We start from the raw sequence: 56,836 nt of genomic DNA on the forward strand, positions 1-56,836 counted from the left end.
TTTTTGTGTTGTTTTGTGGTGCTTTATCTTTTCATTCAGGAATTGAGGATCTGTGTTTTCCTTTGAAGGCTGTTGTTTGCTCTACTTTTTATCTTCCGGGAATGTTGTTGACAATCCGGTCAGCCAGTGTCTTCTTAAAGTGGTACCTAACTCTACAGAGAGATAACTCTGTAAAAATTAACTGAACGTTTAAATCACGTTGTATTGCTAAGAAAATATAAGCTTCCCAATGATCAAAATTAGTGTTTATCAAACTGCTATTTATCCAATAAAAAATTCCCGAGATAGTGTGCGGTGCAAGATTTTTGAAATTCTCATATCTTTGTCAAAGCGTCAAACTCAATATTTTGTCAAAATTGTATGAAAAATCAAAAGATCCAAATTTATTTTAGTAAAGGTGTTTGTTACCACTTTAATCGATTTATGAAATTTTAACATCGGTAAACCATTGTTTTCTAAAATCTCTTCGACTCTTCTTTATCTCTTTCAAACTAAAATATTCATTCCTGCAGCAGATGGTAAAATACAAAATAAGCAAACATCTTAAACTCATTTGAAAAGGTCCACTAATTTCCCATGACTATTGATTTACAGTTTATAAATAATTTTGATATTTTGCTCTTACGTATCTACTTCGTAAGTTGGTGGGGACTTTAAGGGCTTTCAATACACACATGTCCAGCACATGGCTTCCAAAACGGTCATATATTCCGGACAAATTAATTGTGTCCAGACAATGTCCGTCAAGGATAAGTATGAAACGGTCATCTACTTTTCAAGAGACGGCCATTTAAACATCATTATTCACCTGAAACTATTGAAACAAGCATTCAAAGTGGTTGAAATCATCCCTTTGTAAAATTTGATATGTTGATATGTTGGGTTTCTCTCTCACTGATGACGTTTGCAACAAATTGTCATATATAGTATACAAAGAAAATTGAAACACTAATTCTGTTTTATTATCATTATAAAATAATTAAGCAACATGAGTCATATTAACTATTGCTTACAAACTCAACAACAGAAACAGATGATAATATTCATACAAATGACAATAATCCCAATTTTTCATTCAACTTGGAAAATGAATCAAACACGGAAAATATAATCCATATTAAAAAGACGAAAAAAAATGTCTATTGTATAGAAATACAATACGACATGACTTGTGCAATTTAGATATCTTCCTATTCAAGTTGTAGGAAAATGACTATGAGTTAAGTAGCAAATTTATATTCCAGTCATGAACAAAAGAATATTTTCAATCATAACTATTCAACACACTAAGAAAAAAACTCGCTCAAGGAGAGATTCATTTCAGGTGATTATATGGAAGATGAAACTCTCAATTGTAAAATACACTTCATCATTAGGTGAGTGGTTTGTCATTGGACATAATTTCAAAGCAAAATAAGACAAAAGTTTAACACAAAACGTCTCAAAGTATACAATTTCTGAATTGGAAATCCATAAAATTAGTTTTAGCCTGTCTTTATGTTATATACTATTGAATGTATAAATATTTCACATAACCTACCATTCATAGTTAAGTAATACAAATTATCCCAACACTTTTGTTATGTTTGCTTTTGCAAATCCTTAATACTAAGCACTTGAAGAATTTTGATATGTAAATATGAACTTAACCTTGTAAAAAAGAATACATATTACAGTTGTTTATATAAGAAACGTAGCCGTATATTTTAATAACCCAGTACCAGTTAGTAGTATATACGGATAATTTGTTTTAAAATCGCCAAACGTATTTACTTTACAATATACCGTTCATATGCAATGAAATCAAAGGACATATTTTTCTTATAGTCATCACAATGATAATTAATGCCCGGAAACACAGAATGGACTTATTTTTTTACCAAAATTAGAACATTTTAATATCTACAAAAGCAAAATTCATTTCTATTCGCATTTTTAAAAACAAGAGGTAATGATTATATGAAGATCTTTTGTATTTATTTGTGTCCAAAAATTCGTTAATTCGTTATTTCTATATTGCCAAATGCATATATTAAAAATCTTCTATCAACTGTAACTTGTACTACCGGCCTAAAAAAAAAACCTAATATGCAATACATGACCTCATTACAAATCGCACATGACTGTAAAGCAATTCTTTATGCAAAAATTGGTGATTTAAGGACAGGACATGTGTTCTTAGCACAAAAATGCATAAGCATAAAAAAGACAAACAAATCGTCTTTAAAAAACAAATAATTAAATATAACCAACATACAAAAGCAATACAATTTACTGTCCATGAATACATTTGTTTGTGTAACGAGATCATTACATAATATGCTGAAAAATTTACTTTACGATTTTTTTAGATACCAAGTTTTCCCTGATTAACATTTACTGCTGACATGAAAAAACAAATGTGAGTATTAACCTATATATAGACTTATTATCAACGTTTAAATCTGCAATAAATCAACATCATTGCAGACATCTTAGAAATATACGCAATTTATGAATGATTTCGTTAAGGAAAGGGAAGTGGCGACATACTGAATTCGTATAATACTTTTGATTTCGTTGTAAAAAATGTATTACAAAATGTATTACCAAACACCTGTGAGTGCTGTGTACTAAAACTTGATATGTCACGTCGGCAATGTTAAAATATCTCTATGTATTCGTTCGTCAATCAATCAATCTATTTATTCGAACTGTTTAAGTGTTAAAAAAGAAGAAATACAACTCTATTGCCTCTTAAGTGTAAGTTGTAGTATAATGTTTCTTTCAAAGTATGATGCATATTCTAACCTCAATTCTTAAGATATTAGTTTTCTCATGTCGCTTGTGTTTTTTTCTAATGAAAAAGGAGCGGGTATCAAGTAGTTAATCATTGTACTGCCCAGCTATATTTATTTATGATGTCAAACTTTCTTCATTTATGATGTCAATATTTTTCATACATGATGTAATTTTGTTCAATAGTAATGAATAATTGATAATGTTTGATGCCCATTTTTAAGATCATTCAGCATCGATATTGCAAAAATAAATTTCAAGTTATGTACAAATAAGAAGTAGGTGTCTGATGAACCCGAAAAGTGTTCAGTACCTCGTCACTTTCCAACTGCTGACAAAGATTTCTATGCATCAGAGTCAAGTTTCACTGAAAAATATTTTGGATGAACAGAAGGTCAAGATAATGTAAAACACCCCACTATTTGAGTGGGGATATAATTTCATAAGTAAAATAAGTGATTATCAATATAAACATGATATATATATATATAATATATAATTAACAAAAACAGTATCACAATCAACATGCCCTTATGTTTTACTTTGGTAATTAACAACATCTCATATTCATTTTCTAAAGGTACATGTAAGTTAATTGTACATATTATATACATTACTATTGTTTATAATTGTACCCTTTTGTCCGTTGCAACTAAAACAACTATCACATACATCAGTCATACAATCACTAACAATACAAGTCTATACATATAAATAATATTTTCGTTTTGCTTTTTGTAAAATGATATTTTACAGCATTAGCATACATTGTCTTGTAATTTTAATATAGTTTAATCTTAATATAAATATAGGTTTCTCGTCAGCACTAAGTCTTTCGTCAGAGGAGACATATCAGCACAATCATGTGACATCACAACCTTTGTTGTGCCAAGAACGACACTTATTAAAATCTTCAACGCTACTTTCATAAATGTTTAGAAGAATCTTGAATGCCTGTGCCTCCTTCTTGAGCGCGATCGTTTCGTTTTTATTGATTTAGTGTTTGGAATTCCTTCACAGATAAACCTTTTGGTGGTTGTATCACATCGTTTATTTCGCCAAGTTTGGTTTTTGCCAACTTGGACACAATGTTTATTCACGTTTCGACCACGTGTATTCGGTTGTTTTCTCCCCCAGTTGGCAAAGGTGCCATCGCCATACGGCTCGTTATTTAGGTATTTCCAAGTCGTGGGCTTTTCCTTGTTGGTTAAACCTAAAACGATGTAAATGAGGAATCCACAATAAATGTAATACTATCAAATATATACAGCCGTTTAAACTTGATTGCAGTTTTGACATGAACATGATTTCATATTGTACTGGACTGAATGAATTCCGTTTAAAACTGTTTTGCCGATTCCATTTTTTTAGATGAATTAATGTGTATATCTTGTTCATTTAGTACTTAGATCAAGTACGACTATACTTGTATTATGTTGATAAAAAAAAGTGTTGCAACATTTTACCTCTTGGTAGCTGGATTATGCAGAATATTTCGTGTGTGAAAAAATTTACAACATATAGATAAACAAAGAGGAGTAGTGTGCAACCACCTCATATTTTGTATGTAGCCTTTGCCATCAGATTTTGCAATATTGTTCTTATGAGTCTGCTTTTTAGTTTAGTACCTTATTCTTTCTACATTAACACAAGATTATTGAAGTGCGGTAATTTCTTTCCGAGTTAAAGAAAGATAGTTTAGCCTTGAATGTGTTAAATCCCTTGTAATACGCAATTCGCCTGTCAAACTGAAATGGATACGGATTAACTCTTCCATATCATTGACCAATTTACTTAACATTCTTAAATCTTTTTTCTACGACCTACTATTTTTCAAAAACTTTGCCCCCTTTTTGCATATTTATCAGGTTGACTTACCTATCCAAAACGATTTTTTCTTTGCAAGATTAACTAGGAAGTCAAAATGTTCCTTTGATCGAACCGATGTCACAGTGGATTTCATTGACGATTTTGCCTCACATTTATACTGGGCAGCATTCCATGTAAGCCTCTCATTTACGAAAGTATAGCATCTGCCATCAAAATGTGTACCTGAATATCAAAGATGTTGATAAGTTTAAAAGGTTTAAAGTTTCGAATGCTGTGTTCGTTTTAAAGATGGAAGGTATTTTTTTTCTAACGAGGGTAACATTTACGCATACAGAAGCAACAGTTATACAAATTTAAAAATAACAAAATGTTACCAATCGGTCACCTAATTTTTTCTCAGATGTCAACAAGACTTTTAACGTATAAGTCTGTCAGAGAAATGTGTTAAAAGAATGCAAATACTACAAAAACAGTCTTCCTTTCATTATTTTTCATAACATGTTGAAATACAAGAACTGTCTTACTTAAAAGTTGTTTGTGGTACACGCTATAGAAATATGTTAAATGATTAGACATATGTTTTTTGGTAAGAATTTTGTTAATTTTCTGTCATAAAAAGAAAATTATAAAAAGTTGCATTCGTGATTGTAGTATTTCATTTGTGTTCTTTTTGTTGATTTCAAAACTTTGAGACGTTTACGTTATTTGATCTTATTTGGTTGTTATCTAATTCTTATTGATGTTTACATTAAATATTCCTTTTTAATCATGCTCACCTGTATTACACAGTTCAGTGTCTGATCTACTGTCCGCTTGCTGTTCTTCTTTGCTATCTGAAGTCCATTTCTTCCACTGACCGCTATCGCATATGTACATTTGTTGTGAATTCATATCAAAATGAAGAAGTCCTTTTGTTGTTGAGGTACACTCTTGTGGTGCCTACAATAGATAGATTGACAGAAACTTGTAATTTTTGCTTTACATAAATATTTAAATGGAGATTGTCAAATGTGCTTAAAAATGTGATGATGTTTTGAAAAAAAATTCTTCAATTGCATACTTTACTTTTCTACATTGGTTAGAGGTATAGGGGGAGGGTTGAGATCTCACAAACATGTTTAACCCCGCCGCATTTTTGCGATTGTCCCAAGTCAGGAGCCTCTGGCCTTTGTTAGTATTGTATTATTTTAACTTTAGTTTCTTGTGTACAATTTGAAAATTAGTATGGCGTTCATTATCACTGAACTAGTATATATTTGTTAAGGGGCCAGCTGAAGGACGCCTCCGGGTGCGGGAATTTCTCGCTATATTGAAGACCTGTTGGTGACCTTCTGCTGTTGTTTTTTTATTTGGTCGGGTTGTTGTCTCTTTGACACATTCCCCATTTCCATTCTCAATTTTATAGTATATTACCTGAATGTTCACTACAGGTGGAAACTTTTTTCTCTTCTTTTTCTTGTTCCTTCGCCTTTTCTTTCCATTTCTCTTTCTCTTTCTGTTCTTTCTTCCTCTCTTTTTTGATCGTTTGCGTTTAGCTGCATTTTCATCAGAAGTTTTGTTTATATTAGCATCATCACTTGAGGGAGCTTTTGGTATCGATTTCTTTCCTGGTTCAGTGTTGTAAGTGTTGTCTATTGGGTTGCCCGACTTGAACAGATGAGAAGAAGGTCGCTGTTTTATCAAATAAAGAATAAATTAAAATCTCACAACAAGAAGGGCGATATATATTAAAAGTTTTGGAAATAGTTCCATATTTTTAAAAAGTTGGCGCTTTTGAAAGTCAAAATGGGCATGGCAATTTAAAGAAAAAATGGAGGGTTGATCCAGGTTTTATGGCTTGTATGTCAATATTGAAAATACCATATTTTTTTTTTTTAGAAAATTACGTGACATGAATTCAGTACAAAAAAATGATATAATAGTACACTTCGAGATACTAACCACAGAATAAAAACGAAAACCCACAATTTATTTACGACAGTATACAAATACAGTATGATAGATTTAAGAACTGTGCGTCACACGAATGTATTTTAAAAGTCCAACTCCTCGAAATTATTAAGCGACACTCATATAAACCGCATAAATTCTTTTCACCAAATCGTCGAAATCAATTTTAAAATGATAGCATGAAAAGGCTTTAAATATTGAATAAAAAATAAATAACATTTGCATTTACCCTTGTCGTTGAAACAATGATTATGACCTTTTGCAAGAAAACCGAACACAGTAATAAGGAAATATTTCAGCATTTACTTTTTGTCGTGTGAGTTGAAGCCAGATCTGATGAAATCGTTTTTAAGAATCTTGTACGAAAATCATCATTAACTTATTTCTGTGTGTCCGATTTTTTTGCATACAGTTTTAATTCAAGCAACATGTGGACATTGTATGTTTTCAATAACTGTATCTTGTGAAGCTATGTGTTTTAGTACTGAACGAATTAATTTCACATCAGCGTCTCTTTTGAAAAAGATAAAAACAAGAACTATAAGTTTCATAGAAATGAACTTGTGGACTGCGTTAATTGCATGAGTATTTTCTTCTTTGATAGCAAATAAATCACGCCATTCTTTTGTCTTTGAGCACTAATGTGATTAATGTAAAGAAAAACGATAACAGTTAAAGCACTAAAATATAGCTTACCTTTATAAAAGTATCTGTATTTCCATTGGCAGGTAATAGAAGATCATCAATGTCAACTAACTCTGTTTGATCTTTGGATATCATTCCTAGGTATTGTGGGCATTCGCCTGAAAACAAATATTAAAATACATGATCCCTTAGTACATGACATTTACAGGAGAGTTCTATATCTTGTCATAATCATTATATTTCAGTTTACTTTCATTTTTTATTAATAATAAATATTTTCAATTATATTTTTTACTCCGTAATGCAATGTTGACTTTAGACGGTTGATTTTGATACTCCTTCGGTACCACTTTGATAACGGTGCTCCGTATATTTTTCCATTTCTTTGTCTATTGCAAACTTTGCCTCCGAGTGTTGAAGCTGAATGTTGATCAACAGATTTGCTTTTTAAACGAATCAATTTAATCAAGTTTGATATAAATCAAAAGTATAAAATAAGCGCTATATTTTACATTTGTTTTTAAACTTAATTAAACAGACACACATAGGGAAATATATCCAAAAACAGGAAACATTCAAAACATTGACAACGCAAGATGCGTGATTCTAAACAATCATTTCAAACTGCAATATTTATGCATTAATACGATGTATACTGGGTGCATACAAATGAGTTGTTTGACAAATTCGAACTAACGCGAAAATTTATAATGATTCGTTGTTTTCGTTTCCAAAAGAAAACAAAGTAAATACACTTACCACTTTCAGCATTAATTATTCGTACTGTAACACGGTCCTTCTCTCCTAGAATGGCATTGACAGGTTCCTCAAGAACTATTCGGAATTTTTCGTTTATCTCCAGAAGGCCATCGTCGGGAATTCTCACATCCCATACGGCTTGTGCTTGACCTGAAAAATATAAATGTTCAGTTTAAAGATATATCATTATTTTGTTGACATGTTTTGACTGTTTAGATTTTTTTATAAAAGATCCCGATAAATATGCATCTGGGTGACACAAAAATAACAAATAATTTGTACTTTTTCATTTGAAAAACTGACGGAAATGTTTTAAAAATGTCAAATTATCTTTAATTTTAAGAACTTATTAAGCGGTATACTACGGTTGCCTTTATTAACGAGATTATGGTAATGTACTTTTTCTTATATAATTTACATCTGGCATTTGAAACAAATAGAAATAGTAAGATCAACTGGATTAATTAAAGGGAATAAATGTTTCTGTAGATTTTTTGAAATCACTTCTAACGTTGAAGGTTAAACAACGTTTCCCGCCATATCCAAATGCAATTTTACAAAGGCAGCTACTTTGACAAAACACTTTTGTGTGATCTGTTTCGTGTTGAAACGGCAAAACGTTTAGTTGTAACTCATTCGATTTATCATAATGACCAGTGAGCGTTTCTTATTTCAGACTTTAAGTAAAAAAAATATGTGGTATGATAACTAGAGACCAAATGACACATATATTACCAACTTAAGGTCGTCGTGCGGCCTTCAAAAATTAGCAAAGCAAATATCGTATAGTCAGCTCAAAAAACTTTGAAATGGCAAATGTTAAACATTTCAAACGAGACAACTAACGCCTTAATTCATTTATAACTAACACCTTATTTTGGTCCTTTTATAGCTTGCTGTTCGGTGTGAGCTAAGGCTCCGTGTTGAAGGCCGTACCTTGACTTATAATGGTTTACTTTTATAAAGTGTTATTTGGATGGAGAGTTGTCTCATTGGCACTCGTACCACATCTTCCTAAATCTATATGAAATAAGTTCTCAATCCGCACATATCCTACATCCATCACATGCTTTATTACGACGTCATTTAAACCCATCTTGTTAGTTACTAAAGGAATTGGGATGCTCATTCTCGCGTTATCGGTTATCTCCCCAGAAAATCTATTGACTCCAATGAACTAGTTATTTTCCTTTTAATATTATGTCATTTGTTGTTCGGTTGCCATTGTCTTATTAATGAGTTAAGCATTCAGTTATTCTCCTTTTTATCAAATTTTTGCCTACAGATATTATTCGATATTTAGCAGAATAATAGATATTTCATTAATCCATTATCATTTATAATATATTGCCAAACTGTAATTCTACAATGTCATGTATAAATTTACCTGGATTAAACTGCACTTGCTCGGCAGTGCTTGGAACAAAATCAACACCCTCTGTTGCCGACATTTCTTTTATAGATACTCGAACAAAAGCCAGGTTCTCTAGAGCACCTTTCCTACGAAGCTTAACACTCAGTGTACCAACATTTTCACACACCACCAGGTCTTTCTTTTCAAATTCAATAATAGACCAGCTAACTTGAAACCTGTAAAAAATAAATTATGAATATGATTTTTAGTGATTTCTAAAAAAAGTCGTAAAAAAAATTACAACAATTTGCAAGCTCAAAAATGTAACCCATACTTAAACAGCGAATATTCATGTTGACAGCATGGAGTTTTACAAGTACAAAGTATTTGATTGTTGTTAAAAAACGAACAGAACATTTTGTAGATAAAAAGGTTAAAAGGTTGACGGTTTCATGTTAAATGTTTTACAACGCTCTTAATGTTATTGTGTGATTTTGCATAAGAAATGTACATTTTTATCTTGTGTGGTACAGATGATCTTCAGGTGTTTTAACTTTTGATGCTCTGTTTCTTTTGTTCGATCGATTTCACTGAACGGTGAATATTGCATGAAACATGTGCGCTAGATATTTTTTCATCGAATTTCCTTAATGCTTGAAGGGCAGTTTGTCTGGCTTTTCAGATTGCTGGATGTAGTCATGAAATCGTGACCATTTAGTAAAACATGCCATTGAATCATCAAAATGATAGATTTTACCCTAACCACATTATCATAAATTTTATGGTCTAAATGACGTTTTTTTTAAATTTTTTTTAATTTTGAGTGGCAACCTTGTTGACGTTCACCTCACATATCTTTTTTTCCATATTCACTAAACTCAATAAATTTCCCTTCACAAAAATTCCTCAATAGTACTTACTTTATCTCGTTTAAACTATTTCCTCTGCTGTCTAATACTTTAAATATGAAGCTGTCGCGTATACTTGATTCCTTATTATTAGTCAGTACATACAGCAGGCTATTCTCATCCAGATCCTTCTGTGTGAATCGTCGTCTTACAAATCGTTTAGTTGCTACATTCTGGATGTGACCAAACATAGGACGCTTTACAATAATGTACATCAGTCTGCTATTGTCAGTGTCAGAGTCCACTGCCTTCAAATTACGACTTGATAGTCTAAAGCCATATTTGTTTTGCCCAAAATACTCCAATGTTTCAGGTGGATTATTAACGATTAGTTTTGGAGCATCATTTACAGTTGGGTTTATAAATATACTACATATGACAGGATTTGTTTGAAGAGTATCATTCAGCAAGAATCCTGTATGGCGACCATCAGATATGCTGAATAAAAAGTTGTCCAGTCCAGTAAATGAAATATCACTTTCATATGTTATGTAACCTAAATCAATATCCCTCTGTGTAAAACTTTTCGTCTCGACAAGTCCTCCTTTGTACAAATGACCATAGGTTGGAGATTTAGCAAGAAGGTATGTTACATTCATACTAGGTGTATCTGGATCTTCTGCTAACAGATGCCCAGAATTTAAAACAATGTCACTTCCCTGTGACACTTCAATGAGACTGTGGGCTTTCAACGATGGTAGAATTCTATCAAGTGGTTCTATTTCAATTTGAAACACACCATCTTTCGCTTGACTTAAACCATTTGTTACAGTAAAGGAAAACGAATCCTTTGTTTTTTCACCCTTTTTCAAATGATTATAAACAATTTTCCGGGAGGCAATATCCAATTGTGTAAAACTGGTTATACTCAGTAAAGGCTTGTAAACATTTTCAATTTGTCCATGTTTTGGTGGTTTAATAATAGCAAAAACTATTTCTTCAGGTTTAGTAGATTCATCAGAAGCACTTAGATTAGAAGATGTTATTTGAGTCCTTTCTCCTTCCCTTACTTCTAATCCTTTGTTTAAAAGGGCTAGATTTGCTTTCTGTGAATTTCTTATTCTTATTTCAAATGTTTCAATATGTCTCTTATTTCTTCCATCAGACAATAGGAAGCGAAAGCTGTCTGTTTCAGAGTTTCCCATTCTTCTCGTATGCACGTACCGAATACGGTTCATATTAATTTCATACTGTGTAAAATTAGATCCAACTTGGAGGTCCTTACATTCTGATATACGTGCTGGGATGTAAGGATCTGAACAAAATTGTAACGAACCTTTTGTAGGAACAGAGGTAACAATATAATAAACCTCGTTTTCGCTATTATCAGGATCCGTCGATTGCAATACAACACTTGATATCATAGCATAGTCTCCATACTCTAATTGAAGACCAGCATTTTTGGTTATTTCTGGTCTTTCATCATTCAATGGATTAACAGATATATTACAAAGGCGTTTAACTTCATGCCGTCCATCTGAAACAGTGACGGCAAACCTGTCATGAAAGTTTTCTGAATTATCATGTTTGTATTTTAGACGTAATCCTGAATGTAATTCTTCTAAACTGAAATCCTGTATTTCTGCCTCGACATCCCCACGACGTGTTCTAATCATTGCAACAATATTTCCATGTTCTGGAGGCTGCGATATTGCAAAATTTAACTTATCTTTTGGCATATCCATGTCTACTGCATCTACCATAGATTTGTCCATCATCATGCTATCGCCTTCATTAAGACTAAAGTCATGCAACATGACGGTTGGCTCTTCGTCATTTTGAGGTAGTATTCGAATACCAAACATTTTTACCGGGGATCTATGGTTTCCATCTGTAGCATAGACCTCCAAGTCATCGTAAACTGGTTCCACACCTTTATGAGTTGCTTGTACATAGTTAACTGAATTATCTATTATGTCTTGTAACCGGAATGTTGCAATTCTTATGCCTCTATTTGGTTTTTCAGATCCTGGAGTGGGTTTTATATTCTCAATGTATCCCCACTGGGGTTGGCGAACAATCATAAACTGTATTTCCTCTGGTGCAGTATCAGGATCTTTTGCTGTAATGATATCTGGAGTTAATGTTATACTACCTCCTTCTTTAACAGAGACCTCCCTTCCCGTAATAATTGTTGGTTTAGAGTTATCAATTGGTGTTATAGTTATATTCAAATCATACACAGGTAGGTCTGCTGTTGCCAGGTAATTCTGGTCTGATACAATAAAAGTCACACTATCCTTCATTATTGCTGTTCCTATTTCACCTGCTGTATGTATATACTTAACAATCTCATCTTTGACGTTCTTCTGTGTAAACTTCGTTGCTGGTCGGTTGTTCAGCTGCATTACACCATGTTTCGGTTGTTTAATAATCAGAAAAACTAATTTCTTATCATCAGTGTCTACATCAGTAGCTGACAATACAGAAGAGGTAATCAGCGCCTCCGAACCTTCGGAAACTATAAGCCTCGGTCTGAGATTCTTTCCAAGCTGTGGACTTTCATCATCGAGAGGCACTATGTCAACGGTCATAACTTTAGTAGCTCTATTGATTCCATCAGACAGTGAGAGTGTGAACGTATCCAAAACAACGTCGGACCCATCGTTTACATACCTACAATATACAATATGGTTCTACTAGTACTTTGAAATATTTTTTTTTTAAAGGCAAGAAGACTGTACGCATAAATAACTGTTGTGTTTTCAATTGTATATTGCAGTATTTTCAACTGGTCAAAGGTTTTTTTCACGTCAGATTTCTTTTACAAATCTTTCAGCAATGTGTGTGTTAATTTTAGTATGTCTTAAGAATATGTTAAAATTATATAATGTTCTATTTCGATGATCCATAAACCTCTTGAATACTTTTTGCCAAGATCGAATTGAGTCAAGAATGATGTACACAATGATGATTTAGACGGGAATTCCGTGCACAGACAAATTATTTTGTAATTGAAAAAATGTCAGGAAATGTTTTTCTTTCATTAGATTAATTATCATTTACAAATTACTTTTAACATAGAGTAATAATTAATGATCAGAAAACGCAACCTATGAACATCATGCCATTCCTTGTTTCTTTCAGGCCACGTCAATATTTACAAAGTATAAAGCTAACAAGAACATCATAATTTGTAGCCTGTGAATGGAAAGGCTTTAAATACTTACGGCATGGTGAAAGTTTGATTATGTGGTATTATTGTTTGTTTTAGATGTTTCATTGAAAGAATATTACATCAGATATTGATTTAGTTATTACTGTGGAAGGCAAAAGAGACGTATTTTTACGATTATAAAACATCAAAAGATAGTTAATACTGGTGTTCATTACAAACTTCAACGGAGTCAACTTCAAAGAATTTTGCTTTGGTCAGGAAAAGTCATTAAATATAATTTCTTGTAATTTTTTCTCTTTTGTCTGTTACTGTTTCTATGGTAAAATCTTAGAATTTTCTTGTACAATTAAATTGGATAATTCTTTCAGATTAACAAGTTAACCTCAATAAATGTTTTAGCATTAAACTGCTTTAGATAAAAGGTTTTCCAACAATCTCTTCTGAATAGTACAATTATTGAAAGAATCTGTCTCTTACATTTCATTATAGGTAGCACGGTAGTATACGTGTAGTTTAAAATTTAATAAAAAAAAAACACGAAAAAAACGTTTTAAATTTCATTTGCCCGACGCGCTTTTCATGATGTATATTAATCAGGAACGGCCCAAACCAAATATGTTTAACCTAAGTAAAAGCCATTTTTTTCTAAATTGGTAAGCCTTTTAAAATCAAGTAGTAAATAAAATGTGTATTCATAGTAGTTTTATTTCATAAGCATCAATTTTTTTTTATATCTAAAATATACAAAACAATCGTTAACCCTTCTTCATCAATTTATCATATCAAAAATAAATACTTCTAATTAAAAAAGAATGAAGTACCTCGTTATTGAAGATAAAGCTACAAATTTTCCAGCAACGCTTTTTGTTATTAAACCCTGTCCAGCTTTGTATGTGTATTAAGTTTATTTCATCAATATACATATAAACGTATCACTCGGAATGTACTTTAATTGAAATGTTAAAAATTGATTAAACTGATAAAAATCAAGAATTATTTTGATTTTATGAATTGATTATAATTAACTTTCTCGATGATAAATTTGGTGCCAATTCAGAAATGCCCCATTCAGATCTGACAAATGATTTCTCTTCGCTATTAAATCTTTAACTGATAAATTCTATTTTTCATGTGTTAGGTTTATCTTTAAATATTTATTATGTCACTGACGGGAATTAATCTTTTGCTTTTATAAAACAACAAATTATTAGTAAAATATACGGCTATATTTTATCAAGAAAAATCTAACTTTATATTTATTACTTTAAGATTTTACAATAACTTAACATCTATTCATATCATCAGAGATCAATCCACACGTTATAGATAATGGTATGTAACTTGATTTCATCATGCAACTTTTACTTGGATTGGTACCAAAACTATATTAGTGGTGGCTGATCTTTACCAAGCATCTTACTTCATGTTTCATTGAAATTTTATTTTAATAAATGTTAAGATATCTATGTCTTCATTTATTTTTGCCTTTGTTTTATTTTTTCATCCATGGTACCGTTTTGCCTGTACTACTTTCTGAATTGCCAGTGCCTCCTTATTTCATTTACATGAAGTACTTAAAATGGTACCAACATTTATTTGCTTCGTTTTATTTTCATAAAATTTGGACAAAATATTTACCTAGACACTTTAACAAAAATATAAAGGTAAAAAAATTGAACCACACACTTTAATAAAATTTTTTTGAATTGATAGCAATTTGACAAACATTAGTTCTGAACATGGAGAAGCTTAACATTTCCTTGACAATAGAACGTGGTTGAAACGTTTAGCTGATCTCCCTGTTGTGTTATGTACCACCTTAATGTGGAACGTCATTATGCAAATGTCAACATAAATATTATTGTTTTCAAGCCACTTACCTGATACGTTTTTTCTTGAGATCTTTCGAGTTAAATGTACTGTCAACTTTCATAATATCACCAGCTTTTTGTAGAACACCAAAAGATGGAGTAGCTTCGACGATGAAAAACAAGTCATTTGATCTCGTATCAACATCTGCTGCTGATAGATGGTCTGTTGTTATTCCCAGAATTCCACCTTCTTCGACCAAAAGTTTAGACGTTACAAAAGTCGGAGCTTTATCATTAACAGGCTGAACATCGATGTCGAAGTACTGACCAAGAACCCGGTTTCCACTGGCATCCTGTACGGTATAGACAAATCTAACTAGTCTAGCACTTGGCCCGATATCAGTTAATGGGGGCATATAAGCAATTTTCATGTGATTGATGTCCTCTTGTTTAAAGGTACGTATCTCTTTTTGTGATTGGTCTTTTGATACCATTGACATGTTATGAGTTGCTATAAGCCGACCAGCATCTTCGTTTCCTCTATTCGAAACAAAATAAGGTGGTGCTGTAATTATATAGGTCAACTGGTTGTCATCTGTTTCTTTGTCAGTGTACTGCAATTCTGCTTTAGTTATATACGCAATGTCATTTTCTAGCACATGCATTAAGCGAGTGGCATCCGGAGAAAGTTCTGGTGGATTTTCATTTACTTGGTTAATCGTGATGTGGAAAGTTTCGACATTTGATTTATTTGGTGGTTCGTGTTGATCCCGTAATCTAAACTGAAATGAATCGATGAACATCTCCCGGCCAAAATGACGATAATAAATAGCACCACGTCTAAGGTCATGTTGAGAAAATCTTGTTACACGAGTTCCTGTCTCAGCTACATGAACTCGGCGTAATATTTCCCCAGCTTCAGGTGGATGAACGATAACGAAAATAATATTGGTATCAACAGTATCGACATCATGTGCTTTAAGTATATCGGTGTTTAACTGCTTTATTCCTCCTTTGTTTAATTCTAAACCTATATTATTTACTACATATGGTGCTGAATCATCACGTGGTATCACTGTTATGGGAAAATTTGTAAGAACCGTATTAACACCGTCACTGATCCGGAGATCTATACGGTCTTTAGTTGTTTCACTATCGTCATGAATGTAAACCACCGATTTCCGCTGCAAGTCTTCTACTGAAAAATATAGTGATTGTTTGCTATTAACCTCAATGCGACCGTGTAAAAGGCCTCCCGTTACATAAAGTCGTACTTTATTCAAATTATTTCTGTCAACTATACGTAAGTTATCTTGCGTTATTGTTCGAGATTGACCTTCAAGTATTATTAAACCACTATTTCTCGATACTTTTGGTGCTGACGTTGCAGATGACCTCACAGCTATGTGTAAAAATATCGATTGACTATGAGCAAAATGACTATCAAATACGGTGAAGCCGACTTTATAGATTCTTTGTTCGAGATAACTAACACCCGGTGGCTGGTATGCAATTCGTTCGTTTTCGATATCGGTCTGTTGGAATGACGTAATCGGCGTTGTATGATCATCTAAATTTACGAAATAACCTTCGTTTTCTCCGGGAGGATGACTTATATTGTATACAAGTTTGGAATTTGGCGTCTCATAATCTTCTGCAAATATAACTCCTGGAATAATTGAAGATAAAACAAATTCGTCTACATCCATCATGTAAAGACTACGATGTGAAGATGTCGGGGGGAAATTTGGTTGCACATCTTTTATATAAACCGGAAGGAAGAAATTTTCTATATTTGGCTCATTGCTTGTTAGTGAATCATAATGCTCAATTTTAAGAGGAATGTAATCAACGTCTGGACTGTGAGGTTTTAAATGCTGGTAATGAAGTTGCGAGAGTAAAAATTCATGACATGATTTTTTTAAAGTGTCCACAGGGTCACGTGAGTTTCCCATTATAAGTTGACCTGCTATTGGCCATACCGTTCGATGACGTGAGAATGAAACGCTGCATGACGTATTCGGAAAATGTTTGATATTAAATCCTAACACTGTTGAGTCGATAGTGTTCGATATTGCTTTTGCCTCTGGAACTACTACAGACCGAAGTCCACGAGTCCTCACTAAATCGTTTGTAGAATTTAAAATTCGTACATTCACATAAAAGTTTTCGATTAATGTGGAGTATTTTGTAAATTTGTAAGCACGAAATTTGATCTGGTCTTCTGATAGTAATGGTGATCCAGAATGGAAATATTCAACAGTAGATGGTGGAAAGTCACAATCAAATATCTGTAAAGATGAAAAGAAAAAGTCTTGAAAACATATTACCTTGGTAAAATTATATTATACACAAAATGCATTATTCTAGAATTGTGACAAACTACTGAACATATGACGATGCATTTTAAATGCCGAGATGTGTATTTGCATGACTTCTAGTAGGCAATCTTTTAATCTAAAAGACATAACGTGGTTTTTGATTTTGAATATGTACCCTGCCTAATACTAGACCTACATCCAAAGCGAAATTTGAAATGAACTGGCTCAGTCCATAGTAGGTCAACGTACCAGATCACATTAGTCAGACAAACGATCAAATGCAAAGTATGTTTCTTGATTGTGCTCGGTATCAAATTAAGCTGAGGTTGCTTAAGACGAAACCAATGGGTAATTGCTAGTTTTGCTTAGTATTTGGTTTTTTTATGTTGCGTTTTGTAAACTGTTGTGTGTATTTTGATCGTTTTTTAGTATTTAACCATTGTTTTGTCAGTTTGATTTCGACTGTACGAATGTCGCCTTGGTATCTGTTAGGCTCTTTTTGGCATTTAAACTCGTTATTGCCATACCTTTTGGACATAGTGGCAGATTGACAGACGGACACATCTATATCATAGTTTCAGTAGAGCACAAACAAATTGCCAATCTATCTCATTAGAAATATAACGCATATTTAACATTTCAAATCAAAACTGGAAGCCAAATATCAAGAAATCGATAGCATCCCCTAGAAGGTATCAAATTTTTCCAAAGATTATCTCAGTGTAATTTTAAAATAATTTGACAAAATTATTTAAATACTTTGACCTGTCAACAAATCAAATGAAACCTAATACAAGTTTTGTCAATTTTTAAGAAAACCTTAAACGTATAAAGGTAATATTGTAACAACATCATTTATTATATCGGTATAGTATAGTAGCTTTTAAATAGAGTTTATTAAACAAAAAAATTGAATTTAATTTATGTAGTTTTTTTTTGGTTTTTTAAAGTGTGCTTATCAAAATAAGAAATATATGTCAAAATCATTCGACATCATTCCACTGAGATCAAAGGAACATTACATTAATGGAGACCTCTTTATATTTATACAACTGAATTATTATCTGTTTATCTGTAATTGAAAATAATTTATTGTCCAGAAGCAGAAGGTAGCGTGCAAAACACTTAATAGTCTGTGTGGTATCTTCTGCCTGGCTCGTGTCGGTAATAACAACATGCTTAATAATTAATCATATTATTGCTTTTCTGAACATTGTTTTGATGCTAACTTATCGAATATATTATGCATATGTCCACAATAAAAAAAAAAAGACACTACATTTGCAAATGTCATGCAAAAAAACAAAAGTTTAAATGTTAAATTTCAAACATTCAGCCATTATTTCTAGAATGTTCATGCAGCAACAAATTTTGAAGATCTGAACCTAGAACTTCGAAAAAAGACGATTGTAAAAATGTGTTTTCTTGTTACCGACCGTGCGAGGGCTGTTTAGCTAGTCAATGTCGTTACAAACCCCATCATGATGTATTTTCTTATGAACATTAATTGTTGATTTTGGAACAAGCATAGAATATGAGCAAGAAGTCAAAATACTTTTACAATATTGATGAAAAAGATGCCGTCAAACACTCCAATGTTGGACATTGATCAAGTATTCTTGCTTCGGCTTATAACTGACAGCACATTTCAACAATGTTGTCAGGGAGCACAGAAAGTTCACTCAAATGTTAAATGGTGCAGATGAAAACATAGTGTTTATTTTACAACTGTCAATGCATCAATGAAAGAAAACAGCAATTGGAAAGATAACAGAATTCTTCTTCTGAAAAAAATTTGACAGCGCGGAATTAATTGAACACTTTAAAGCAGACGATGAAGAAACCATATACCTGTTAATTAATACCTGTAGGCACGAAAATATCAAAGAAGACATAGAACTTTGACAAATGAATTAATGTAGCATCAATTCATTAAATAGTTTCTCCAGAAATTTTCTACTTATTGAACGCTTTAGCTGATGAATGACGGCATAATTCCAAGTTTTTCTCTTTTGTAAGACTTCTTCTTTAGGCGGAACTAATAAAAAGACATGATTGTGAACAAAAAGCTAACAGGAATATCATAATGAGCTCATTAAAACACTGTCGATTTGCTAATAATTGCCTTCTCTAAAGCAAAGACATTTTTGGGGGAACTACTGGTTTTGTGACATAATAAGGATGGTGACCGATATCCTTCAGACATACATCTTAAAATCATAAATGTGAAAAACAATGATGTAATGCTATATGACTTAAACTTTTAAAATCTTTTTAAAATTGATGTAAATACTTCACAGATAAAATGTCAGGTCCAAGCAATCGATACATTACAGATCGATTTCAATGAAGAAGTAATAAACTAATGCATTTAGAAGGTAAAACGTGGAGTGTGGTATTTTGACAGGTTAATGATTATGGTAATTGGCGTAGATTGAATATAGCGATAAAAATGCATGAAATTAAAAGATAACGAAATCATTTGATAAAGATTGAAGTGTGTATACTGATAAACACTCGATTGACGAATTGAAGACTTGCTGAATGTTGAGATTTTAAAAGCAAAATAAACTTGGTTCTCGAGTATTGTAGCATGCTAGTCATCAACATCACAAAAAAATCCTGACCTTGCAAAGAAAATACAGATTAGACTAATAAATATCAGTTCCGTTTACAACTAAAGTGTCGGATTTTTTCTAGGTCTGCGAAATATCCGATCAAGGTGATAGGAGAGATTTATCGCGTTAACAGTTCGATAGTAACACTCAACGCTACACGCGAAAGCGTAAAAAAGAAAAAAAATGAATTTAATAAAAATGGAACATTTTAAAATTTTGAATGACTTTGAATGTCTCAATAAAATGTTTCAGGTTGATCTTAAGTATATTTTTATAATTGCTTCACACATCGACTGAAAAGTTGTATAGATTAATGAAGATCCATTCACTATATTAAATTTGTTATTGCTTTATCTTTTGTTTAGTTTTTGTACACATTTATATATTTAGAAATATTGTTGACTATATCTGCGGTATTCTTGTAACGCTGGTTTGATTTGATTGTCAGGTTCGTCAATTAAATCATTGCAATTCGTATATTCAACGTCTGTTATGCGTGATTTCAAATCGTGAACAAATAGAATTGTGTCGGCCATTTTTATATTGTTTGCCAGCATTACTCGTGCTATTTTATGGATGGGCGATAACACGGAATCTGGTTTCTGCGCTCTATCTTGATTTTATCTAATGATAATGCTCCCTCCTGAGATATGGATTCGGGCTAAAAAAAAACATGCTTCGGGTACCACGGCGTAGCCCCCGTGTTATTATCCCCCACTGGTTGTAGACTACCCTTTTCTGACTCCCCTCGTGCTTTCAATTTATTAAATCGGAGTCATTTATGATAATCATGTATGTAGCAGTATTATATATTCGATATTGAGGTCATCGAAGGAAGGTCTGGATTAATTTAATGCATGGGATCAACTTAAGAATTATGTTTAACGACTCTTCCTTAACAGAATATCCGCATATGATGCATTTGGACAACAAGTTGCAATCGGGTTTTTTTTATGAAAAGGGCAGGTGCAATACTATCAGAAACAATATCTTATATATTATTTTATGAACCAATTTTCATACAAAATAGTAGACAAGAGATATCTTTGCATTTGCCCAGAATCTCTATAAAAAAGGTTAAAGTTACAAAAAAAGGCAACAGTAGTATACCACTGTCCAATAGTCATACATCGATTATGCGAAAACAAATCAAGGTTACAAACCAAGACCAAGGCAAACACATCATCCATAAAAGAAAATAACAGAACAACATAAATAATGAACTGCTACAAAAACTAAACGCCAACCAACAAACCGGTCCGTCAACAATTGAGTAATCTTCCATACAGCGCAAGATAACATCATAACATTCGTCATGAATTTCATTTGATCTATAAAAACGGCCAATCACATTTGACGATATAACTATTAAAAAATGTCAAGTATCCAGGAAAAGCAAAAAAAACTGTTTTCATACGTTGAATTTGAATTTACTTCAAAGTAAAGCATACAGTATCAACTTAAATGTGAGGTATATTTAAAAGCTATTTTGCGTGTAAGGCATTTTTGTGAGGTGAATAAAATATTTTAATGGAATTAACCGCCTATTAAGTCTATGATAACCTTTAATGAATGAAATCAATTTATTTTTAAATTTGAAATGGAGACCATTTCAGCCCAGCAGGTGGTATGTTATTATAAGGACCGATCTCATTGTTAGACTAACTATGCACATCTGAGTATACAGAGTGATTATAACCAATGAAAAATATTTAAAAACCACATAAATTCACTTAATAACTATAGGCAAAGCTCTAAGCCATAGAATTAATACCCACCCTTAGTAATTTTACAAAAAAGTAGGATAAATAGCTGCATTTTGTTTAACACAGGTGTTACCCTTCTTTGTAATGACATTTCCTATTGTTAGAATGGATATTTTTTGCATGTAATGCGACAATAAATTTAGAATTTCGGTCATTTGACAATTACAAGGCCACGTCTCAATAAGACATAAGGTTTTTTTTTATAATAGATCTACTTCAGACATGTATTTCGTGCATTTGCACGAAAAGTTCCCGTCTATAGCAGTACACAAGTGTTAGATATTAAGAAAAGAGGCTTATACAATTATAGTTAATCAGTATTGAAAACAAAAACAAAAATGAATATACGTTCACTTTTATCGACTCGAAAATATCATAATCCTGAATATGCTGTAGAATATTGTTCTTTTTGTTTTATAAACTTTGAGATATGTAAGTATTAGAAGCTAAGCCATAATTTGTGTATCACAATAAAAATATTGAAAGTTTGCTCTAATTTCCCTTTGCAAATTTCGTGAATTTATAGTTATTCCATCTTTATAAGGTTTGAAAGTCGATCAACTAATTCAACCACATATTTTCAATTGAAATCTAATGCTATCAATTTGTGTATTCCCTTTTATTTTCACAGTCTTCATATCTATGTCACCTTTCATATTTAATAAAAATTGCTATTGTCATTTTATTAAAGATAAAAAAGCTGATGTAAATGTTCCAGTAATCAGACTTATTTTTCAATAAGTATCTCTTTAAAAGAAGCATGACCAAAAATGTCATAAATTGACGTTTTGTCCCGCGTATCGTTTTGATATTTAAATTTGCACCAAAAGTCGTTTGATAAATATTAATTTAACTTTATTGCTTTTTACAGAAAGGGTACGCAGACAGACGTTTGGCGACGAAATATTTGAAAGTTCGATGGGTTGCATGGGAAATAGTATGGAACACTGTTTTCTATAAAGAACACATTACGATGTTGTTATTGTAAAACACTGTAAATTGTTTAAGCAATAAAACTTCAAAGTTGGTAAATAATGACCGTTCCCGACGATTAAAAATCGCATTTATAAAATTCATTGAATAATTTTGCATTTGTCCATTGACAACGAACTCGTTCTATTTCCATTTTATGCTGTACATTCAAACAGAATAATTTATAAAAGGTAATGGGATTTCCGATTAATGCTTGAAAACTCGAAGTTGCATTTTAAACTTGAAAAGAAAATTTACCTTTATTTCATAATATTTGTAATGAGAAATGTCATAAGAAAACTGATATTGAGATTATTGCCTAATACAGCGATGTTTAATAATGTGGTTTAAAATTGAGTGCATGTAATCAAATTTAGTTAATTTATCTTTCTCTAAAATATCCGTTTCTCCAACTTGCTTTCATACCTCGACTTTTTGTGGTGGGAAAATTGAAATGTTATAAGATATAGATGATGTTGCAATAATTGTGTGAATATTTAACAAAATACCTAAGGCCGAAATTTTCCGTTATCCGAATCGTGGGTTTATTAACGGGTCTTATTCAAAACAAACTCTGTCAAGAAACTCTGTAATGAATTAATTAGTTGGAGACATTGTGCAATTTTCCGTTTTATTCTCACTAATTAGACACATTGTCATTCAGGGGCAAAAATCTTGAAGCTGTCATTTATTATTTGAAGATGACAGGACTATACAATTCGTCATGAACAGGAACTCTTTAGTTTAAAATCACAGAAGGTGGTCTAATTATGGTGGAAAAACACAAACCGTAGGCTAATACCAGGTGTTAAGCGGTGGCATTGTTTGAAATTTATTTAACCGCTAGTTTACAAATTAATTACCCACGGACACAATTTATAAAACGTCAATAATTATGGTATTCAGTATCTGAAGGACAATCTTTGACCTCTGAATCGTAAAGGTTCTTTACACAGAAAATGTTTCATTTTTGATACTGGTTATTTTAATATTTAAGCATCGGTGTAATATAAACCTATAATATTAACTGGGTATTCTATAGTACATACTTACTCAACCACATTCAATAATTTGTTTAAATAATTTACACGTTTGAATTAATAATAATACAATACATAATGTGACCGAATGATTTATATTTTATAATTTCCACACTATTACCCCCTAATGACTTACCAAACACCTGTATCTACTCAGTGGCACTTAATATCGGATTGTTTATTGTGATAATTTTATCTCATTTACCGAGTAAAACATGCACAACTGGTTTATCATCCATACCAAGTTAATAAAATGTCAATATATTTAAAGTATTTTGCGGTGACCTGGAATTTAAGGGACTGTTATTAAACATGAAATTTATACAGCTAATAAGTAATCTAGACACAAGCGATAGCTTATAGAGTGCACAACTGACAAAACCTAAATTGCACCAATTTTACAGTAATTAGACAATTATAGTAAAAGCGACGCACTCAAATTAGAGATCTGATATAAACCAAATACACAGATTCAAGATTATTGATATATAATATTGAGATTTATTACACATTAAAGCTAGAAACTGTTATTTATAGCATTTGCATTATAGCATTATAGAATTCCAGGCAGATAAGGAAACTATAACTTTCTTTGATGGAGAAAAAATTGGAATGAAACTAATTCATAGAGTTATTATCATAGTAACATTATAAAGATGTTGCATACAAGAAAGAACACAAATTAACGAATGCATCGAATGCCAAAGTTTTTGTATTGAAAAGACGGTTTAACATGACGTGGAAAGTTTTAGTATCAAGACGGTTTCTCTTGTAAACAATTGAAAGAACAGGGTTTTGGAAAGCATAGGACCACCTCAAAATCGATAAATAAGTAGTCGCATACGTGCTTGTACAGTCTCTCATAAATCTTTCAAGATTGGCACATACAATGTCAATTTAAAATTTGTCGTTTTGCATATATGTTTTATGTACCTGTATGCATATTTTATTGTGTAAATATATGTTATTGTATTTGGTGAGACTAAAATAAAGACATTGAATCTTGATTCTATGTGTGTTTATCTGGAAACCTTGACCTTGATGTTATAAAGTTAACTTTTTCACATTTAGCATATAGTGACCTTGACGTTTGCTATCTGTCCTTAATATTAGAAATGATCCACAGTATTGTCCCTGGCAATATAATGAAATAGGAAACAAAATTCAAAAGCTAGACGTGTTTAAACGCTCCTTGGTTCCTATTCAAGTTGAAGGATATTCATATAGTGTCATTTGTGTTACCAGTAATGGATACCCAAGGCACTAGTTTAGCATTTGATGTTGCAACCATCGCTAAGCCTTTTATATAACGGACTGACAGGCGCAATTTTTGATTGATTCGAAGCAGACGATACAAAGTAGATTTTGATTATGAAAATGCAGCAAATAAGAAAGAATAATTGATAACGTAAATGAACTATAAATGATAAATTCATTTTCATTTGCAGTATTCCAAAAATAAAATTCATGACTAAAAATAATCAACTCTCGTAAATGAAGAATGAAGAGATAAAAATTGAAAAGAGTCACTTCATTTTAAAATATAACAAAACAGTACCGTCACCATAGAAACTGACTCTTGAAATGTTATGTCCTCTTTACTGTCCAAAATATAAGTGTCCAGTGTTAGAATTTTGAAGCAAAAAGAGACAGACGAGCACGAGCCACGAATCTATGTGTAAATCGTGGTGCTGCGTTATAATACATGTACGCTCAGGGAAGTTAAGTGTCAATTATAACACAGATTTATCAATTACACGGGCAAAATATAGACCACTTATCACAGCATGAACTGCAAAACTACTTCTAAATAATGCAGTTTTATTCACAAACATGTATGGAGGTTAGAGAGTTATACCCTTCCTTTGCTTACATTGTTTACATATTTGAAAGTGAGCTAATGGATTTAACTTAGCTGTGTTTTATTAAGATCTCTTATAGTGGAACTTTTAATTACATATTCGTCATGATGTAATTTTATTTCGCAAACATATTAATTAAGAATAGGAGGTATTTGATTTGTGAGTGCTGTGCATCTTGAACTGTAATTCTGTCAGATTATATAATCAATCTACATTTGTTACACATTTATACAGGCCATAAATTAAACTCATTGCCACATTATTTCTTCCCAAACACATTTTATCTGTTTTGTGCACTGTATGACCAATATATATCAATTGTTGTAGCTTGCTTTCATTTAAAGATAATCTAAAGCAACAATGTTAATAGCAATTTTGATATAAAATCGAATTGCTACGTTAAATTACATATACTTTCTAGAGTTAATGTAGTAATTTCATTAGATACATATGTCACAATACCGACATGAATGGAACAATATTTTTTTCGTCAATACTGAATGGACATAAGATTTTTAAGGTATAAAACTGTCATACAAAAACCAGTTTGCAAACGGTAAGGCCTTCACGTGATTAAGTTCATGGAGTCGGTATTCCAGGAATGGAAAGGATTGTACCCTTTGTTTTTGGCAAGTGCGTTATCCGGAAAAGGTAAAACATCACCAACAAGTTTTTTGTTTAAACAGCGGAAATCATGACAAAACCCGTACAAGATAAAGTATATGAAGTCGGAATAAATTTTCATCTCAGATATAATACATATGAAAATACATAGAATGTATAATAGTAAAAAATCTATAATTGTACAGTTAAAACTATATGTTTTCAATATTTATAACAGGTCTGCTGTGGTTTTCAGTTTGGGCTACAGGCCTTGTCCATGTTCGTCTTTCCCACATAACACTGACAATAGATTGCATTAAAAAAACAAAGCAGCAATGGAGGTATATAATTACCCTCAAATTTTTTCAAATGTTTATAAAACGCAGAAAATAACAAACATTTAATTAATGAGCCTGTTCTTATATTTCTTAGTTATACTTTCCCAAACATTGGAAATTCTAATAAGATAAAAATCCTACAATTTTCATATTAACAGCTGATGCAAGCTAATACGTGTCATTACTTACGGAAACTACTTCTTATTTCACTAAACCGATTAAACTTAAAATAGAATTCCGAACACCTGAACCAGACCTAACGCACGGCAATCTTTTTGTCTCTGTACAGAGAAGCTTACTGAAATAACGTCTTGATAAATAGACCTTGTTCCGTATGAACACAAGGATATCAAATAAACTTAAATGAATTTGAAACTACATCAGATTATCTTGTTTCAATAACATTTTTAAGTTCTTTTCTTTTGTGTCGTATAATTTTGTATATGTTAACATCACTAATTAATTAAAGAGACATAGTTGCATGCTGCGTCATTTATTCCCTGTTGGATAGTTGTGTCTTTGACAATCATACCACAGCCTACTAACCGTTTTATCTGTTTTGTTTGACACCTGGTGTTTTTTAAATTCAAACTTTGAAAAAAATTGATTAATAACAATCTTGAGATTGCTCAAATATTTCAGGGTCTGGATGGGGTCATTGTTCTTTATGACTACTCTATTCTGTATAGTTCCCCGATTAATCTCCATTCTTCACATTGTAGCACTATGTTACTCAGTTGTTTTTGTTTTTTATTTGTGCCTATTTTACTATGAAAAACAAATAGCCAATTATTTTTTATTCTGTATACAGCATCCAAACTCTGATAAATTACACAAATTCTTTGATCAAACGAATATAGTATAACAGATGTTTTGTAGAAGATAATACAAAGCTATACACTTTTTCTTTAGTAATCTAATTTTGACCAGAACTACCCTGATGGTTTACAAAAAAGAGAAAATGCTAATTGTAAAATTAGCGTTAAATAAGATAAAGATAAAATGATTATTGTTATTAGTGGTAGATAGACGCGCGCTTCAGCAAGTGTGTGGTTAGTTACACCAACTAACACCACTAAAATATAAGCCCTGGCATATTTCTCTGCTTTTTGGGTTATTCTTATAGCAAAAGGAGTCAAGTATATTTTTTTTATTATGTGTGTTATTTGTAAAGAATTATTATATCCAATATAAAACTAGCCTTTCCCATATATGTGTCCACTACTGCAATAGCTAAGTTACAAGAAGATGCTTATATAATCCAGGTACTTTTGATAACTATTGTATGCACATTGAACGACAAATTTATGTGACGTATATAATTTTTCTGACGTCAGACACTCAAATCAATCCATGTGTTCGTAGATAGTAGATGTTGTTGTGTCCTGTTAAATTGTTATACGATGATGACTGATGTTCCCATATTTTGACTATTTTATTGATTGTGCCTGTTTATTTAACGCATCATGTAAATGTAACGGAATTTGATGAGTCTGTTATTAAAGTGAGAGGGTTAGCGCTATAGAACCAGGTTTAATCCACCATTTTCTACATTTGAAAATGCCTGTACCAAGTCAGGAATATGACAGTTCTTGTCCATTCGTTTTTGATGCGTTTTGTTTTTTGATTTTGCCATGTGATTATGGACTTTCCTAATTGATTTTCCTCTGAGTTCAGTATTTTTGTGATTTTACTTTTTATTTTTTATATCAAAGAAACATTTATACTTTTATGATGGTTAGTTTACAGTGAACGCGAACTTAACAAAATTATACGAAACGAAATATATTGCTTTAAAAATATAATTAATAAACTGAATAAATCAAGTTCCATCGTCCTAGTTCATATGTAATATGAGAAATATATGGGCTGTGTATACAAATTGTGATTTGGAGAAGCGCCAATACAAATTTGCTTCACGGATACCATATATTCCCGTATATACCATCTGCTATTTCAAATCATTTGTTGATATTATAACTTAGATGTCACTTAAAGGTTTGATCTCGATTCCTTCATACGGGCATCTCGAGACGGGCATCTGAGCTGTTGTTGGTATTTTACCATTACATGTTTACCTATGGCTGAATAAACATTATCGACAGTTTCATGGTATGCTTCATTAGAATTTTTCAGATATTGACAAGCAAAGAATATATTTGCTGCATTACTGAGCCTTTCTTAATTGTTCTGTCAGAAAACGATAAAACAATATTAGCAACACTTGTGCAAAATTACAAATAAGTGCCTTGTTGTTTTATCATTGCAGACATAGAATTGCTTTTACATCGTATAATAAACATGTCTTTGATATCAATCCGATTTTAGCTCCATTCAATCAGAATTATAAATTCTTAGACGAAGTTGTCTTTAGCTTTGTGTCATAGTGATTTATGGGGTTTTCTGGAAGTATACAAATTTTCTTTATTTTTTTTCTCCATATCCCGAAGTTAATCTGTACAATCCTTCTTTGCAGTCATGTCTATAATCATAATCTTGTTTATGCCAGTTGTTTATCAGTGGCTTAGCTGCACAGCACAGTTTACAACTCCCTAAGGCAAAGATAAACTTGGCTAATCTTTTTTAGGTTCCCTTTTGGTCATATGTATTGCTTCTAACAGTTCTACATATATATATATATATATATTCATAACTGAAGGTTTGAGCGTTTACAACAAATGTAGCCCAGAAAAGCACTTCGGTTGCATGACATGCTATTTACATTTTTGAAAGTGAACTCATCCTTGCAGTTTGATAAAGCTCCTTTTGATGATATGTTTATTTTCGAATAAACAAAATCTTTGGTTAATACAATGACACATTGTATCCAGTTTAAAAGGTAACAAAAATTGTACAAATATAAGATATTTTGAAATAAAAGACTTATGACATATCCTATTACCAGAGTCTCATATTTATATATATAATTCTTTATTGCAAAACAAACACAAACCAATTTTGGTTTTAGCAATATAGAGACAAAACAAACATAAGAAACTGAAACTCAGCAATAATAATATACATGTTATTGGTCATATATCGTTATCATTTTCCTTTGCTGTCATCTTTTTTATGTTGCTATCGTGTATTTTAATTGATGTGGTTATACAATGCTTGTAAAATAAAGTACTTTTGCCAAACATTTAGCCGATGAAAAGTGCAGGGATTTTTTGCAGACATATATCTAACGACAGATACTGTGTTTGATTAGTATTTTTCAGTGAGTTCCGTCTCATTACGTTGATGTTATGCTGCGAAGCTGTGCAATGCTATACATATAATCTGTTTTACACTACCAGCAGCATGCAAGCTATCATATCTAACATGCAATCAGCTGAGGTAAAATAATTACCGTATTCCTGTTGAATAGTTTAAATTTTCAGTTTATATATCTAATGGCCAATATTTCTTAAAGAAAATATATTAACTGTTGTTAGAACAGTTGCTTCCGTGCCAATAAAAACTGAAAGGATCATTTATATCTATTGATGTTACTGCACCATAAATCACTAATGGTTGATCGGTCTCTCGTGGACTTAAATATCCGTTTTACTATTAACTAATTTTAATTGACTCTTTGTAAATTACCAAGTAAACGATGCAATTTTTTTTTATTTTCATGATCAATAGAGCAACATATTTTATAAAGGCCTTAAACTATAAATTTAGACACATGTGTTTATATATATAACATGGTCTATAAACCAGGAAAACTTGACTTTGTCCAGTTGAATGTGAAAAGACCCTGGAGTCGAAGTGCAGGTGTGGAGTCGTAGCAAATCATTTTATTTTCAATTGCTAAATATTTATTGTAAGCGATTTAACACTGAGGCAAATATCCAGCCTTATTATTTATCTTAAATAAAGCAGTTGTCAAAGAAATGAAGTAGGTGAGTTATTGAAGAAACATCTTCATCAGTAGGGGGCCTAGGGGTTGACTTCTGTCTAATCATTCAACATCACAACTCTACTAATTCGCCATTTGTAATTTACAAAATTATCACTTGCAGCAAAACCAGTTTTTTGCACAAATTCTTTTCATTTTTAAATGCATGTTTCAGTCGTTTTTGCTTTGAGCTTTGAAGATCAAAGGGAAATTTAAATGCAGTTTCCAGATGCGGATAGAAAGTCGAAATCAAATTGAATAATTTTTGTTTTATCCGTTTAAAAGTGTTTTACCAGCGTTATGAAGTTAGATTTATGAACATTTACGAGCAAAGAAGCATAAAAATACATGACATTCCGCATTATTTGGTATTGTATACCTGTAAATCCATCAAGCTACCAGAACAAATACTTCAGTACAAATAAATTTAGAAAAGAAGCATGCAACATCCGCCTTTCCAGAAGTATGAACGTTTACATTATTCAATACCAAGATTATTCAAAAGTGTATACAAAAAGACATTCATCATGCAAAATAGACGGTAATTAACTACACATGATTAACTTTTCAAAGTGTCAAGTGGCTAACCTCGTGTCTCGATCACTATAAATCAGAATTAAGTTGATATTCATCGTGTCTTCCGTTTCATCCAAAATATTCAAAATTAATAAATATAACTTTTAAACTCAGCGGGGATAGCATTCCTTGAAACGTATTATGATTTGGCAAAATTATTTTTGTGAATGCACATGGCTAGATAAATTCAAAAACGTTTCTTGATCAAAATTTCTGTAAAGTACGTTTTCGTTATTGTTTTCTTTTTGTGGTTGTTGTTCTGACCATAAACTATGAATGGGATTTTATTATCGTCTACATATTTGAATATATTAGAAAGTAATATAGTTAATTAATTTTGAGCGTATTGTCTCGTCAAGAAAAATTACAATTATTAAACACGTAAGCACACCTTGAAGTTGCAAAATCATGAGATTGGGAGTATCGTGAACCATGCAACAATTGAACTCTTTTTCCATTAACAAAAGAAATTCTTTTAACTTAGGAAAAGATCATACTTAGACCGAATTCCACAAGCAAAAGCTCCGATGAAGCGCATTCGTTAGGGCGTAGATTGTATACTAACTTTGCTCAAAGTTTTATCTTATTTATGTGGTGTTTATTTTTGCTCTCAAGTTTAGTTTAATAATACAAATGTGTACCCTACAGTGTGTTCCTATAACATTGAAAGCGAACAGTATTGTTGGGTTTATTTGTTTAAAGGAGAATACACAAGAAAAATTTCAATTGGTTCTGTTTACCGGAAATGTAACCCTTCTTGACCGTATACACCTCTTTTTAAAAGATCTCAACTTATCGTGAAGAACGCTTCAGAAATCTCATCTCATTATGAAGAGATTAACAAATCAGAATTTTGATGAATAAAAACGCCATTAAAGTGACTACAATGACAAGTATTCTATAGAAGTCTGAATAGGTGATGACTTGATTTTTGATGGAGTACACGAATCTTTTCACCCCACCACGACTACCATTCAACAACTGCTCAATAGATACTTAAACCAATTGCTGTGATAATGTGAATTTTATTACTTCTTAAGCACTTCTACAACTGATATATTGTCAAAAATGATTTAATGTGCTAAAAATTCAATTTTCAGCTCAAGAAACAGGTTCCTGACTAAACATTTAAAGGAGGAAAAACGTTCCCGGATAAACATCAAATAATATAATGTTTATATAAAATTCAGAGGATGTTGTATGATTGCAAATGAGACAACTTTCAACATGATCACCAAATGACGTAGAAGTTCTATCACTCTGATTAGGAGAAAACAATGTCATTTGGTAAACAGGGCACAAACATGCACACAATCCGCACAAATATGCAATTCTTAGAACTTCAAAAGTATAAATTTCAAATTTTGCAACAAGCCTTTTTCTTTTGAAATGATTTATCAGTTTTTGAAAGTAAGATGATATCTTGTTTATGACCCGTTTGACTTGAAGAGTAAAAAGTATTTTCTGATTAGAATTTGCGCTCATTTAATCATAAACTGTTCACGTTCGAGGTTTTTTATCGCCAGTTTGTTCTGGAACATGCTGAGGCATTAGAAGCCCTAGATATAATCCATGATCGTTTCATTGTTGTTTACAAAGAAAAAGATAATATAATCGTCTTAAAATGATGTTGTTAACATTCAAGCTGTACCAGGTTGAAAGTTTCTTGAAGGTTTAAGACGAATAAGATATAGATAAATGGGCGAGCGAGGTAACGCTAAGATGAGATATCTGAAGGAAATTAGATATAAGTATTAATCTGCATTTAATGATTAAGTTATAAACTATTACAGGTTTTGTACTCTATAAACCTTTTCGTTGGCTATAAATCTACATAGTATTATTGCATTTTTTCTACATTTTCAGGCGTTCGGCTTTGAAAACAGCGGCGAGTTTAGATGAAACCAGACTAAAAGAAAGACCTATAGCTGTATGATTGATTATTGAACACCGAAGATCATCGAAGGCAAGGCTAATTATCATATTAAGACATTCTTCGCGTTTACTACACATCAACGGAATCGTAATAAGAAGAAACAGTGTGTTATTCAAAGCTATGCTTTTGGAGGTGTAGCAACGTAAAACATAATTTAACGGTTGACCTTGTTGTTAATTAATACATCATAGATATTATGCATGCATGGTCGAATGAAACTGTTAATATTACTAAAGCAAATCTGAAATTCAAACGGACTTCAATTAACAGGAGTAAAGAGCAATTTGATTTACTATGTATAGATTCTAGAATTTCTATAATTCAAAAGAAACCTATCTGAAATTTATCTTGCTCATTTACATACATATTAGAAACTATAAACAACACAAGACATATGTAATCAGGAACTCTTTTGGACACTTTTGGACTCTCTTTTATACATTAAAGATACAGTGCACTTTTTTTGCTGTGTGAAACGTAATGATTAACGCTTTAATTACTGAAAATGTATACAACTCTATGAAACCTAAGTGTTATTTCAAATTCTCAATGTCTAAATGGACGTGATGCGATGTTAAATGTAGATTTGAAAGTATAATTGGTCTCGTATATTTTCTTTTTCCTTCCATTTGCATGACATAACATTTTTTCAAGAGCATATTTAAAATATTCAGTAGCATATATTAGTTACACAAAACGAATCTCTCCTATTGTGTCTTGTATATGAATGAATCGGTAATAACAGAGTGTCAATTTAAAGCTATAATTCACTATGTCAGAAGGACTGGTAGATTTGTCTGTCAACAAGTTTATAAAATGGTTCTTGACCTTCGTTACTCGTGGGTAGAGAATACAAATGTCAGAAAAATAAGGTTCTATCTTATCACAATATCTTTCATGTGAAAATTTCCTGACTTTAAACACCTGGTATATAACCTTTGCATTGTCCATCGTCCGTCAGGCAAAAATATTTCAGCCTCATGTTTACCTGGTATTTTGATTTGACAATTTATATTCCCCCTCACGGAAGTGTCTTAGATAGTAAATAGAGTATATCATCTTATTCGATTTAATTTAAGCTAAACGGTTGAACGTAGATTAACTATGTTATTTTAACTCATTACAGTTACTTTATACTTGTCGGATTTTAGACATCTGCAACCCCCCTTTATTTTGCCAAGTTGAGGTAGTGCCCGTTTTACCCACATTAAGCTAATGTTTCAAACCATATATACATATATATCTTCCATTGCAGTTTATGAAAGATGAATTTTCATATTTCTAAAAAAAAAATCAGCAAAGTATAAACCAATTCTTATATATAACTTGGTACCAAAATCTAAAATAAGCCAGTGATATTTCCTTTCTATGGAAGAAAGGTTATTTTTACTTAAATAATGTACTAGTTTCTTTCTTTCAGTATTACTACGTGCGTGTAAGGTGTAATGTTTTCTTCCCTGACTTTTTACCCCCTAAATTCATTAAAAATAACTAAGAAAGAAAGAAAACATAATGCATAGCTTAAAAATTGCTCAAGGCGAACCTACATTACTATTGTAAATGGCTTATTTTATGCCATCCTTTCTCCATGTAGTTCCGTTATTTCGTCCGGGATCACGAACATATAACCCAGAGTAAGAGAAAACGATGAGATTCGTATTGTAATTTTATGTTTCCCATGATTTTAAATGCATAATTTGAATTTATTATTGGAATAGAATTGCTATTCTGTAGATTGTAGGCGTGTCAAACCAAAAGTCATAACTGATGTTAAATGCGTATGTACTTTGCTTTAATTTTAATTTATGTAACTGTAAATAGTGACATTATGCATTATTTGTTGAAAATATAATACAATTATTTTCCTTTTGAATAAAAGTTTTTTTTAGAAGAAAGTAAAATGTTAAAAATTAGCACAGGTGTCATGTGCAAATAAAATTTAATTTTACGACTTTGATGATAACCATCTGAGTATATATCTCAACAAACTTTCAATAGCAATGTAACTTGAAGATATTGATAAGATACAATCTAAATTCCTAACTTTTTCATATACTTAGCAACTTATAACGGTATGGTATCTTCGAGGGAAAAGAAAAACAAAACAAATACAAAAAAAAAAATGTTTCTACATGTCTATGTATAAAGTGATGGAAATTAATACGTTTCAGTAAGTTTTTCTTGGCTACTGTTATCAAATTGTGTCGAAAGTGATGCTTCTTCTATCAAACCATTTCAAAAATATTTCAACGGCCGACGGTCGGACGAGTAAGATTGTAGATGGCGTTTACAGAACAAAGAACACTAGACCAGAAGACTAAGATCGAAAGAATAACAGACCAGCAGACCAAGATCGACAGAATAACAGACCAGCAGACCAAGATCGACAGAATAACAGACCAGAAGACCAAGATCGAAAGAATAACAGACCAGAAGACCAAGATCGAAAGAATTACAGACCAGAAGATCAAGATCGAAAGAATAACAGACAAGAAGAAGAATAACAGGCCAGACGAATAAATGATAGAGGAAAATGGCATGAAAAAAATAAACTATAGAATTGAAAAACACACACCATTCAGAACCTCCTGTGTAACGTATCATATAACCTTTTGGATTGTTCTCTACACTGTAAGATATATCACGGGATAAAATGTCTGCAGTCCTTTAAAATCCTGCCCCTTTACCTTTTTTTTTCTTTCTAAACGTAGAAAAATTTACATATCCTGTCATTGTAGAGCGTTCAACTTCATGAACAACATTATATGAAGAATAAAAACGCAACATATTTGTGGTTTTGTTGTCCGACGATTTCATCTATATTCCAACTACACATATACTCTCCGAGTTATTGTTCGTACTATTTCAGTAAAAATAAAAGTATTTTTGAACATTAATGTCAATTATTTTTTACCTATACATATTTAACATAATGATCGATAGTATCACTTTTAATTTAATATTTAATCCATTTTTTTCACTTATCGTGACCTATCAATTTTCAAATGTGACAAGTAAGGCTTATTTAACAAACAAATAAAAGTCTTCAGTGGAAATTGCTGTCATTCAGATATATGTACCTTTGACAGTTTCAATTAAAACTGATCACAAATATATAATTGTTTTCAATCTCAATGAAATTTAAAGTACAGATTTCTTTTCTCTCGCATTCCTGTTTTTGATATATTTTAATATGAAGTTAAAGAAGAGAAATGTGATATACAACTTCGTGGGGCATTAATGAGAAAGTTATTTAAGTTTCAACAAAAAGAATATGAGAACTGCCATTTTTTTTATATAAAAAATTAATATGAAAATGTATCGTACCACTCTAGCGTGTCAACACAAAATAAGAAAACGTTAAGTTTGCCTGTGGTGTAACTACCTTTAACATAAGTTATGATGCTTCTCGTTTGTTCTAATAGATTTCCGCAATTATTATTTATATTGTCAAAGTTGTTATTATATATACAACATTTTGTTTTATTGTTTGCAACGTTTCAAAAAAGTCCCCAATTGAAACCATTTGGGTGAAAGATGATATGGGTTAAACACCAACGAGACAGCAACCTAACACACATAGATCAACTGGTCCGAGAACACAATTAATTCGTAGTGCATTTCTTTTAGAACATAAATGAAAATTAAAAAAATCCCACCTGCGCTTTCTCAATGAAATTTTTACAGTGTGTTGTACTACTTTTGGGACAAATTATATCAAAATTATAGAAAACTTCATCGCCTCTAACTCAAAATATGGACAATTTTGTGTTAAGGGTGTCTTGAAATCTTTTGACAGCTTCCGAAGTGCTAATTTTTAACCTTTTTCAGCTGGACAAAATCACTACTTTCCTGTAAAATTCTGGACCCAAATTTTTTTACAGTGTAATTTCACCCCCATACTTACAATTTGAGGCATTAAACATGGAGAAATAAATTTGGAAGGGGTATAAAAATTATTGGCAAGTAACCCACTGTTAACACTAGGGACTATATTCGTGATCAAGGGACGACAATTGTGGTCTCGGACCAACTTTGGTAAGATCTACTGACTATAGGTAATCCAAAAGGTTTACAACAACTGATGAGAGCGTATGATAAGGTATACAAAGTCTAATTGTGCGCATATAGTTATGTTAGGGTTGTCCGCATTCTAGAGCGCATGAATAGGTTATAATCAGCTACAATTTTCGCGAATACAACGTCTAAATCAGCCCACTTGTGTATCTAGCATATGGCAAGGTCTAAATCAGTACGATTTTTCGCGTGTGGTTAGGTTTAGCTTGGACAAATTTTACAGCATACTGTAAAGATTTTTATCAACCCAATTATGAACGTATGGTCTAGGTTTAAATTTGCCAATTTATACGGTTAGGTTTTAGTTTAGTTCTATATTTAGAGAGTACGGTAATTTTTAAATCAGCCGTAGGTTTTAATCAGATTTATTATAGACAAGAAATTAGCCTTATTCCAGACCATATAAAAAAAAGGAAGATGTGGTATAATTGTCAATGAGACAACTCTCTACAAGAGAACAAAATGACACAGAAATTAACAACTATAGGTCACACTACGGCCTTCCACAATGAGAAAAACCCATACCGCATAGTCAGCTGTAATAGGCCGCCAAATGACGTTGTAAAACATTTCAAACGAGTAAACTAACGGTCTGGTTTATGCAGTTGTTGATAAATTCAACAGAAAAGACTGAATTCTCAATAGACAAGACTATACGATGAATCAGTGACAGAAACTGACGAGAAGCACGCAGGGTTTTTCATCATTAAAGCAAAATAAATGACTTTTCATGTATATATTGCAGCTCGTCATTTAAAAAAAACACACAAAAAAACGAAAAGAAAATATGCAAAAAGAATTTAAAAGTAAACTAACATACAGACTTTAAAAAAAACATTTAAAGACAACATTGACATGATTAGATAAAAGAAACTCCGAAAAGGATATAAAAAATTGGTAGATAAAAGTACTTCACTTTAAAATATTACTATTTCGTTTGATATCGTTTTAAAGTATAAGATAAAATTATTATGAAAAAAGAGATTACACAACCTCAAGACAGGTTATGTTACAATTTTGTATGTTTTTGACACTTTGGTTAAAAGTTTTGAATACAGAAATTAATAAAACAGTAAGAAGTTCTCTTAAATTGTTTTCTCAACATGCAAGAACTATTAATTTCTTAAATTTTTTGCTGCTTTTTTTGCAAAGAATATTTTTTTGCAAGTTTTATTAATGTTATTTTACCTTTGTAGATAAGATAAGATAAAAAAAATATTTTGAACTTTATGTACTTACATGTGGTTCTACGAATCCTACTCGTTGTGTGATAGGGTCATTTCTAACGACTTCTACTCTACATTCGTCCCCCTTTTCTGTTAGAGTGAACCGGATATCATCACGTTTAAGATACACGCTTCTTCCTATTTTGACTGTTAATTCCTTAGTATCCATCACAATTTGACAATAAGCACATAATGAAAGCAGCGACAAAACTGCAAATCGTAAAATTTTCATTTTTACACTGTCATAAATTGTCAGTGCTTAGTTAATCCATTTTAAAACACATTTACTTGACAGCTTCCATCACTGCTCTTTTCTTTGTTTCACAAATTTTTTTAAAAAAATTTCTCACACAAAATAACTTTCACATTTTCACTTTTTTGTAGACTTTCTCCTTTATTTAGACACAATCCTCTCTTAGAAAACAAACAAACACCTGCAAAAATAAACAGCTAATATAAATCCATTTTCCAACATTCGTTAAGCTTTTCGTTTAATAATTATATAGCTAATAATTACACAAAGGGAACATGCAGAAGAGAAAAAGCGAACCGTAAAATCAACAGCATAAGCAATGCCCACAAAAAAATGTTACTATGACTTATTTTCGCTGCAATGTCAACACATAAATATGAACGCCTTCTAACGAGGAGCACGTTGACTGTTTTGAGTGATTATAGGTGTTTAAGATCATGAAATCTAACAATGCGACTTTAAAAGGGCCATATTTAGTATGGAATTAAAATAAAATAGATTAGGTAAGGTGAGATTACACTTATATAAACAAAGATTTACGTTTTAAGAATTATATACAGTTAGTTTAATCGTCTACTTTCTTACTTTAGATTTGTGATATATCTTTTTGAGTGTCAGGTTTGGCTTGTTGACTGTAACAAACATTACAATCTATCAAATACCTCACCGTTTTACCTGATAAAGTTCACACCTTGCTTTTCAGTTTGCATTTAAAATTTAATTTGATTTTCTTTTTTTCCTTTGCGTGAAAAATACTTCAAATTGAAAAATATTTTTGATTGAAAAAAAACTTCTTAAGTTTTTCATGTCTGTAGGCATTGTTTTCGTTTCTATATATACTATTTGTATCTTGAATTGGTCTTTATAAGACGTGTCTAAAAGCTATTCATTCCTTTATACTAAGCGAATATCAAGATGTTAAAATAAATTGTGACATTAATAGAAAAAAATATTGTAAAGATTGCAGTTAATGAATTATAAACAGATTTATACTACTGACACCTGTACCTTATTTTTACAAGACAATTAGGTGCGTGACAAATGTTAATAGATTTGACATATTAGTCCATCCGATATGTCATTGTTCAGATTAACATAAAAAAGTGTGTAAGTTTCTTTAAAATTGTAAATGAAAGTATTTGCAACATCTGCAGAACAAGATTTGAATCTTAAAAAAATAATTGTCATAAATATTGTAATTTTGTTTTATCATGGATGTAAGTATTTGGTGTTAAATAAAATATTCGTATGAAAGTTTATATACACATTGTGCCAATCATAAACTGTCCTGTTGCTATATAAATAGAAAAATACTGAAATTATTGGTATAGGTCATAGATGAGAAACGAATTCACTGACTTTACTTAAACCCGAATCCCCACATATTTACTTTCAAAACATCTAGATCAAACATAAGGTACGTAACTTGTTCACATGTTCCCGTTAAAACAAACAACAATTATAACGGTAAACAACGAAAGAATGGGAACATTATAATAATTACAGAAAAATGTCCGCACACAAAGGAATCTATTCGGGTATGTAAATAAAATATGATAAAACAAAATCCTAAAATCAATTGAGATAATCTGGTAAACCGTTTTCATGTCATGCACCCAATATGCTTAAATAAATGTTAAAAGAATTATCGCTAAAATAATTTTTGAAATTTGATAACCATATATTTGAAAATAGCGATGATGGTAAATTCGACTGAGCGGAAGACATTGGTTTTAATATATCTTGAATGATAATAGAATTGGTATGTGGGGTGCAAGTATACAGAAAGTCACGCAAACTGTCAACCAAAAATAACAGGTGTTCTAATCTAAGTTACACCTGTAGAGAATAGTCAGTGTTTTGTTACTTTCATACCTGCTCAACGGAAAAAAATAATTCAATGGACATAAAAGTAAGGTATGCGGACAATATGCAACCGCGATACGAAAATATAACAATAAAATCCATTACTTCATAAAAAGAGCGTATAAATCGACATTGTACGGTAACAAACGGCCAAAGATAGCGATCTTAATATGAGAAAGTTTATTTTACATAACAAACGAATGGATGCTTTAATAATATTCGTAGACGAGTTTCTAACGTTTAATTACGCAAAAAATCAATAAAAACTCCTTTACAATTCATAATATATTATACTCTTAAAATATTTTTAACCACATATAAAGCAATTACACTCCAATAAAATATGGAAGTAAATCAAAGTTATGAAAGAAACACGCTCGTAGCAATGATGCTAGATATTTGTAACTATTATCTTAATCATTTACATTTAATATATTCTCTAATAAAACATTGCTTATTCGTGTTACAGCCAAACTATTCTATCATTAATCTCTTTCAGTCAAACAGGGTCAACACCTATCCACATATAAACCCGCTTATCTTTGTAAACTTGTATATAGTTGTAAAATGACATCATTTGCAGTACATTATTATAAACTTCGCTTATCTTCGAGAAAGTATAAAAAGTATATGTTTTCATTTAGAAATTAGTTCAGTTAATAATTACTTACTTAGACGAAATATCAACATATAAACCCGCGTATCTTTTTAATTGTAAAATGACAACATTTGCAGTACATTATTATAAACTACGCTTATCTACGAGAAAGCATAAAAGTATATGAATTTCCATTTAGAAATTAGTATATTTAATAATTACTTACTGAGACGAAATATGTATATCCTACAGAGTCCTGACACGGGTTTCTCAAATTTAAACTTTTAACTGTAGAAACTTTGTTGTACAACCAAATAAATCATCTTATATTCATACACTGATGTTCCAAAAGTGAAAAGATTTTTTAATCAATTTTACTAAAAATTATTCCAGTGCTTTCAAATGAAAAATATTCGTGTTCAATTAGACTTAAAGATGATATACATCATGGGGATGTCGTACGCCCATTTTACGGTTGACTTTCTAAAAATTCAAATGCTTCATTTAATAATATTGATAATACTCCTTCCAATAAGAAATTTCCAATGCACATATTTTATTCGATGTCCATTCAATCAAATCACATACAAGAATTTTCACTTGACAAAATAATGCCCAGTTTGACATCAAAAACGGAATAATTGAATTTGTTTTATTTTAATTTCACAACAAAATTATTCTAACACGAGATATTCACATCAATGGTACAAAATGTATCTAAATCTCTAATCATATTTCTCGCGTGCACCTTTAGAGATTTCTTCTGTTGTGTTTTACCACGTGACCATGCCTATCATAGCCGTCATATAAAACCTTTAATTTTTTCTATTGAGTATAAGACTGTCTTTAATAGCCAGGTAGAAAACATAGTTAAATTAATGATCTCTTATTTTCCCACACCTTTTTACCTATGCAGGTTCATATAACATTCTTGCTGTTTATATATTTTTCACCGCTGTAATTATTCTTCGACAGAAATAACTTTCTATTTGACTATCTAATTAAAATTAATAGCATTGATTAGTCCCTATATGAATCATGTTCTGTATTTGAACATTACCATTGATTATATACATTTTTCATTTTTTAAACAAGTTTCTCTATAAATTGCATGTTAGTCTGTCACATGAGGCATGCCAGTTTATGATATAGAACCCTTGAGACATGCCTTTATAATGAACTTTGCAAACCTCTTTATAAACATCACAGTTATTGTACTTTATTTATTTATCAGCAATTGTTTTATGCGTTGTTTTATTGTGTTCGAATGTTCTTATCATATGCATACTATGCATATACATAATAAATCTCTTGAACACATATCACATAGGGAGACTCGTACTTGTTCGACTCTTGTGTGTCCTTAAGCTAATCAATCGACTCATCATAAAGTATCTCCCCTGTGGTCAAAGTGCACACACAACCCAACTGTCGAGAACATTACTATTTTGTTTTTCTTTCATTGAATAAAAAATGCATGATTAATATTTCAAACTGAATTGTTTGTTCAAGTTGTATCATTTCATCTTTGATCTTGCTCCGTTTATCGAACTTGAAAACACATGTATATTGTATTGTATTGTATTGTATTATTGTATTTTATTGTATTGTATTGTATCGAATTGTATTGTATTGTATTGTATTGTATTGTATTGTATTGTATTGTATTGTATTTGTATTGTATTGTAGTATATTGTATTGTATTGTATTGTATAATTTGTATTATATTGTATTTTAATGTAATTATAATTTTTATTGTATAATATTGTTTTGTATAATTTGTATTGTATTGTATTGTTTTGCATAATTTATATTGCATTGTATTGTACAAAAACGCTCAACAGCAGTGTAACTTCAGGTCGTGAGGGGAAACATGTTTTTTTTTCTTTATACGAGCCATATATATTCAGATGCGTTTCGAAAACATTATTTTTGACATTGATCACTTTGTTGAGATTGGAGAAATATATTTTCACAACGAAATTTGTGTCTACATTGTTTATTTGAATTACATTTTTGAAGATCAACTATCAATCTAACTTTATTACCGAACAAGTGCTAAGTTTAAATCTTTATGATAGGTATAAGGATTACAAACAGCATAAGAAAATGTATTAACGATTAGATTGCAATGTAATATATGTATTGATTGATTGATTTTGAAGTTCTTATTCAGATCGTCTATGCTGTTTACATAACCAATATGTAACACCAACCGTACGCAACACTTATAATAAAATTGAGAAAGGAACTGGTGAATATGTCAAAGCGACAACCACCCGACCAAAGAGCAGACAACAGCCGAAGGCAACCATGGCAATGGATCTTCAATGTAGCGATAATTCCCGCACCCGTAGGTGTCCTTCAGCTGGCCCCTAAAAATATGCATAATAGTACAGTGATAATGGACGTCATACTAAACTCCAAATTATACACAAGAAACTAAAATTTAAAATCATACAAGACTAACAAAGGCCAGAGGCTCCTGACTTGGGACAGGCGCAAAATTGCGGTGGGGTTAAACATGTTACATATGTACTACAGTTTTGTAAACACAATTCGAATAGCTCCATGAACTCCGGTCAATCAATCCTAAAAACTAAACGAAATCTTAGTCAATCTTGTCATCAACATGTTTCTGAAGCATCAACAACAGTGAAAAAAAGAGAGAGATATGATATTTAGTTGTTGAAAGATGTAGTTTTACTAATTATTTCTGAGGAGTATCACCGTCTCAATCAGTGCATGATTGAACAGATTAGTTTAGGCAATAATACTTGTGTGATTAGACAATCGTTTTTTTTTTTCTTCAAATAACACAAACATGAAAACTAATATTATATAGTCTTGAGGGTATCATTTACCTAGTGCTTCTGCATTGTGACAAGATTTGAACGATTTTGTAAAAATTCGAAGTAAGCTAGAACTATTGTTTTACACACTTGGAAACCCTTTCTCCTAAAACAAAACAAAAGAATTTGAATCTGCTTTTACTGATTGAAGGTAAGTTATTGCCATATTGATAACAAAAAATAATCTTTATAGCCTGTGCAAAGTTCTCAGTTAAGTAATATACATTTTATGCATAGTTTTAAATAAAGTTGAATATAACCAGTAGTGTTTTTCAAGTTTTAATTTAGAAAAAGACATCCTGTAACGAAAGAATTGCAGTTTTACAGATTTGGAAAAGACGTTATTTTGTTAATTTTTTACCCCACCCCTCGAATGTTTGGAGAAAAGTACCAAGAATCATACTCACATTATAGTTTAATCTTTTGTCATGTTTCATTTCTGCCAGACTTGTAGATCATTGTCTTTTTTCAGTATATAGCCCACTTTGCTAACGTGATATTAAAAAAACCCGACCAAAACAGTGTCCTGATAAATCATTTTACGAAATACGGAACTAACTTTCGGACAAAAATGAAGTTTAAGTATTTCAATCTGCAAACTCTCCTCGAAGCTTCGGTTGTAGGAAATAAACGTGTTGCTGCAACCAATGAGCATGGGTTTGAATATCGCTTTTGTATCTTTTAACTCACTTGAACTTTACACATGACTTTTTCCATCTAATTACTAGTATATTACAAAAGCCATTGCATGGTGTTGTCGTGTTTACAATGTTCTTCTTTTATTGATTGTTGTTGTACACCAGTATTCAAACGATATAAAATATTTTACTTTTTTCGAATGTGCCTGATGAAAACTCTTCCCGAAACAAGAGTTTTGCGCACATACACCATATAGTATACGTTTTCAAAGTAATCTTTGTTTGTAGAAATAGTACGATACATGATGTTCCGAATGTTCATTAAACAGTTCAATGATTGTCGTTTTCTACAATTTCCGCTATCGCTTATGGTATGTATACTATTTCCCTTTTACATGTTTAAATATGTGATTTACATTGCAATAAATTTCAATGGAAATAGTACGGCATGGATGTCTGTTGAATTGATCAGTGTGTAAAACTAAACGACTACTTCTACCCTTTGAGTGTACGCCACATGCATTCTGGAATAGTCCTTTCCAGGTACGTTAAAGACAAAACACTGGGAAACAGAATGCAAAAAGCATCAAACAATAGGAATGTGTCCATAGTACACTAACATTTTCTATGATCCGTGGATCTTAAAATTGGGAGGAAAACTCTAATTTGGTATTAAACATTGAAATAGTTTATATCACAGGGAACATGGGTATTGAGTTTCAAGTTGATTTGACTTCAACTTCATCTAAACTACCTTGACCAAAAACTGTAATCTGAAGTAAGACACACGGACGGACGGGTGAACGGACGAACGAACGAACGGACCCACAGACCGAAAAACATAGTGCCCCTAGATATAAAAAGCCATGTACCCGCAAAACCTGGTTTTAACCATAGTATTTTTTTCGTATTTACCGCTTTTAATTTATCAATCAACGTTTTCTTTACAAAACGGAACATGAGCACAAAAACATCTAACAATACCTTGAAATTGCTTTATCTTTGGTCACACCAACAGTAGAAAGTTATTGAAAAGTTTATCAATTTCTAAACAATTTTACTAAATGATTATTGAATTTGGAGTCCCTTTTTAAGACATTTTTTTACTAGTATGCATTATCACAGTGTAGATACTATTCTGTACGCTTTCCGGAAGTCGCGATTTTCGAAGCGAGAACTTTTTGGATCACATTTTAAATTTGTCAGATATACTATATTAAACGGTAAGATGTTCATCTGTACATTGCTTAATGATTAATTCAGCTGACATCGATATTCACAAATGGTTTATAATTAAATTTAGCACATTCATTATTCGTATATTTGCCTTAATCAAGAGATTTCAAGTGCATCACTAAGGAAAATCAGTCGGTGAACCTAAAAATAATCTTTGTGCACCCTTACTGTACAAATTAACGTAAAATCCAGACTTAATTTACTAAATAAAGTATATTTAAAGTGGTGGTAAAAGTTTCAGCCAGATCTTTGAAGCCAGAAATAAGAAAATTACAATTGTTCGAATTTCGCACTGTACGATCAGTCTCGCTTGTATATTTTAAAACTGTATGATCAGTCTTTATTTCACTGTATTCTAGTAGTGATTTCAAAGTTATTTACGATACATAAGAAGATGGCATTTTTCTAAATAACACAAATGTATTTTAATAAATTCACATCCTGTAAACTTTTCAAACATGTTTTAGCTTGATAGGGTGTACTCGACTTACTACATTAAGTATAAGGATGTTTGAATGTGGCTTAAATAAGAAGAAGGTTTGTTTGTTTATATAAGTTTCAGAAATGTCCTCCGTTATACTTAAAATTGTACAAACACACAGATGTAATTGTTATATAAAAATGCATGTATTTACAAACATTCGAGGCCGTACTGTAGCCTATAATTGATCACAGTTCCTTCACTTTGTTTTGGATGTAGATCTGTCTCTTTCACACTCAATTGTACACCACTTTGTAAAGCGATGGTTTATAGGTTAATAGTGATAATGAAGTCCGTCTTTCCGTTCGTCCGTTGGACCGGTACAACATGTTTTGCAGGTTTTGCAAGCGCATCTCCTCATAAACCACTTAATATACATTGGAGTTTCCAGACATTTTTAAATGGAGAGGGAGTCCAATCCAGGAGAAAAGAGGATTCTAAATATATGTTCCCATAAAAATGCATTGAAAGTTAAAAAAGAGTTTCAAACCGGCGGATCCCAATTTTCTTGAATCCTTCACTGGTACAACTGTTAATTTATTTTTTTCTCGGATTCCGTATCATAAATTTTAATATAAAAAAGAAGATGCGGTATGATTGCCAATGAGACAACCGTCCACAAGAGATCAAAATGACACAGACATTAACAAATATAGGTCACCGTATGGCCTTCAACAATAAGCAAAGCCAATACCACAAAGTCAGCTATAAAAGCCCCCGAAATGACAATGTAAAACAATTCAAACGAGAAAATTAACGGCCTTATTTATATAAAAAAATAAGGAATGTTTTTCGAATTTTATTAAAAATCTTTTATGTGGTTTCTTTATATAAGATACGGACTTGAACATTGCATTTTATGGGGGCACCCATCAGGTATTTCCAACCGTGACCCTCAAAACCAATTGTTAAACTTTTCTAAAATTGCTCCATTTTTAATCAATTAATCAATCTCATTAAAATCCGATGTTCTGATACGCTACCCTCCAGTCAGAACATCGGATTTTAATGAGATTGATCAATTAATGTATTATGGAGCTTCTATTTCAAATTTTTGGTAAAAATATTTTTGATGTTTCTATATCTTAAATACGGACTTTGTCATAATCTTATATTGGGCGTACCTATTTTATATTCACAACTTCCTTCAGACAAGTGTCAATTGTGTACCTCTTATTTGGTTTTTCGAAAAATCATCAGTTTTTTATTTCCATGATAAGGACTTTTCCACTACCTTATTGGGTGGTACCCGTTTACTATACGCAACTTTAAAAAAAACTTACCATATACTAGTATTAATAAAACTTCCTCGTATTCGTTATTAAATGATGCCCCTGTGCACCTATAACTATAGTTTAGTTTTTCTGGTGTTTTATTTTATTCCAAAACATGGACTATAGAAGTGGCGGGGTATAATTTCGTTAATTATTTCCTCAATACCTAAAGTTTTTAAACAAAGTTTTCTCTATCTTTTTTGTCATTTTAAAAGAGACAGGCTTGATGTATGTTATCACCAATTGGTCAACGGCAGACGGTGTAAATAGTCTTTAAAAATGTAATAGTTAAACAGATAACTGCAACGACACACTAGTACAAAGTCCACAAGCAAATCATGTATTGCTTTTTAGGCGTTTGATTATAAGTAAGGATGATGGAACAAAAATATGATTATTTTGCCGTCTACAAAAATCATCAGAAATATATTTGCATTGTCTGATGAAAGAAATTACACGTTATAGTTCCAGGGACACAATCATAATTTCACATAGACACGTATACACCTTCAAATTGCCGTTGTTTTTCAGTCAAGGTCGTTAAAAACTTCCATTTGTTGTTGTTTTTTTCTTCAAAATCACGACTGGTCATACAGACAAAAAATCTGAAATCGCTACTAGAATACAGTCAGTTTTAGACTGATCGTACAGTAATTTATTTTGGGATCCTCAAGGAAAGCATATTTTTTATTTGAAATACGAACATTCTACTTTAATACGATAGGAATATTGAAACAGTATATATTTAACTGTAAACTGGTGCAAATATTTGCAATAAAAGATAATTTGCTTTGTACTACGAGAGCAAAATTGTCAATCGATTTCACTTTTTTCTATGAAGTTGGTGTGATGCACACGTATATTTTATATTCTACTGCATGTTTTTGTTACAGTTACTCATATTTATGATGCTATACATACATTTAAGATGTACAAAGCACTTTATAGATATAGGAGTAAACAAATGATGAGAAAAAGCACCAAAACAAAACCGTTCTGTTAGCCAGTTTGAAATCCTCGCTTCGAAAATCGCGACTTCCGGATAGCGTACAGAATAGTATCTACACTGTGATTATAAGTACAGCGCTAATATACCTATCAGTTCGACCCAATATTCTGTAAGAGCAATATAAATTGTAGGTACTTCACTTCTGTCTGTGAAACAAATTACTGGGATTCAACAAGTAAGTAAAACATCATTGTTTTGATACCAATTAATTCAAATTAATTTTATGCACATTGAGATTAGAGGAAAATCATCGAAACAACTTTGATCGACTAACCCAATATTTTTATGAGTCTCTTATATATAGTTCACTCCCTGTTTTCAATTTGCTTCGAGTTTACTTTTCCATAATTTTCTTGTTAGTAATTGTTGTGAGGACAATTTTTATGTCCTCATTTTTATTTGTGGTTTTCGATTATTACAAAGTATCTTATAACCTTTCTCATTAACAGAATAAAACATAAGAAATGTACTTATGGTAGATAAATCTGCAGTACCTTCTTGGCAAAGCCATCATAATATACAGGAAACATCTGTAGAAATGATGATTGTTCATATATATTTTTCTTACTAATGTGTTATGGACAAGATCATTAAAAGACGAGATAAAGAGCAGGTGAGAGAGATAATAATCACTTAATTGTTCTATTATGTTGTAATTATTTTCCTGGTCATAACCTATGTATTATATGCTATTCTGTCTGATAGCTAATCCTTCAAAACATGTATACATCAAAAAGTACAAATATATAACATTCCGGTAGGTCAAGTTTACATGTGTAGTCTGGATAGTTATGTGTAATGTTATAGGGTTGTGGTCATGCATGTAGGTCGACCTTTAAGATTAATACAGTAAGTTCAAAAAGTATCACTAAGTTATAATTTATTTCAGCACTCACTCTTGGCTATTACATGGTGGCCAGATTTGATTAATGGTGAGTAGGTGTCTGAAGAGAACAACAAACCTTCGAAAGAAAAAATGGCAATACAAGTCAAAATATTTATTGACTGATTTTGGTGGTTTGCACAACTTTCAACACACTGACCATTTCGTGGCTGTCAGATTTTATAAGTGGAGACACCCGGTATGTCCAGAGAGAACAACCGACCATTTTTAGGACAACTAACAGTCCTAGACAACTAAGATGAATCTAAGATTGTATTCGAATATATATCTAGTATAATGGAGTTCAGCAACTGCTAGCATGTGTGGGAATCGAACTCACAAACTCAATGCTGACAGGCTAGTAGACCATTGTAGATGAACAACTTAAACTACAAGGTTGAACGAAGCCTGTCGGTTACTATATACATGTAAGCAAGTACAAATACCTCAAATACTATATTGCCGCCCAATTGTTGCGAATCAACTTGAAGCCTTTTTTTGTAAGCGTTCGTTGTTATTAAAGTACAAGTATATATAGCCGTTAATTCTAAAGAACGTGTGATAAATGTCTTATAAACAATAGTGATGTGGTAAAATTGCTTATTTTGGTATGTTCTCAATGATCAACGAATCTGTGTCATTGGTGCTAATTGTGTATGAATTGAGTTTGATTTTAATTTTATTGAGAAACATTATTGCGCAGAAATAATATGCATTGACAGTTATCACAATATTATTTGTTTATTTTAAAGCGAAATAAAGACTTGGCTGTCCATTACGCAATGACTGTGTTAAAGGTGGACGCTGCTGTTCCATATGTGACGTGACAGCTACCGGCTCGCCCTTTTAAAATTTACAGCAGAAGCATAGGATGTTTCGGATCTGTCACTTTAAAAAAACATTGGTCAAGTAACTATTTCTGTACGAAAGGTATAGTTTATAAAACATTCGTAACAAAAATCGCTGCTTTTATTTCAATGATATCGTTATAAAAGAGAGGCAAAAGATACGAAAATGAAAAGTAAAACAAGAATGTGTCCCTAGCACACAGATGCCCCATCCACACTATCATTTTCTAGCTTCAGTGAACCGTGAAAATGGGGTAAAAACTATCATTTGGCATTGAAACTAGAAAACAAAACATACAAACCAAAGACTTAGCAACAATAGCAATTTGTCTAGTTACATTTCTCCACATTTGAAATTGAAAAATTTGAAACTTGAAATAACTTGGATGTTAGTACATGTGTATCTTCCAAACTATAAAACATATCATTAGAACATGCATATGCGAGTAATACAAATTAATGATATTTTATATAACGAAGATGATTCTCAAGGTTGTGTAATGATGCTTTCGCGTCTAGTCATTTCAGAATAATTATGATTTTATCATATTTTTGTTTGTAACTTCTTACTTTGGGTAATGATTTGGAAAGTTCTTTCAAAAGTTGCTTTAGTTCTTAGATCCAAACATCGTTTGACATGTTGCAATCATCCGCGAAGCTTGTTGCAAACAGAAAAAAAAACATTGATGTTAATCTGTTGGTGGTACACCTCGTCAAAATATGTAATTTGTAACAAAGAAAAAATATCTCATATATCTATGTTTCTTTTTAAGAAAAACACTGCATATTGCTATGACGTAAGACCAAGTCATGGCTGTCTGCTGCCTTTCTTCTTCTTGAGTAATCTGTCTACAGAATGTACCTGTAGAGAAATGGAAATACCATTAGGAACTTTTTTCTATTCTTTTTAGCAGTGTTCTATTTGAGATCAATCCTTCCCACCCATGTATTACATTGCTAAAGATCGTCCCCTATTAGAAAGTCAGATAGGCAAAGATTGTTTCTATTAGAAAGTCACAGTTAATGTCCTTTTATCGGTTTGTTTTTAATTGTTCAGATAACACCACGGTCAAATCTACAAATAGCGACGGCATTTGATAAAAGAAGAAAAAACGAACACCGAAAGTGCTACTTTTTAAAGCAGGTAAAGAATTTGCATTTATCAGCAACAGACATAAGTATAACAGTGACACACATTCGTGCACAATGCCAGACACTACTGGTGCACCTATATATGCTGATAACATGCGTATGCACATGCATTTTGCTAATTATTTGTTAATTTTAAAAGCAAACATCTGCCATTTTAGATAGGGTTTAATTGTATCTGCTTTGACTGTGTCTGTGTTGGTAGGTGATATGGTATTGTTTTGTCTTAAATGTCAGAAATAAAACCAGAAGAATTTAAAAAAGTTTTTATTTAATCGTGTAAATGTATAGTGTTAACACTATCACAGAAATCAGCCAAATCTAGACAACTCATGACAATAAAACATTCATTTCCTTAAATAAAACAAAACAAAAAGCTTCATCTTCCAATAAAAGATATAATAAGCAGGTGGTGTTAGATGAATTTGTTTCACGATATTTGTTATAACAGATAATTAAGTTGTTTTTTGTGTTTGTTTTCTTTTCTTTTATGTTTTTTTTAATATAGTTGTGATTGAGCTGGTAGTAATCACGTTGACAATAAACGAGGGTTGACTAGGGGATATTCATTTTCCTAACCAGTGTTTTTTTGTAATATTTTTCCAGCTCCAAATTTTTCGCTCCTATATCCCCCATCTAGACTGTCACTTTGTATCCCCTTTATCGCACATCCCCACTTATTCAGGTGCGGATCCAGGATTTTAGGTGAGGGCTGCGCAAAGTGTTTTTTTTGTGGTAAAATAATCGAAATTCTCTTTCAAGCTGAGGACAACCCATGCTTTGCAAATTTTAGGGGGGCGCACGCACAGCACGCAAACGCCCGAATCCGTCGTTGATGTTTATCTCGTTTATCCCGCCATCCCATATAAAAAAAAAAAAAAATTCTCTAATAAATCATGCTACGTTGTTCTGCTATATTGTTATATATAGAATTGTGATCACGTTATGTCATTTTGATCAAGTCGGGGGTATCATTGTTACAAAGATGTGACTGCCATAGAGGCCGTGATGATGTGATCAATGCTTAATCGCTTAATTAGTATCATGATCGATAAAATACTCATAAGGTGGACATGTCACTCGTTTTCGCCCTGAATGAGTAACTAATATTTCCCTATTTTACGTTATGAAAAGGTCAAACGAACCAAATCTGCGCCATTGGACGCTCATTACTAGACTTTAACCCCGTGAAGAAGTTTTCCGTTCCAGTACTATTTGCGTACAAGCACTGAAGCCGGATGTAGCCAATTTACCGTTTTTGCGTTTTCTCGGTTTTGTGTCAGTTTTGCTTTTTCGACTTTTTGTCTCAAATTATTAACAACGCGAAATCGCAAAATTGACAGCATCCGCTTCCATAAAAAGGGAAACACGACGTAGCACCTGATTTGGACCGACCACATCAATGTGTTTGTTCTGAATTTACTTTGTCGACAACGTTCGGATCTAAAAGTATGGAAAGAAAAGAATACAAAAACAATTTTAAGAACTCCTTCAACGGACCAAGCACCCATATCTTTATTTCATGCAATGTGTCGGTAAACTGAATATGTGTGCATTAACTCTACCTGATAACCTCAAAGTTTGGTTTCACCTATACCTTAATATAAAATACATAATAAAGAGGTTTGATTAATTTTAATCAAACAGTCACTGTTACTCTTAACTTTTAATCATGTTGATACAATATCTAAAGTGACATATCAAATTATGCAAAGTAATTTTTTCGTTAAACTTGAATATCATTAGTATTTCATTAGGAAAATTAATTACATAATGATCTTAAGTAGATGTTTGAGAGATTTACTTTCAAAACCAAAACAAACAAAGAGGCGTTGGAATAATTCTATCAAGAGGATTAACTAACTTTTTCTGTTTGTTTCTTTACGTTGACATTGCGATCGTTGTGGTGGGTCTTCCTTTAGATGTCTGTCCAGGTATTTAACTACAACTTAATCAGTGGAACGAAAATCTTTTACTATTTACAAACAATTAGTTAAAAAGGTGTTTGGTGTCAAACGGTTACGTCTAAAATGTGTGATAAGTCTCTTCATAACGTTACAACACGCACTTATTCTCATTCATAATAATCATGAAGTTTAATAGCATTCCACTAAGTCTTAGGGTTAATTATATAATATAAAAACTGCGTCATAATTGATTTATGAATAAGATAAACCGAAAAAATATGGAATATGCCAACAAAGTTCTTTTGAAATATTTATTATGTCTGTTTTTATATGTGTATGAAAGCCTAGAGTTCTTAATCCAAAATCATCTTTTAGTTCAGAATATGTTTTCTATTTGTCTTTTAATAATACTTTGATTAAACACATAAGTCATACAAAAAGTAAGATTTACTTTAGATATAATAAGAATATGTACTTAAAAGTATGTTAGATTGGTAGGCTGGTTCGTAATATTGGCAATATAGCACATTTTTTTAGGGAAACTGTTTCTTGGATTTATTTGCCAACGACGTCAGTTTCCGAATTAAATTTTTAATTTGAAGGTTATATCAAAGAAGAATTATGAATCATAATGAAGCTACTAATTTGGTTCGAAATGGTCGGTAAAATACATGCACATTAAAAAAAAATCCACAACGATCAAAGGAAAAACGCTTTTATAGATGTTCTTCGTCTCAAAGACACATCCCTAAAACTTTATTCAAAAAGGGACATCACTCATATACTCATGTAGTGTTATGATAGATTAAACTTGTCCATTTTTCTAAATAAAAAAAGCGTGAACGATCATCCGTTTTTATCAGTTTTAGAAGATACCAAACAACAAGCATTCTTTCTAGAAATGTAATCATTTAGTTTTCTTTCAAGTGATAACAAAATATGTGCATTAAATTTTGCACATCCACAAAACTTGAAAATAGCTAGGTGACATGTACTTTTAAGGTGATTTAAGGAATAAAACTGATATAAACTGCCTTTTGACAAAGTGTATTAAGAATGTACCATGTGTTAGACATACTCTTATACTACTTCAACATGTATGATATAACAACACGAACTTTCTGTCAAAACGAATTTAAAAAAATCCCACCAGCTGATAAAATGGAGACATATATACCTTAATAACGATGAGTGATATGAACTCAATCCAAGCAACGTAAATATTAGTTTGACTCTTTGTCAAGTGAATGTAATGCATCAAACCAGTGAAGACCTTAGGAGTGATTTCGTCGATTAAGATAGACAACCACAAGACAATTAATAGTTTCGGGATTAGAGGAGGTGGAGATAGCTGCATAATTCACCCCTATAACACAGGAATTAAAAGATTAAGTTTCGTTTTATTTGATTTAGTGCACAAGATATATGGGTTATTTAGGGAATCGGTACTGTAATATACATACAATTAATCAAAATATCATTCATTTGACAATTGTAATATCTTTTGAATCGGGAGAAAAAAACTGCGATGTTATTTCTTAATGGTTAAACGAGATCCTCTATCATAATGATTTAATTCTTTATATAAACAAAATACAAATATTTCGTTTCATCCTTGAAATGAATACACTACAGCATTGTCTATCTCAAATGTTGAAAGAAACGAATAAAAAAAAAATGTTTTTTTTATTCAAATCAATTCAGTTTTCATTCATTCATATATTTTTTTTTCTGGAATGACGTGTTTTATTTTCTCTTCTTTTATATGTTTTTTTTACAAAAAAGCGGGGTTAAATCCATTGGTTACTTGGACTGAGTCTCTGATTTCACGAAGAATTAATATAAGTATTGCTTGCTCCCTTGGTTTATTTTTAACTGTTGCTTATTTTAGTACATATTTAGCAATTTTTTCCTACTTTTAAAGACAGTAAAAAATATAATAAATCGAAAAGGTATTTTGTATGCAAATTGCGTCGCATATGATGAAGGACGAGAAATTATACTGTCAATGGAAATATGTGGTATGTTAGGAAATACCAGAAACTTTTCTGTGAAACAGGCCTCACACAGGTCTCGCAACAAGTTGTAAGATTTTTGGTACGCACACGAAGAATCCGAGTTAACTTCTCAATCTGATAGGACGTAACTGCGTATTTATACATCCCAACTTGCCTCGTAGCCAAACGGACGCTTCTCTTTCGCATATATAGACAGGATCACTTATTTAGTACATGTGACCATACTTCTATATGCCAGTAGGTCCTTGAGATTTAAATATTTCATATTATAGAATAATGGGAGTAGGTTAAATTAAAAATGATAGATCATTCAATATCTTTAGTCTTAGAAAAAAAAAGGTTTTTGTTACGATTTGCGCGCGTATAGACATGAAAAACAATTTTTTAACAAGTATTCATTGTAACTTAAAACAGTTGGTGTCTATCTGGAATGTCGTGTCATAACTTTTTTGACTGATCGTTGTAGCTTCTAGGTCAGAAGCCGTATTTCGATACTTTTTACAATACGAATGTATAATAAACTCAATAATGATTAGGTACACATAGTAACACTATAAGTAAAATACTCGACGTTAATGTCATAATTCAGGTCAAAGCACTTCTTTCAATACCAGCGTCTAAGTTGACGAACCAGAGGTATGTCAACGAACGACTCGTCCTTTTTATTTAAAAAATGATCATCGGAAGGTACTAAGCCCTTGTTGATAAATATTCTGTATCAACTTCACAACTAATACACGATAGCCTTGAAGTATATATTATAGGTACTGATATTGTTTTCCATCTTAATAAGCTGTTATAGTATTCTTTTTTTTCGTCTTGATAAATATTAATTTTACTGTTTAGTCTGGTTTTGGTTTTATGCATTTGACGCGGCTCTGTACCTATGCATCCCGTTTCTGTTTTTGTATTCCTGTTTTTCATTTTTGCTAATGTGCTATGTCTATATGTCTTTTTGTGTTTCTTTGTTACAAATGACGTGGTTCTGTAATTATACATCCCGTCACTGTTTTTGTATTCCTGTCTTTCAATTTTGCTAATGTGCTTCATTTGTATGTCCATAAGCCTTTTTGTGTTTCTTTGCTACGAATGACGTGGTTCTGTACTTATACATTCCGTCACTGTTTTTGTATTCCTGTCTTTCATTTTTGCTAATGTGATTCATTTGTATGTATATATATAAAAAAGAAGATGTGGTATGATTGCCATTGAGACAACTATCCACAAAAGACCAAAAAGACACAAACATTAACAATTATAGGTCACCGTACGGCCTTCAACAATGAGCAAAGCCCATACCGCATATAGTCAACTATTAAAGGCCCCAATAAGACAATGTAAAACAATTCAAACGAGAAGACTTACGGCCTTATTTATGTAAAAAAAATGAACGAAAAAAAATTATGTAACACATAAACAAACGACAACCACTGAATTACAGGCGCCTGAC

At 31.6% G+C, this 56,836-nt stretch overlaps 1 protein-coding gene across 2 annotated transcripts; it reads right to left on the minus strand.

Annotated features, from left to right (window-relative positions):
- Positions 1 to 1,309: 1,309 nt before the first annotated feature.
- Positions 1,310 to 41,896, minus strand: LOC134700393 (FRAS1-related extracellular matrix protein 1-like). 2 transcript variants are annotated; one of them, XM_063561779.1, is made up of 11 exons: positions 41,318 to 41,896; positions 38,388 to 38,808; positions 15,223 to 17,444; positions 10,237 to 12,840; positions 9,350 to 9,552; positions 7,963 to 8,112; positions 7,255 to 7,361; positions 6,022 to 6,279; positions 5,385 to 5,547; positions 4,657 to 4,830; positions 1,310 to 3,991 (listed from the first exon to the last, which is right to left on the minus strand). In XM_063561779.1, exons 2-11 carry the CDS (start codon positions 38,604 to 38,606, stop codon positions 3,714 to 3,716), a joined length of 6,378 nt encoding a protein of 2,125 aa, XP_063417849.1. In that variant the 5' UTR covers positions 38,607 to 38,808; positions 41,318 to 41,896; the 3' UTR covers positions 1,310 to 3,713. The 2 variants fall into 2 exon arrangements, with proteins under 2 accessions (XP_063417849.1, XP_063417850.1); XM_063561780.1 differs by lacking the exon at positions 41,318 to 41,896 and adding an exon at positions 38,925 to 39,045.
- Positions 41,897 to 56,836: the final 14,940 nt, after the last annotated feature.

Source organism: Mytilus trossulus, unplaced genomic scaffold (assembly GCF_036588685.1).
Source record: "Mytilus trossulus isolate FHL-02 unplaced genomic scaffold, PNRI_Mtr1.1.1.hap1 h1tg000138l__unscaffolded, whole genome shotgun sequence".
In the NCBI taxonomy this organism is placed as follows: Eukaryota; Metazoa; Mollusca; class Bivalvia; order Mytilida; family Mytilidae; genus Mytilus; species Mytilus trossulus.

Excerpts from the sequence above, each read along its gene's own strand:
- LOC134700393 (XM_063561779.1), bottom strand. The coding sequence starts at position 38,606 with ATGAAAATTTTACGATTTGCAGTTTTGTCGCTGCTTTCATTATGTGCT. Across the intron at positions 12,841-15,222 it reads CTCAAGAAAAAACGTATCAG|GTATGTAAACGATGGGTCCG; the intron begins GTAAGTGGCTTG and ends TGTATATTGTAG. Across the intron at positions 5,548-6,021 it reads CACCTGTAGTGAACATTCAG|GCACCACAAGAGTGTACCTC; the intron begins GTAATATACTAT and ends TATCTATTGTAG.